At 36.4% G+C, this 51,841-nt stretch overlaps 2 protein-coding genes across 2 annotated transcripts; one reads left to right on the forward strand and one right to left on the reverse strand.

The window, feature by feature from the left end:
- Positions 1-26,165: 26,165 nt before the first annotated feature.
- LOC145070099 (purple acid phosphatase 8-like) lies at positions 26,166-30,396 on the forward strand. Its single transcript, XM_079017031.1, has 7 exons — positions 26,166-26,442; positions 28,522-28,678; positions 28,777-28,884; positions 29,300-29,424; positions 29,569-29,697; positions 29,865-29,932; positions 30,009-30,396. The coding sequence occupies exons 1-7, from the start codon at positions 26,254-26,256 to the stop codon at positions 30,220-30,222; spliced, it is 990 nt and encodes a 329-aa protein (XP_078873157.1). The 5' UTR covers positions 26,166-26,253; the 3' UTR covers positions 30,223-30,396.
- A 4,864-nt stretch (positions 30,397-35,260) lies between these two features.
- Positions 35,261-39,319, reverse strand: LOC145065854 (hydroxyproline-rich glycoprotein family protein). The gene is made up of 8 exons (XM_079012955.1): positions 38,197-39,319; positions 37,516-37,632; positions 37,333-37,412; positions 37,132-37,249; positions 36,937-37,044; positions 36,737-36,849; positions 36,014-36,168; positions 35,261-35,923 (listed from the first exon to the last, which is right to left on the reverse strand). Exons 1-8 carry the CDS (start codon positions 38,786-38,788, stop codon positions 35,458-35,460), a joined length of 1,749 nt encoding a protein of 582 aa, XP_078869081.1. The 5' UTR covers positions 38,789-39,319; the 3' UTR covers positions 35,261-35,457.
- Between the last annotated feature and the right edge of the window lie 12,522 nt (positions 39,320-51,841).

Here is a 51,841-nt window from a genome sequence, read left to right on the forward strand (position 1 = left end):
CACTATCCTAACCATGATAAATAATTTAGTGGGACAGTATTGGTGCGTTCGACCTACGGGTACAGTGAGGAATACCCATCTCACAGTCTGAATGTAGTCTGAATAAATCCCGGCTCCGATAATCGACTTAATCCGTGTAACATCCATAAAAATCATGTCAAATTTAAACTTTTTAAAACATTTCAAAACCAATAGTTATTACAAAACTTGTTTTCAAAATAGTATAATGTCAGAGTATCCCAGAATCAAATCATAAAACATTAGGAGGTGTATGATCACGCCTTCGCCTTCCCGCGATCATCAGAAGTACCTGAAACAAAATCAACAACTGTAAGCCCGAAGCTTAGTGAGTTCCCCCAAAATACCAAGGCTATATAGATATAACCATATCATATAAAGAACAACATACACAATGAGCCATCAGTCTGACTGGACCGCCTTGCAGGCCATCAGTCTATCTGAACCGCTCTCCGAGCCATCAGAACGTCTAGACCGCCTCGCGGGCCTTCAGCCTATCCGGACCGCTCGTCGGGCCATCGGTCTGACTAGTGTAACATCCAAAATTTCAAAACAATTAAAACTTTTCAAAATCACCCATTTTATTAACGTTGTTACAAAAAGGTTTTCAATACATTATTAAACAGAATAATTTCCCAGGTTCATATCATAAAACACCAACGCAAGGAACGGTACGATCACGCCTTGGCCTTGCCACAGACTCTTGAGAACCTGAAACGTAAAACCACAACTGTAAGCCCGAAAGCTTAGTGAGATACCCCCAGAATACCAACCACATATACGCCTTTCCAGGCCCTGACCTTCCGGTCCATAACATATTGCCTTCCGGCCCATAACATATCGCCTTCCGGCCCCTAACATATTGCCTTCCGGCCCATAAGCATAAAATACATATATAACATAACAAACAATCATATAGCAGTTCATAGACAACCATCAATCAACAGATCACATATCATAGCATTACTCTAACAAGATACCGGTCTAGCCGGTCACTATCATGACATTACCCTATGAATCAGTCAACGTACTAAATGCATACATACGCCTTTCCAGGCCATGACCTTCCGGTCCACATAGTAATGCCTTCCGGCCCATAACATATAACAACTGACAACTACCCGGATTTCCATCCGATAAAAGGGTTGGCATTGGTGCCATAAACCCTAGCGATATAGTGAGGATAACTCACCTCGAAACTGCCGACTGAACAGATAGCTCAAGCTGCTCCGAAAACTGATACGATCTCCACCTCTGGATAGCCACCAATGCACTGAACTCAAACGATAAACAACAATTACCAAAATACCCCTGGAACCACTGGTCAATCCTTGGTCGAAGACAAGGTCAAAGTCAACCCCTGACTGACCCTACTCGCCGAGTCAACCCTAAGACTCGCCGAGTCCCCATGCTCAGAAATTCACTCAACCCGCGACCTAACTCGCCGAGTCACCCCAAGACTCGCCGAGTTCAACGACTCTGAGTCCACTCGCCCTTAACTCACCGATTCCTTAAGACACCCTTTCTACACGTCGAGTATCCCCTTTTTACTCGACGAGTTACTCCTGGAAGAATCGCGGGGCCACCCCGACTCAACTCGCCGAGTCTGAAGAACAACTCGACGAGTCCCCGTCAATCTTCAAGCTACTCGCCGAGTCTGTTCATCAGACTCGGCGAGTCCATGCCATGCAGTCGATCAAACTGCTTCCTGAGATACGCATGGTTCCGAAATACACAAACATGGGACCTTCTGGACCTCTAAAGGTCCTAATACAGGGTTATATTCGTTTGGGTAACAAGGCAATAATCCATCTAATCACCAAATGGGTTCCATAAACCCTAGATCCATACGCACATCAATATAACAGAAATGATCCGAAATATTACCTGAATAACGCACTCTCTGTGTCCCCAAACCTCAGAACTCGAATCCCTTGCAGTTCCTTTAGCCAAGACTCCCCTCCTCCTTGCACCACAATCTCTTCAAATCACCAATGGCCTTCAATCTTGCTCTAGATGCCCACAGCCGCTTAGGGTTCTTCTCAGTCGACTAAAGACGGACAATGACGGCCTATAAGTGCCTTATATACGTTCCAAAACCAAACGGCTAGGGTTTCCGCTGAACAGCGTCGACTCGCCGAGTCCATATCTGGACTCGTCGAGTCCAGTCGCGATCCCGCGACCAAGTCTGCGATCCTACTCGGCGAGTCTAGGCTCCTACTCGCCGAGTCCCCTCTTAAAACACCCCCAATCATAATTATATTAATATTTGAAATTCCGGGCTGTTACAACTCTCCCCCACTAGAACTAAACTTCGCCCTCGAAGTCTCACTCTGAAAAATAGCCCCGGATGCTGCTCCCACATATCACGTTCCAGATCACAGTTCATTTCCGATCCCCTCCGGTGCTGCCACTGAACTAACACCAGAGGTATCTCCTTATTCCTCAAAACCTCGATCTTCAGTTCTCTGATGACCACTGGCCTCCCGGTGTAATTCAGGCTTGCACCCACCTGAATGCCTCCTAATGGAACCACTGCCGACTCATCGGCTATATACTTCCTCAATTGCGATACATGGAAAATATCGTGGATTTGTCTCAAATCCGTGGGCAACTCCAACCGATAGACCCTCAGGCCTACCCCCGCAATCACATGAAAAGGCCCAATATACCGGGGCCCCAACTTGCCCCTCTTCTTGAATCGAATCACTCATGTCCAAGGAGATGCCTTCAGGAGTACGAAGTCACCGACCTGAAACTCAAGCTCGGACCGGCGTCTGTCTGCATAACTTTCCTGTCGGCTCTAGGCGGTCAATAGCCTCTGTCTCATCTGCTGAATCTGCTCTGTCGACTGAAGCCCGATCTCTGTACTGTCCATCGCTCTCTGTAACCGAGAATTACCCAAGATGCAACTCTGCTCTAAATCTCGACAATCACTCGACCCATAAGGGTTAAGAAACCATGAACCACCAGATCCCCGATCCAAAGCCCACTTTGCCCATTCCGTACCGACTGAGAGATCCATTCTCACTCTCAGAGCAACTCTCACAAGTTCCCCTCTTGCAATCACGTACACCTGATGAACGAGCCCCAACGCCCGCAGGTTGGAAGACCCGATACACTGATGATATCCTCGAACATCTCCCAAGATGAACCACTACATCCATCCTACACTCTGATCAGAATCACACTGAGAATTTAAGATTCTCTCTCCCCCTGCATCCCTTCTGAGCCTCAACAGACATCTCCAAACCGGATGGGTTCCTACTTCGCTGCCGCGAACACGATGCTCGAAGCCATACTTGAAAGACTCTAATCATAACTCTGCTTTGCAGCTTTCATTCTCGCGAACTTGTACTCCCCTTCGGAGTTACACACCTTTCTCTTTTCCTTCCAAGGGACCCTCTTGGCCATAATGCCACTCCAACTGGTGCCACGGTGTTTGCCCCAAGCAACACCACCCTTTTTGCGTAACCGCTATTCACATACTCTGGTTCTCATTGCAGGGGCTCTCCATCCCATGCACTCTCTCCACTCATCAAAACCACTGCCTCAGCTAAACAAGATCACTAACCCGGGCCAAACCTTCCAATGCAATCATACTGCAACATACACGATCCGCAATCTCAAACTGATCCAGCAATACCAACAGAGTCTCCAGCATGACTGGACCGACTCTCATCACATACTAGCCACTCGAGGCTATATCTCTGTGGGTCCGTACACCCAACCTCTGCGAACCCTCAGGTTCTAACTCTGGGAACCTTCCGGTTCCAGCTCTAGAAACATGCACAACATAATCCCGTGGGATTAATGCAGTACAACCCATCACGTACCTCAAACATACAAATACTCTGATCGCATAACCCCGGTTACTTACTCAAGCTTGATCCCGGCCTTCTCTCAGGCCTCCACAATCCAATACCCTAGGTCTGTATCCCGCCCCGCATACCCGACACTCGCTCTCGTCGGCCTATACTCCGAGCTGGCAAACACTGCTGAATCCCAACAGCTAAGCATCCTCACATACTCATCCATCTCCCGGAGAATTCTCCAATTCTCCCCCACTAAAGCACATCGTCATTAGCGACCTTTCAGAACAATCCTGCACAAAGAGAACATTTACACACTGACTGCTTCCCACAAGCATAAGCAACCCTCAGCAAAACACATCTCCTCCCTGATCAACCCACTCAAAAGAATCCGGTCTTTCAATTATCCACTCCACGACTGCAGATGCTACCCGACATTCAACCCAGTGCCGCATTACCACTATCGACTCTCACGAACGATAACCAACGAAATTCCCAACAATAACCCGTAACCAAACCCACAACCTGCCAAAGGATGAATACCACATTGAAAACCGCACAAGGCTACCGGCACCAAAAAACCAAACTATAACCATATCAAACCATCAGGGAACAACGAATGCCAAAGCGAAAACCTGAAACACCAATCCATAACCATGCCAAACCCGCGAAACAACGAATACCGCATCGAAATCCACACTACCAGCACAACCAATACGCCACAATCAACGCAAGCTAATCAAGACATCAAGAAAGCATCATACCCGCAGCTGTCTCCGGCACTGCTCCGTCTCCCTCTGCCGCAAGCAGATAAGCACGACCCTGAGCCCTTGGGGCTCCGCTCCATCCTGTCCTCCTTCTGAACTCCTCAAGGTGGCCGATGCTAGAGCCTGCACCAGTCCTGCAGAAAGTTGTGGACAATTGACCCTCAAATGTCCAATCTGCTGTCAATGATAACAAATCCTCGAATCCCGAATCGGCACTGACTTCCGACAGTCCCGCGCATAATGCCCCTCTTATCCGCACTTGCGGCATGCACCACCGGACCAGCAACACTGGTGTAATCCCTCCCACACTTCCCACAAGTGTGGCCGCTCCGGTCCCCCATTCTAACATCCACGGTCCTGGACCGTTTCGGCGCCGACTGCGACTGCATCGGGGCCTGCCTCAGCTCACGCAACTGCAACTCAACCTCTAACTCTCGCCACATGGCGGCCTCCTGCAACTCCAACGAGGTCTCACACCTCTGCGCAGACACGAACTGTCTGATATCCCTCTTGAGCATACTCAGATATCAGGACATCTGAGCCTGCCCCGAAGCGAACTCAGGGCAAAACATTGCCCTCTCAATAAACATCCTGGTGATCTCAGTCACCGACTCCAAATCCTGCTTCAGCTCAAGGAACTTCCGAGCCAATCTCTCCTTTTCATCCCGCGGAACATAGCGAGTACTGAACATCTCTCTGAATTGATCCCATGAAACCGCAGCCCTCTGCGCATCGGAAAATGACCTCGTAGTCAATCTCCATCAACCCTTCGCTCCTAGCCTCAACAGGTTCAGAGCACACCTCACCCTCTGATCAGCAGGGCATAAACTCGTGGAGAAATACCCCTCCACGTCTGATAACCATCTCCTAGCAACAATCGGGTCCTGAACCCTATCGAATGTGGGAGGCTTCGTATAATAGTAGTCCCGACACTGAAAACCCCGACTAGCTCCTCCCCTTGCTGCTGCTACAGCCGTTGTAGTCGCCGCGGCAACCGTCTCTGCGAGAGCCGCATATCGCTCATCGAAATACTCAATCATGGCGGTCTTGATCGACCCAAACAACTCCGGCAACTCAGCCCGAAACAAGGCAGCAACCCCATCACGCAGGATCTCACGAATCCTCGCATCCCGTTCGCTCGTGCTCGTCCGATCGATAACCTTTGACGGCACTGATCCACCCGGAACTCGCTCTCCAGCTCCCGATCCTGATCCGGATCCACTATCATCATGCCTCGAGATCTCCATAATGAAGACACCCTACCAATCTCAGACACTTCCCAAAATCCTGGGATCCAACTCTCGCAACCCTACCCTAGAGACCATGGTTTCCCTGATACGCGTATGGGTCCTGTGCTTTCAGTAGTACGGGCCCATACTACCTTCCACACCTACCCATATTTGTATGAAGTACTACCACAATACCCTAGGGAACATGCATAACAACTATCAACCCTCACCACTAGAGGAACACTGAGAACATCCCATAAGGGACCCTAGGCTACAGGCATCACATATCAGGCAACATTATCATGAATTCCTGAAGATCCCTAGCCTAACTCTAGCATGCTGTTCTATCAAGCTCAAATAAACAAATATCATGTATGGTATCTTGGGGTTACTTACTGGCTCCGGCTGATCGTACCTCCGCGTCCTCCTTTTACCAAATTTGAAAACCATTTTAATTTCTCATTTTAAAATCCTCCTCGATTTGAGACTGGAGTCACACGAATGTTTCCCCAATTCACTCAAACCAAGGCTCTGATACCAACTTGTAACATCCCAAAATTTCAAAACAATTAAAACTTTTCAAAATCACCCATTTTATTAACGTTGTTACAAAAAGGTTTTCAATACATTATTAAACAGAATAATTTCCCAGGTTCATATCATAAAACACCAACGCGAGGAACGGTACGATCACGCCTTGGCCTTGCCACAGACTCTTGAGAACCTGAAACGTAAAACCACAACTGTAAGCCCGAAAGCTTAGTGAGATACCCCCAGAATACCAACCACATATACGCCTTTCCAGGCCCTGACCTTCCGGTCCATAACATATTGCCTTCCGGCCCATAACATATCGCCTTCCGGCCCCTAACATATTGCCTTCCGGCCCATAAGCATAAAATACATATATAACATAACAAACAATCATATAGCAGTTCATAGACAACCATCAATCAACAGATCACATATCATAGCATTACTCTAACAAGATACCGGTCTAGCCGGTCACTATCATGACATTACCCTATGAATCAGTCAACGTACTAAATGCATACATACGCCTTTCCAGGCCATGACCTTCCGGTCCACATAGTAATGCCTTCCGGCCCATAACATATAACAACTGACAACTACCCGGATTTCCATCCGATAAAAGGGTTGGCATTGGTGCCATAAACCCTAGCGATATAGTGAGGATAACTCACCTCGAAACTGCCGACTGAACAGATAGCTCAAGCTGCTCCGATCACTGATACGATCTCCACCTCTGGATAGCCACCAATGCACTGAACTCAAACGATAAACAACAATTACCAAAATACCCCTGGAACCACTGGTCAATCCTTGGTCGAAGACAAGGTCAAAGTCAACCCCTGACTGACCCTACTCGCCGAGTCAACCCTAAGACTCGCCGAGTCCCCATGCTCAGAAATTCACTCAACCCGCGACCTAACTCGCCGAGTCACCCCAAGACTCGCCGAGTTCAACGACTCTGAGTCCACTCGCCCTTAACTCACCGATTCCTTAAGACACCCTTTCTACACGTCGAGTATCCCCTTTTTACTCGACGAGTTACTCCTGGAAGAATCGCGGGGCCACCCCGACTCAACTCGCCGAGTCTGAAGAACAACTCGACGAGTCCCCGTCAATCTTCAAGCTACTCGCCGAGTCTGTTCATCAGACTCGGCGAGTCCATGCCATGCAGTCGATCAAACTGCTTCCTGAGATACGCATGGTTCCGAAATACACAAACATGGGACCTTCTGGACCTCTAAAGGTCCTAATACAGGGTTATATTCGTTTGGGTAACAAGGCAATAATCCATCTAATCACCAAATGGGTTCCATAAACCCTAGATCCATACGCACATCAATATAACAGAAATGATCTGAAATATTACCTGAATAACGCACTCTCTGTGTCCCCAAACCTCAGAACTCGAATCCCTTGCAGTTCCTTTAGCCAAGACTCCCCTCCTCCTTGCACCACAATCTCTTCAAATCACCAATGGCCTTCAATCTTGCTCTAGATGCCCACAGCCGCTTAGGGTTCTTCTCAGTCGACTAAAGACGGACAATGACGGCCTATAAGTGCCTTATATACGTTCCAAAACCAAACGGCTAGGGTTTCCGCTGAACAGCGTCGACTCGCCGAGTCCATATCTGGACTCGTCGAGTCCAGTCGCGATCCCGCGACCAAGTCTGCGATCCTACTCGGCGAGTCTAGGCTCCTACTCGCCGAGTCCCCTCTTAAAACACCCCCCAATCATAATTATATTAATATTTGAAATTCCGGGCTGTTACAACTAGTATGCCCTCCCGGGTCTGCATTCTATCCAGTCCGTCCTGGGTATGTTGGCCTAAGCACAAAGCATGTCCGCCTCAACCCAACCTCCAATCAAACAAACATGTGCACGTAAATATCATATGCTAGCTAGCATGTACAGATAGTCATACAGATCTAACAGATCACTGACATAGCAATCATCCTATAACTAGGATACCGATCTAACCAATCACTAACATAGCAACCATCCTATAACCAAGATACCGATTATAAAGCATATCGTGCAATAAACCTAGATACAAATCCGAAAAGGGTCGGCATTGGTGTCTTAGACCTTGTTGATATAGTGAGGAGAACTAACCTCACAAGTAGTGTTGAACCGGACTAAAAGTCTCCGATCGCTGTCTCACCGAAAATCTTGAACTATCCAAAATAACAATTACTAAGTCAACACATGGGAGATCAATCTTGACTAAGGGTCCACATAGTCAATTTTTCCTTTTCTCTAATTTGGGCCAAGGCCCAATTAACAAATCCACTGTCTAGAAATGCATATACTTAAGGCCCATTATTGGCCCAATTTTCTCAATTGGGCCCCAACTCCCAAATCGACCTCATTTAAGATCTATTACCATTAATGGCCCAAAACACATTTATTCAGAAAGCCCAACAAGGCCCATGTCAAACTGGCCCAAAAAGGAGCCCAATCTCGAAGCCTAAATCGTCAAAAGTCCAACAGAGGGCGTACGTTGGGCGTACTTCCATTTTGTGTTAACCACCATCAGGGTGGTTGACTCAGTACACTAGGCGTACAGAAATTACACGGGGCGTACGCAAGGTTTTGCCAAAACCCTAATAAGTGCTTAATGACTTAAGCACTTAAGACCAAACTCTAGATTCGTCGACCAAATGTGCCATAGAACCATAAAGTCGTGAACTTTAAGACTTTGGACGTCCAGAAAGTCCCTATACACGGTCTTAACCGATTAAAACCTTCCTACTACATTCATGGGATACTTTTAGCCATTAGGACATCATTTTTATCACTTAGGACCCTCTCCAGGGTCTAAAAGGACATTTTATTTCGTTCAAATCATAACATGCACCAACTTGGGACTTTTGGGACAAGAAATGGTTCCGTAAAGCTAGCATGGAAAGATCTACATCATACAAGCATAAAGTTTGGATATTTTTACCTCCTGGAGCTTCTAGAGTACAAAGAAACCTCAGATCTACAAGCTTGTCTTGCTTCTCCAACTTTTTGATGCAAGACCTTCTTCTCCAACTACTTAAAATACTCACTTTTAGCTTACACACTCAAGAAATGGGTTAGGGTTTGGGGAAACGTCTCAAAACTATAGAGGCTGAGATGATGGAGGGTTTTGAGCTCATAAGGATGTTTATATAGCACTCAAACCCTAAATATTAGGGTTTCCATCTGACGCGAGTACACCTAGCGTACACAACTGTACGCCCAGCATACTAGGGCGCGCCTAGTACACTTAGCATACCTTATGTACGCTTAGCATACTAGTCTTATTATCAAAGTTGCAACTTTAGCCTTTAGGCTCCTCATGGGTCGACTCTTCTAACCCCAGGGACTACAAATGAAAAAATAATAATAGAATAGAGGATTCGGAAATACCTGTAAAATCTCGGGATGTTACAACCCGACTCCTAAATATCAAAACATTTCCAATTAAATTAATAACACTTTTTCTAAAATACCCTTGGTCAAAACTGGTCAAAATCAACAAGTTGACTGAGTCAACCCAACCGATTCAACTCAGTCGAATCAACCCAGGGCTCATACGCGGGGCATACTCGTGGTCTGAGACGTCCGGACCAAATCTACGTACGCCCAACGTACGCAGTAATTTTCCTTCTTAACCTGTTAAAAGCTTATTACTTCGATCTATTACGTCTAAATACAAATCCAAGGCTAAAATATCATTGAGAGTCATAAAGTTTCCAATTTTATGAATTTGCATGACCACTAAGTGCTTAATACCAACCAACTTAACTTCTTAACACCTAAAGACCATTCTAGAGCATGCATGGAGAAGAACTAAGCATCAAAACCTCATTTTTATGACTCAAGACCCCTCATTAGATTTTAAAGGATGATTTATTTGGTTAAGATCATGCCATGCTCAAGAATCACCATATTTGGGGACAAAAATGCCCTAAATGAAGAAATAGCTAGATCTACAAGATAAGATGATCAAGCTAGAAACTTTTTACCTCATGGAGGTTGCTAGCAAGTGGAGAATCCCAGATTCAACCTTCTCCCAAGCTCCAAAGTCCTTCTACCAACTTCTTTTTCTTCAAGAACACTATTAAAACACATAAATGAGCTCAAAATGCACTCTTCTCACTTAGAGTTTGCTAGAGGGACAATTTTCAGGTGGAGGTTGTTTAGGGTGAAGGTCTCAGGGTCATAAGTTTGCTAAAATAGGGTCCAAACCCTAAATTTTAAGGTTTGAAACCCTCGCATGTACGCCCTGCGTATGCGATGTACGTCCAACGTACTAATCTCTTCACGTGTACGCCTTGCATACGAAGAATACGCCCAACATACTAAGTCTCGGTCTAAAATTACCAAAGTGCCACTATGGACCATTTTGCACTCTTTCTCATGCATAAGGACCAAAATGCAATTCCTTCATACATAGGGTTAAAATTGAAATTAACTCAACATGGGGATGTTACAATTATTCCCCACTTGAACTAGACTTCATCTTTGAAGTCTGATGCTGCCAATAGCTCAGGATAATGCTCCCGCATCTTCGGCTCCGGCTCCTAGGTGCACTGAAAGCCTTTCTGATGTTGCCACTAAACCTTTACCAAAGGTATATTCTTGTTGCGCAGAACCTTCATCTTTCTCTCCATTATCGATGCCAACCTCTCAATATAATTCAGGCGCTCATTGACCTGAATATCATCTAAAGGGGATTACTGCCTCATGGTCTAACATGCACTTCCACAACTACGAAACATGAAAAGTGTTGTGGATCTGATTGAGCTCATTTGGAAAATCCAATCGGTAGGGCACCCTGTCAACCTTGGCAAACACACGGAACGATCCAATATATTGGGGACCCAACTTCCCCCTCTTCCTGAAGCGTATCACACCCTTCAAGGGTGACACCTTCAGTAGTACCACATTGCCGACCTGAAACCTCTTAATTCGTTAATCTACCAATCCCTCTTTTCCAGGAGGCTTTCTAACACTCCTAGGGTCATAAAAATTAATGGTTTAAGGTCTCGTATGTCCATACAAGACATGAACTCAAAATGGGTCATTCATGAAGAAAAAGGGGATAAATTCTCATGCATGAACTCCAACATCATTCAAACTTCAGATCCATGACATATAAGCATCTGGGGACCCTAAGGACCCATAAAGTTACTAACTTTATGGAGTCCCAACATTCCAACTCTTAAGATCTTGGATGAATATGCATAAAATATTAGATCTAGTAACAAGGAAACATAAAGCTTAGATCATGATTACTCACATTGGTCCAAAAGTGTTACTAAAGGTTGCTAATGAAGCTTCTAAGATGCAACTATGCTTCCATGGTGATCTATCCCTCTTTAAACCATCAAAAGTCCACCAAAAGCTCAAGAAACACAAAGAAAGGCTAGGTTTGGTCTATAGCGAACCTCACATCGTGATCTCAATTGTAAATCAAAATCTTTACTCATCCCCCCTCACGTCGTCGCCCTTCAATGTTCACGTCGTGATCCCTGATTTTACCCAAAAACCAGGCCTTTAACTCCTTGAATCCCAAAGTCGATCCGATCTGGAAATGGGGTGTTACATGGTGGCTTGTGATGGGTTTTATACAAAAAATCCTATGTGTGCATGCAACCCTAGAATTAGATCTATGTTATCACTATTAGTTATACAACATTATGAACACTTGAAGAACCCTAAAAGGCTTCTAGGAATTTCGAAATCCACAAGGAAAGATGAAGTACATACCTCTTGTTGTTATATTGTAATAACAACTTAAATCTTGAATCTTCTTGTCTTTGAAAGCAAGTACCACAAGTGTAGTACCTCTAATGGCTCACAAACACCAAGCGCAAATGGAGAAGATATAGAGAGAGAAGAGGAAGGTAGAAATCGGCCCTATGATCTCTTAGAATCAAGTCCACGAATTCATGTGGCCTAGGGTCTTTATATAGGGTTGAGATTAGGGTTTTAGTCCTTATCCTTATCTAGTTGCTTGCCCACCAAGTAACAATAAGATAAGCCTTGAAAGCCCTTATCTTTGGATGATTTCAAGGATCCATATCCTCTTGATTTCGTCCAACCCATATCTAGGATAATCCTTACCCTACTTTGTAACTATCACATAATTACAATTCATCCCCTCTAGTTTAATTAATTACATTTGATCACAAAATTAATTCCTAATTAATTATTGATCAATATTAATTAAACAAATATGACTTCTCCTTTAATATATTATTCTTATAACATATTAATAAATCATAATAACCTCTTTCTCTATTATTTCTCCAGTCAAGTTGCTATGGTGAAGGCAACCCAAAAGGACCATGCATAATCGGGTCAAGTACTTGAAAAATATGGTTACAGACTTAGACACTAATTCAACAGTCTCCCACTTGGATAAGTTTAGTAACTATAATAGTAAGTACTACCTGTTTAGCAATCGTAGCTCTAAAAGACGTTGTCGAACTCTGATCTTATCAGTAACCTATCATTTAGATAAGGGATCATATATTCCTCCATTCTAGATATCGTATAGACGTGAGACATGGATTGAAATCATTCTCTCAATCTATGTGTTGTTTCCCGATTTCCGATTTACGACGACTGACTAATTAAACAAATCAAATTAGCCCTAGCCAGGCCGAGCATTTATGTTTGTCATCACTAAATCATCGAGGGGCCCACATATATCGCTTTTATCCCACTTTGGGTAAAAGGAACGGATAAACTTCGACTCAATGTTTGCTTACACTCAGTCACCAAATCACACACAACAATAAGTTTTATAACACCAAGTTACTGGTGCGTTTACATATTATCAATGTGTAACCGATTCGCAAGATACAACTCACACATCTCAGTTTCAAGAATACAAGATATTATCGTCTCACCAATCGCTCGTGATAAAATCCATGAAGCGATCCAAGTGAGCGTGGGTTTAATCCAATGCTCAAAATCATATTCATAAGCACTCATAAACGTTGCAGCAAACCTTTGCTATGTCTAATACACTTTAGACAATCTACAAACCAATTCATGACAGTCTTCATTCATACCTACTTCCAACATATGAACGACTGTGGACCATTCGAATAATTTGATTATTCTGAAATAATTAATTATTCAGGAAGTCAAAACATGCAAAGTGAAACACAAGAATAATACTAATCCTATATGGTCCTAAACCTTTAAGTATAAATAAAACACCTTTTATTTATCACCATATCGATTACTCATTATCCATTGTTTAATGTTTCAACTTTATAACTCGAATCACAACCACAATTGTCCCATGCTCTAAGCATGCACACTTTGGTTTCCTATGGTCCATACTTTGTGAAATAGATCAATTGAAACTTTTCAAATGCAACTCATTTCACAATCCCCAATCCTTATAATTAGTGTAAGAATACCAAATTCTTGCCACCTTTTAGAATATGTCAAATTCTAATATTTTATGCAATGATCCTCTTGTGAAGTCACGGCACAAAAATCACAAAGACTCGGCCAACGAAATCACAAGGTACTCTATCAAAAATTGTTACAGAACAATTCTATAGATGTGATATCTCTCACTCAAAGTACATTCCTTTGAACATCCTTTTGCATAAAATTTTCTAATCTAGACATAAATTCTTAATTTTTCAACTCCCAATTATGGAAAAAGTTCCATATTTACCATATGACAACTCATTCTTAATAGAATCTTATCTATTCATAATAATATCGATATGGTCCATTCAATACCATACTTCCAACTACTCACAAGCGACCAATCCTCAGTGAACTTTGGATCGTCCTTTGATAGTTGTTTAATTATCTTAGTCAAAACCGATTCTTGTCCTTTTTCCCTCTTAATGCGCTAGACATTTGGAAAAAATTTAGAATGATCAAATATTATATCACTTTCAATCGATCCTTTACCCGAAGCGTATGGGACACGATGCATAATGTCTTACATAAAGATACGATACTCTATCAATCTTCTGCCATAATATTTTATGTGTCACGTTCTTACAATTCAAACTATGAAAAGGGATACCGTAATCATAATCGAAATTTAAGAACACACTATGTATCCTTTGACTAAATTTATTAAAATTTCTCAATCTAAGCTTTAAATTTTGAACGAAGTACAATATTCTCTCCCTTAATTATAGAAAAACAACTTTTCAACTCTTACAACTTTGCAAAGTATAACTCTTAAAACTTTGCAAAGTATAACTCTTACAACTTTGCAACGAAGTACAATATTCTCATGAATGAAAGAATCTTATGACACTTAGATTTTGTGGTGTATATGTTCCCATCCATGTGAATTCGTCATAACCATAATCACAAGATAATGACAGTGACAAATCCAAACTCTTATGGATAGAACTTGTTCTTCTTAATTTCTTTCCATCAAGGGTCCCACTATTACTTCCAAGTTATTGAGTAGCCCACCCCTTCATTTCAATGTACTTTCCATTGAACAAGGTGTCTTGCCCCTATACAATCCATTGAGAACTCGTAGAACTCACATATACAGAAAACTCAATTGGAATGGCACAGAATACAAAATAGTGTCAACATGATAGGTTGTAAACCTCAAGTCGTGTGCTAGTGATGATTGATAAGGTTTATTCTTGATTTGTTCTTGAAACCTTTCAAGACCATTAAGACTCCCACTGACTCCTTGACATATAAGGTTCTCTTGTCAAGAAACATTTCTTGACAACAAAAATTCAAGAGTTAGTGTAGTTTTACAAAACATTTCACATGATTGGTCCTAGTTGGCCTTTTTCTTATCCAAGACATCACAACTTACCAATTTCAAATGTGAAAGAATAAGATGTGACAACCCGAAATTTTCCATTCGGTCAAACCCTAAAAGTCAACCACTTCGTATCATAAGTTAAAGTCATTATTTCTTATTTTCAAGAAATATAAAGTTTGTTTTATTATTTTAATATTATTTTTAAACGAACGGGTGAAAGATAGTGTCGTCTCGGGTTTTGAATTTTAAAAACCCCAAACACTTCGCGTCTTAGAAATTCCCGACAAAACTTTTATGTTTGGGTTGAAAAATCACCCAAAAACCATGAACTCATACCTATGTATGAGTTTACTCCCCAATAAGCTAGTCATTTGTGTTTACTCCCCAAATGTCAAAAAAGTAAACTCCAAAATATCCTCTCAAGTATCATCCAAGTTTTTATTCTAGATCTTCAAACTAGTAAGTGTTCTAACCCTTTCAAGTTAGTATGTCACTTAATCTAGTGATTGCACACCCTTTAATCCATTCATTTATGTGTTTTGACTAGTTTTTCCAAAACACCAAGAACACACACTAGTGTTCTTGGACTTAAAGTTCATTTCAAGCTTCCACAATGTAAGTACTTCTATCCTAGAGTCATTTTGAGCTAGCTATACATGTTTATACCAAGGAAAAGTCCCAAGAACACCAAGAACAAGGTGTTCACGGTTTTGGGATGCTCCTAAAACCGTAAACACCAAATATAGTGCCTTAGGGTGCTTTAGGGTGTCTAGATGCTTCACAATGCCTTAGGGACTTGTCTAGATCCATCCTTGATGAGTGTATCACACAAAAAGCACCAAAATCATATAGTTTTATATGTTTACGGTTTGGGGATCTCCTAAAACCGTAAACACCTCAAATTTTGTGTAAATGGCCCATGGTTGGTCCTTATGGCTAGAATCTAACCTAGACTAGTGCCATGTTTGAGCTAAGGACTTGAAAACCGCCAAATACCAAACTTAGGAGTTTAAGGTAGTAAGCTCATGAATTTAAGGTAGTAAACTCATGGAGAAATGGTTCGTAGACCGTAAACTCCATTTAGGGGTGTTTTGATGCCACACAACACTTCCTAAGGCTAAATCATGAAGTAGGAATGCTTGGAATACCTTAGAAGACTTCAAACCAACAAATGGTCATAAAGTGTAGAGTTTACGACCGTAAACCCTTGAGTTTACTGCCGTAAACTCCTTGGGTAATGGTCATGAAAACCGTAAACTCCAAGGGAGTTTACCCTTGAACCCCAAACACACTAGCCTTTCCCTACAACACTTAGATGCAATCCTTGAGACTTATAACACTTGTATAAAGTGTTTAGCGTGTCCTAGAGTGTATTAACTTTGTTTATTAGTTGTTTAAAGACTAATTGTGTATATACATATATCCTTATATGTTATTAGGATCTTTGTGCGTGTCTAAGTCTTCACTTGACACCAAGCACTTATCCGACACTTCCTTCCGATCCACTTACTACACGTGAGTTCATACCCCTTAATAAATGTTTTAAATGATTTTAAATGCTTTAATGGGGGGAATACAAGTAGAAAACAGTATGTTATTAAATCACTCTTATGTATTTTATAACTATGTCTTCATCCAGTAGATTTCACATACTTCAAAATGTGATACATGAAATGGTTTTCTATCTTAAAATACCTTGATAACAAAAGTATTAGTTTTGAAATGTTTATTAAAATGACATCAAGTCACTCTTAGTTATTGTTCAAAACTCTTAGATATCTTACAAAACCATTATTTTTACCTTCTTGAGCAAAACTACACTTATACGCATATGTTCTTATATATGTATTGATGTTATAGTTTTCATCCTTTGTTCAGTTTCCCACACCCTGGTGTAATGAGGGTGCATAAATCTACTTGAACAACCAATTACTTTCCAGTTAGTTATCATAGGGATAGTTAGAAGAAACAAAACATTATTCCTATTACAAGGAATCACACAAGAGTCAGTTCATTCATGAGTCTATACCAGTACATTACATGATACATGAGTACACTTACATATGCTTACATGATACATGAACACATTTACCTAGGCTTACATGATACATGAGTACGTTTACATAGCTACATTTACCTGAATACGTTTACATGAATAACATACATGAGGATGATTTATTAGTACCTTCTGTGTAAATTTTCTTGCCTATCCCTAGTACCTCGGGATATCTAGACGGGACCCTATCCCTAGTACCTCGGGATATATGGACGGGACTAACCATTCCGGAACCCAGTTGTTAGCACCAGTGGGTGATGAACATCTACGGATGCCTAAGGTTATTACTTATATTAGGAGTCAATTACGGGACTAACCCTTCCTCCACCCTGCTGCTGCTACAGAGGACAATTGGACAATCTTCGGATGTTCATTAGGTTATATATGTCGTGTTAGCCCTAGTACCTCAGGATGACATTTACATATGTCGTGTTAGCCCATTGTACCTCGGGATAACACTTACTTTAGTATATTTTCCTATTTACTTTATTTTGTGATAGGTTATACATTTCGCTTTACGCGATGGCGTGTTAGCCCTAGTACCTCGGGATAACACTTACATTAGTACTTTTTCCTGTTTACTTTATTTTGTGATATATTCACATAAACGAAGAGTTAGATTAAGTACTCTTAGTACTAGTCAATGGAAAGGAAAAACTATCATTTTACTTACAAAAACATTCGGGTCTTGGTAGAAGACTACATTTCATACTTATACCAACTGTTCCATTTAAAGATTTACATGACATTCATAACAATTCCAAAACAAGACAATAACATTTAAATACTTATGAATTCACCAGCTTTAGGCTGATACTCGCTTTCAAAATAACTTGTATTCTCAGGTCATCAGTTAGACAGGTACGATGGCCAGGTTTTGAGAAGACGGAGCACAGACAAGACTCATCTTATTTTGATTATTCATTTTATTGTATTATGAAAGAACACACATGTATTAAAACATTACTTTTAATGCAATGGATGACGTTGTTGCTGGTTTACTACTTTACACTGTTATGATACTTCACATGACGTCCTCCACCCTGGAACATTTCCGCCGTTCTTGGTTTTGGGGTGTGACATAAGAAAACCTTTTCCCAAATTCCACATTTGATGAATGTTATAAACCTTCTTAAGACTTGTCACTCAATTCACAATCTTGGAGTATTACTCTAAGACTTGATATTGGAACGAAGTATGATTGACTTCTTGATTTAACCATTTCCACAATTCTCGATTCCTCTTTTAGACATACAAATTGTACTAAGACTCACTTAGAGGATCAATTGAGATAAGGTTCTTAATCATTAAGACTCATCATAAAACATAATAAAATGTACTCTCCCTTCTTCTTAGAATAGAGAAACTTTTATCTTTCTGCCTACTTGATTCTTCTTATTCGTTTTGCTATTGATTGAAACTCTTTCAATCAACTTAGAATTATACTCAATCTTATAGGTATAACCATATTCACTAAACTTTAGTAAATCACGACGAATATCTTTGTCACTCTTGTGGTAGACTTGATCAACGTACGACCTAGTGTATTTGATCTCCTAGTCCTTCAATTGACACTTTGTCAAGGAATTAGTCCAAATTTCCCAAATGTGAAAGTTTCCATTCATCATATAATACTTGTTATACGATTCCAAGTTCCCATCCACTTGAAACTTGGGCGATGAGAAACTCTCCCTATTTGGTAAATTCTGGACACTTCCATAGATAACCTAATTAAGAATCAAATCCATTTTGCTAATAATAGAAGTAGACAAACATTAATTTTTTTTCATATATGTCATTGTAAGGATAAACAAATAAGATAAAACCAAAATTTATTTTATTCATAAAAGCAACGGAAAACATGTCCTTACAATGCAAAAATCAACTAAAAAACTATCTAATCAAATACTCCTAACAAATCTATCATAACTTCCTAAGCTCAAAATCTGATCTTCGAATCCATGCGATCGTAATCCATTTCTTCATGATCAGACTCATCTTGCTCTTCCATCAAACTTCCTCTCTTTTCTCTAATCCTGCAAAACATGCAAATGTAATCTTATCACATTATGTATAAAGAATAGGAATTTAATGGAGTTAGATAGTGGATTTTATACCTGACATAGAGCCATACTTCTTGACTCTCCCATCTCTTAGACTCTTCAGGTCCTTTGGGCAGCTTTGTATCCATTTCCCCTTCTTTTGGCAGCAGAAACATGTGGCTTCTTCTAGAGTGTCCACGGAAGCATGGTTGGTTGAATTATTAGACAAATATGCTCCATTGCTTCGCCAAATCATTTCTGATTCAGCAGCAATAAGCATGTAAGTTAAGTCAATGAGGGTCGCATCAAGATCCATCATATAATACTCTCTTATGAACTTATCATATGATTTAGGGAGTGACTGAAGAACCCAGTCCACAGCCAACCTATTGGGGAAAGACGCACCCAACATAATCAACCTATCAATGTGTGATTTCATCCCTAGGACGTGAGCACACACAGGTTTACCATCTTCATGTTCCATTGCCAATAGGGCTTCGGTGATCTTGAACCTTTCAAATCTTCATTCTTGTGGGTCAGGGAGAACAACGGGAGGAGGAGGAGGGAGTGAGATCAAGCTAGCCCACATTGATCCTTCACTTTGGAACAAGCTATTACTTTCAATAGGAACACCTTTTCCTTGGGATCCGGGAAGACCACGGTTAGAATCAGACATCTACAAAACGGGAGAAATTTCAAGTTAGTTGATTGATTGAATCCTTAATGAAACACCCAAATGAGACATTAAGGCTAGGATCCAACAACATTATTTACACATTAGAAGAGGGACGCCGTAATCCAACATGCAAATAATTTGGAGGTAAGTGAATGACGATTCACTAATTCTTCACCATGAAAACATAAAGGCTTAAGTTTTAAATGTATTAAGAATTCCCATATTTCCTTTGAGATTCATTGAACTTTTCAATGGCATGTTTAAATCTCGATATGCTCCTCTCATTTGTGACTGGGATGCCGAGGATCACAAAGTGGGTGTGAATAACCATGCAAATGTACATGGTGCCCTCATTGTTACAGTCACCTATTCGATGTGCCGGTAAACCACACACGCTCCATCAAACTATGACAAACATTAAGTCACCCTTTTCCACCTTTGCTTAGGATCCAATTAGTGTGCCGGCTAACCACACGCGCTCCACTAGCGTTTTAGCAAGGGTACAAAGTGTAATTTCATGGGATTGCATCAATTTCACTTTTTCCTAAAGTAACTAGGATTGGGAATTTGTAAAAGTGTTTAGTTACTTTACATAGATTCATTATACTTATTAATGAAGAGAGGATTGCCTTATCCTACCCGTTCGGCTAACGACCATCCACCAATCAAGGAAGCGGTAGGTAAGGGTGGATACCCATTAAACGGTCATTTTATAGGCCATAACCTTATATCCCCCTTTTAGATTGGCTTCGTGAATGAGGCCTACTAACGGTAATACTAGCATTTAGTTATACATATATAATATTAAACTTTTAATGTTATACATAGTATAAGGGTGTATTTTACACTTTTAAAATACTAGGTGGTTTAAATTACACTTTTAATTAACCAATATCATTATGGATTTATTAACTCTCTTTTAATTACACACTTAATTAATTTAATAAAACCATAAGGGTTTAATTTGAACTTTTTTAAAATTAGGGTTTTAGAATTTAGACTTTCAAAATTAAACTTTTAATCAACAATTTAAATTCCAAAACTTGAGGGCAGGTTTTGAAACTTTTCAAAACAATTAGGTTTTAATCTCACTTTAAAATTTTCGAATTTAAGACTATTTAAATTAAAATTTTAAATATTAAAACTCTTGATTTAATAATTATCTTGAATTAAACTATTAATTTAAATTATTAATTTATAAGGGATTATCTAAATCATAAGGATAATTACCATTTAAGCATTTAACTTATCGTAATCCCTTAAATTTCTACATAGATTTCGAAAATAAGGATAAGATAATGCAAAATCTTTAATTACCATATATAACAATTAAAGGATAATTACAAGATATGGGATAATCCAAATCCCTAAAATTTAGGATCTTATCTTGGGGAGGAGGCCAATTTCGAAAATCAAGGGGTTATGAAAAACCCCTAGATTTCGAAATCTAAAGGCTTAAGGAAAGGATTTGAAAATCTTTTTCAAACTTTTGCAAATTAGGGTTTGGAAACCCTAATCTCGAAAATCCTAGTCTCCTAGGGTTTATTGGATATAAACCTTAATAAGTCAAGTTCATACAATTGTATAATACTAATTGAAAACAAGTTAACCAACGGCTCTGATACCACTGATGGGTTTTATACAAACAATCCTATGTGTGCATGCAACCCTAGAATTGGATCTATGTTATCACTATTAGTTATACAACATTATGAACACTTGAAGAGCCCTAAAAGGCTTCTAGTAATTTCGAAATCCACAAGGAAAGATGAAGTACATACCTCTTGTTGTTATATTATAATAACAACTTAAATCTTGAATCTTCTTGTCTTTGAAAGCAAGTACCACAAGTGTAGTACCTCTAATGGCTCACAAACACCAAGAGCAAATGGAGAAGATATATAGAGAGAAGAGGAAGGTAGAAATCGGCCCTATGATCTCTTAGAATCAAGTCCACGAATTTATGTGGCCTAGGGTCTTTATATAGGGTTGAGATTAGGGTTGCAGTCCTTATCCTTATCTAGTTGCTTGCCCACCAAGTAACAATAAGATAAGCTTTGAAAGCCCTTATCTTTGGATGATTTCAAGGATCCATATCCTCTTGATTTCATCCAACCCATATCTAGGATAATCCTTACCCTACTTTGTAACTATCACATAATTACAATTCAGCCCCTCTAGTTTAATTAATTACATTTGATCACAAAACTAATTCCTAATTAATTATTGACCAATATTAGTTAAACAAATATGACTTCTCCTTTAATATATTATTCTTATAAAATATTAATAAATCATAATAACCTCTTTCTCTATTGTTTCTCCAGTCAATTTGCTTTGGTGAAGGCAACCCAAAAGGACCATGCATAATCGGGTCAAGTACTTGACAAATATGGTTACGGACTTAGACACTAATCCAACAGCTTGTTCTATAGAGTTTGTAAAACTCTTGAGCTTTTGATTGATGTTTGGTATGATATATGGTCATTTGGTGAAGTAGAGGGTGTATGTAAGATCTCTCTTTACTCCAAGCATAAAGACATATGGGTTTTTGGACATTTCTCAACTTAGAGTTTTACATCTTGGACTTTTGTGGTCTTATAATGGATAAAGTTGAAACTTTATCCATTTAGACATTATGTCGATTCAAATATGAAATTGGAAGACTTGGACTTATTAGATTAAGACAAGAAAGATGCATTCTTGGACTCTTTTTGTGACTTAAAGTCTAGATCTTGTTTGTTTGAACCATGGGAATGAATAAAGTTGGAAAATTTATCCATTAAGTGGCTTATTAGATCTGAGATTTATGGCTTTGTACTTAAAGGATTAGGTCCTTAAAGTCAAAGGTTGTTAATCCGAGAAACCGCAACGCGAAGGCCTGCTGGCTAGGATGCAGTGGACGAGAGGTCATGCATCTATTTTCTCATATCCTGGCCACAATGTGGTGAGCCTTTGACCATTGATCGTTGACTTTTTGACTAGTTTGGCTTTTGGTCAAACCTTGTTAGAATTGTGTGTTTGGCTAAGGAATGGTCTCGGTTTGGCATTAGGTAGCTTAGGTTAACTGCTTTGTTGTTGAGCTTTTATCGTTTAGCTCAGATGAGTTTTCTCACTATATTTTGAACTACAGTATGGATCCTTTGTATGATAGGATGTTGGTATGTTGTAGGGTTCTGTTAGGCAGGTAGATTTGTTATAATTACATGTGATTTTTTGTTTGGTAGTTTGTTTTTATATGCATATGCCGACATTTTGTGAATGGATTGAGGCGGTCCAACTATGTGCTGAAGGCCTAGATACCCTGTCGGTCCAACTTTGTGTTGTATGACTAAGGGGGCGGTCAAACTCTGTGTTGAAGGCCCAAGGGGGTAGTCCAGCTCTATGTTGTAGGCCCAAGAGGGTGGTCTAGCTTTGTGGTGTAGGCCCAGGGGCAGTCCAGCTTTGTGCTGAAGGCCCAGGTGGCGGTCCACCTTTGTGATGTAGGCATTGTGTGCATGCATTGTATGTGTATTGTTGTGTGAGGTATTTTTGGGAACTCACTAAGCTTTTGCTTACAGTTGTGGATTAAATATTTTTCTGGTACTCTAACAGTTCGTGGGAAGGCGAATGCGTGACTGTACACACTCATCAACAGTTTAGTGATTTGAGATTTCGTGATACTTTTCCTTATAACTCTAATTTATGGACTTCAATTTATAAACAAATAGTTTTGCTTTAAATGTACTGTTATGAAAATGAGTGTTTATGTCATTTTAAAAATGAAAATATCATTCTGAAAATTAGGACGTTACATCTGCAAGGCTTGGATGCTCTTCCACATGAATAGTATATCATCAACATACAAAAATATGAATACATGTTTCCACTGACTTTCTTGAAGACATCCAAATTCATTCATTTTCTCATCATTTAGAACCTTACCTAACTTCTTTTTTGAATAATCAAATTCTTGATCTTCTCATTAAAAAAAAACAAAGATTTCCTCTCTAAGAAGTTTGTTTTAATCTATAAATAGATTTATGAACCTTAAATACTTTCTCATGATCATTTGGATCGAAAAAACCATTGGAATGAGTCATTTGCACATCCTCTAATAAATTATTACTAAGGAAAACAATTTTGATATCCATTTGTGATATTTCATAATTATAATATACATCTATGGCATACAAAGTTTTGAACTGCTTTAACATAGTCACAAGCAAAAAAAAAAAAAGATCTTCATAGTCGACACCATGAGTCTGTCTAACATCTGTAAGCTACAAATTGTGCCTTATAAGTTTTTGGGATAATGACTTGAAAGGGTAATGAACTTTCGACTTTGTTCACGTTTAGTCACTAAACTTTTTTCCGTTATCTATTTGTCACTGAACTATTGAAATTGTTCACATTTTACCCTTATGACCGGTTGTTACCGTTCATAAGGGTAAAATGTGAATAGTTTCAATAGTTCAATGATAAATAGATAATGAAAAAGGTTTAGTGACTAAATGTGAACAAAGTCGAAAGTCCGCTACCCTCTAAAAAAGTTCAATGACTAAATGTGAACAAACTTCCTCTTGTATTATATTTTAGCAAATTATTTATTTATTTTTTTACATTCTAGCAACATTTGTTGATGAAGAAATCTAGGGAAAAAAAAAACAAAATTCCGAAAAATATATTAAAAAAAACGAAACCGAAACCGAAATAAAAGTCCAATGGTTTGGTATTTTCCAAAATAAAAAATCAAAATTTTCAATCTGATTTTGGTTTTACAAAAAAATGAATCATTCTCAATGATGTGAAGTATGACCATTGGTTTGACATACAAAATTAAAGAATACACAAAGAACACGGTAATTTGGATGTTTAAAAGATGCATTTGATTATAAAAGGTGTTTAAAAAAAGGATCTAGATCTAAATTTATATAATTAACACACACTAACACTCTCAATGTCACATCTCTCAAGCACACCTCTACATGTGGTATGAACTCACCTTATATAGAGGTGTTTACATCTCTCTCTCTCTCTCATGTCACAATGCTACTTTTGAAATTGACAATTTCTACCCAATTTTTTGTCGAAAGCGGTCCGTGAACGAAGCTAAAAATTGAAGATTCTTTGGATTTTTCGAATTGTAGCAAAATGGTTATGTCATGTGTTAAGAGTAAAATATGAACAGTTTTAATAGTTTAGTGGCAAATAGATAACGAAAAAAAATTTAGTGACTAAATGTGAACAAAATCGAAAGTTCGTTACGCTCCTTAAGTTTTTCGTAAAAAACACATTCACATCCATCAGCTATACTATAAAATTTTCTTCATGAATTTAGGTTTATCGACGCTTACGCCCCACTAGTATAGTATAGGCCTGTCAAAAAACCCGAAACCCGTTCTACCCACCCGACCCATTCCGAATTCGGGTAGAACGGGTAACGGGTATGAACATTCGGGTAATAGGTTAACCCGATAATAATATAGGTCGGGTTTTAGATATGAATTTTTATTTCCGGGTATACCCGAATTCGTTTTTTAAATAATACCAAATATACAATGCAGTCACGTACTCACACTTCAAATAAAACAAAACCCTTCGTTTCCTTCTTATGAACGACGGCTCGATAGTCGATGCAAACTTGCAAAGGGAATACGACGCTGAAACTGAAGTCCTGAACCGTCATCACAATTCTCAGTTTCTCACTATCACACGGAATGAAATTAAAAAAGTACATAACATATTGTAATGATTTGTATTGTTATTATATATGTAGTTGTTAATTATATCGAGTATTTTCCTACCCGATTCTTTATTAAACCAACCAACATGTAAAAAAAATTATCAATAAGTGTCATTTAAGAAATTTTCGGGTATACCCGATTATTACCCGACCCGACCTCAAACCCGAATACCCGAAACCTGAAAACCCGAATTACAATATAGGTCGGGTATCGGGTATTATTTTCTTAAGGAAATACCCGTTCTACCCGACCCGTTGTATCCGAAACCCGAAAATTTTACCCATTCGACACCCTAGTATAGTAGCATTACATAAAATCAAATTTATAATAAAAAAACAAAAGTAATATAATAAAATAAAATAGGAATTATCCTTAAAGTACTTTGACGTTGTATTTGTTGATCCTTGAAAGGACAAAAGCCTAGATAAGAACTTTTTGAGGGACTAACACCATCAATTAGCAATATATCTAGGGATAAAACGTGTACTTTAAGTTTTCTTATCAATAACGAAAGTAATATATATGGAAACATGTCTTTTCCCTTCATCACAACACCACCACCACCATATAAAATCGGAAACCCCCCTCTCCAATAATTCTTCCCATCACAATCACGCAAACTTGGAAACTGAACATGGCTTTAAACAACAAGACCACCACCATTCTTCTGGTGGTTTACACCGTGGTTGCCACCGTCAACGTGGTGGCAGAGCTTCAAAGATTTGATCACCGGCCAACAAAAGCAGATGGGTCTCTCGACATTTTGGTGGTTGGTGATTGGGGAAGGAGAGGACTATACAATCAATCCGACGTCGCTTTTCAGGTATTTTTCCTTTATACGTTACTTATTTAGAAAATTACATGATAAGTTACAAAAAAGAAGAAGTTAAAGATAAGAAAAACACTTGGAAAAACATGATATCTTGTACGTAGTTTCCATATTAAAACGTGTATACTCTTCAACGGTTCAACCCCTTCAAATTGCATTATAAAAATTTGATATTTCTTTTTGAAGATGACAATCAAAACTGCATGTTTATTAACACAACTTTAGAATAACAATTAATGGGTATTTTATAATGATACTTATTTTTCGTATTAATATGAAAAGGAAAAAACGTGATTTCAAGGATCTATTTTTTAATCCCTTTAAAAAGTATCATGTTTGATTTAATATTTCATGTATACTTTATCTTGATAATAAAAGCTAATATATAAAAGATAAAAGATGAAAAATGATCACCCCCTTCCGATATATTATGATTTATCTCTTCTATATTAAGCATTAACAGATTGCGTTTATATTGTTTGATTTGAATATAGTTTGATAAACATTATATATAATTATATATTCTCTCTTAAGAAGGATAGAAGAACAATTTTATATTCTTGACCAAAATAAAGTTATTAATACCTAATAAAAAAAAAAGTAATTTGGCCCAAAATTTAACCAACATATATTATATTTTTTAGACAGCCCATGAATATTGAGCATATAATTTTCTTGCTACAATCAATCAAATTATGAATTTACTTCCATATAATACTATCTCCTAAATTAGGTATGTTTGTTTAACTGAGATTGATTGTTCCGTATTAATTAGAGTGATTCATATATATTTTTTTTATACATAACAATTTATATAAATATAATATTTTAAAACACAAATTATTGTATATAAAAAAAATTATTGTGTACGAATCAACTTAAAATAAAATCTTTTATAAACAAAAACAGTTTTTCTATCTTCGATAATATAAGGGTGCCTTAATTAACTACATTCAAATGAGACTTTGTATTGTTTATTGTTGACATATATTTTAGTATGTTTATTAGAATATATATGGGAATAAATGATGTTACAAAAAAATATCTGATCAAATTTACATCTGAGTTTCTGTATCATTAGATGTCAGATACCATATTGCAAAGTTCGAAGGAATGTTCGTTATTGATAAAAGGCATATTCCTTGTAATAAAAACAATACATCGATCGTCAAAGAATATGCTTTCTTTTATTCTTAAATTTGTCATGACCCCACTACACATGACTAAAACCACGTACATGTTGAAAATTATACCGTTAATGCTGTCATTAAGTGTAATTTAATTTCTCTTATACTTAATGTGAAATGATATCCACAAAAAATATGACATGGTCATTTAGAATTAAATTAAATAATCCAATTCTTTATATGTATCATGTATGTGTGTGTTGCAGTTTATGTGAGAACGGGTTTTTTTTGTAAGACCTAAAAGCCACGCATTTTCGAGGACAGAAAAATTCAAGTTTTTTCTTTTTTTAGAAAAAAAAACATACAACATTATTTATTTTTTATTCAATATAGGATGTCTCGTATAAAAGAAGTGAGGGAATATAAAAGCTATACACAATTTCTTAAATGTGAGTTTTCAAAATTAATTAGTATTTATATCGATTTAGTTGAAATAGTGACAAATCCAGCTGTACCACATCAACTTTGTAAGCTTATAACTTAAAACATAATAAATACTTAAATAGATTCTATTGTCACCTTATCTTTTACCCATTTTTGGAGTTTTGGTCTATCTTTTTTAATTTTTTTAACATTTAATCCCGACTTTTATATGGTTCCTTACTTTTCTTTTTTACTTTGTTTTCAAATGTAATTTTTTCTGATATGATGGTAATTTCGGTAAACTCAAAGAAATGGGGTCCTTGATTATTTTAATTTGCCACAATCGTATGGTCAGTTTTGTAAATATCCATATATAATTTTAATATTAAAACGTGTATCATGATATTTTCTTCTACAGCATGTATTTTTGTCCATATTATCTTCTGTTTTTTACAATATTATATCATAATCTACACATTTAACAAGCACTTATATTATAACATGTATTTTTGTTACATTTTAGATGGGGAAAATGGGAGAGAAAATGAATGTGGACTTCATCGTATCAACCGGTGACAACTTTTACGATGATGGATTAACAGACGATAACGATCCTTTGTTTGTTGAGTCATTTACTAAAATATATACAGCAAAGAGCTTACAAAAACAATGGTATTCAGGTAATTTCCTTTGCTATGATATTAAATAGAGAAAATAGTAAAAAGATAAAGTTATTGTATGATATAAATATATAATGGTTTTATGTTTTATTTTGTAGTGTTGGGGAATCATGACTATAGGGGCAATGTCTTTGCGCAATTGAGCCCTGCCCTTAAACAAAGGGATAGCAAATGGCTTTGTCTTAGGTCCTTTATTGTCAATTCAGGTATTTTACTTTATTTTTTTTTTTATATTTGTAAACAAAGTTTATATTTTATTTTTGTTTGGCTATTTTAATAGGTTTATTACAATCTTTCAGTTTTACACAAAAATTGTGAATGTTTTTAATAAAAAAAAAAATAGGTTAATCCGAAAAATAGAAAATGTAAGGGCCAATAGAAAAAGGGGGAAAAATATGCAGTTTTTTAAGAAAAAAATAATGAAACTTAATCCGAAAAAAGAAAAAAAAAACAAAATATAGGATTTTTTTATGTAAATATCCTATTTTTATTTAATTATGAAAGTGATATATAATAATGTTTCAAAATTAAGTAAAATAACACACGTGTTTAAATTCTTATAGAGATATTTTATTTATATGATTATATCTATGTCAATGTATAATTTTGTTGTTTATTCAGGAATTGTGGAATTTTTCTTCGTGGATACAACACCATTTCAAGATAAATATTTTACAGAAGAAGATCATGATTATGATTGGAGAGGTATTCTTCCTCGAGAAGAATATCTGTCAAATGTTTTAAAGGTACAAAGATTATATCGATCTTTATCATAAATATTCCGAAGTTTATTTGCATATTTAGTATGTCAATATTTAAAAAGATGTACTAATTCATAAACTTCAATTAAATAAACAATAAATTTCATTTCACTTTTGTTAAATATATAGGAGGTCGAAATGGCACTCGAAGAATCAAGTGCCACGTGGAAAATTGTGATTGGTCATCATACAATTTTCAGTGCTGGTCATCATGGAAACACCCAAGAACTCGTGGATCAACTTTTGCCCATCCTTGAGGTACATATTTCGTTACATGTTCCAAACAATTTTTTTTATAAAAACAACTACAAATTAACTTAAATCTATAAACATATATAGAGCTTTTACAAGTATGATAGATGTTACAAACCATTGATAATAGTATAGCTTTAACTTATTCTTGGTTATGTCGAAATCTTACGAAGGAAAAGGAAGTAGATCTTTACATAAACGGGCATGATCATTGCTTACAACAAATTAGCAGTCCAAACAGGTAATTGTCGTGTTATTTTTTTCCCTTTTCAAGATTCAATAAAATACGTAAAACTGATGTTTATTACTATGTGTAGTCAACTTCAATTTCTAACGAGTGGAGGTGGGTCAAAGGCATGGCGAGGTGATATCAACCAATGGAACCCTAACGAGTTGAAGTTCTATTATGATGGTCAAGGTTTCATGACACTGAGAATTACTGACGATGAAATCGGTGTCGCTTTCTATGATGTGTTTGGTGAAATCCTACATGAGTGGAGTACCTCTAAGTACACACTCAAGGATTCGTAAAATAGTGAGATGTGAGATTATATGTACACATGTACAACAATAGTAATCTAGTGTATGATCAAATGACCAAGCTAGTAATTGATGCTTTTTATGTATGCAATTATTTATTGTGTATGTAAGGTCACATGTCTTTGTCTTCTATAATAAGTATAATGGATCTGATGCATTATCTTATGTGGGATACGTAATATATAGTCCACCTAACGGGTTGTCTTTGAATATGATATATATAGCATAAAAAGTATACCTAATTTTTACAATATTTTATTTTCAAAATTTGTAAGTTGGATAAAACGTTATAATATTTGAAAATGGGATGTAAATATTTGTTTACTAAATGTTTTTGTTGTATTCTTGAATATATGAAATTGAAAGTGATAATCTTTAGAAAAAACATAATAAATATTTAGAAACCTAGGTTTAATATGTTTAGCAACTAGGTGTGAGACCCGTATATTATACGAGTTTATTAAAAATAAAATTTTAATATCAATATATAAATATGAAAATATTTTATAATGTAATACTTAGATATAGCATAATATAATCTTCTAAAAATTTGTAAAAGAAACTAAATCGTTTGAAGTATTTATGAGAGTTTATTATCAAATTAATAGGATTATTTTATTTCCTTATAGAACCCATTATAATTTTATGGAATTTTATTTTAAGAAAATAGAAATCCCTAAAAAATGACAAGTGGAAAATAAAATTTCTAAAATTCTCACAAAATGACAAGTGTCAAAATAAAGAAAAAGATGACACATTGCAAAAAAACATTTATTTATTAAAGAGAATGATGTTTATCATATGTTTCATGTATATAAAAGGGCTGCTGTTTTAAAATACCTTACATATTAGAATTTTTTTCTATATAAACCTACATTTTTTATTTTCAAAAAAGAAAAAATGATTTATAAGGATAACTATGTTTCAAAATTGTTCCAAAAACACCACTAGAGTTTGGTTTGATCAAAAAAACATCATTTACCTTAGGTTTTTGTATAAAAAATACCAACAAATTATACATTTTGTTCAAATATCACCTTGAGGTAATTGGCTCTTTCAAGTGAGCAGATGAGTTGATATATTTTTGTTGATTTGACATATTTAGGCGGTGAGCGATATGAATTCAATATTAGAATCAGATGAGATTTCTTCATTGTCAACGCTTCCACTAAGAACCAAGGTGATTAGATTTGGGCAATGTTGAAGAACATTTATGAAACCAAAGAGGTTGTTCAAGTTGCACATTGAGAGTGAAAGATAAGATAAAGATTCGAATCTTTTGAAGGTTTTTGGGATTTGTCCAGTGAGATTGTTCCCACCAAGATCGATCATTTTTAATTTTGGGCAGGCAGGAAGATTATCAGGAATCGCACCTAGAAATTTGTTATCAACTAAATCAAGGAACATAAGGTTTATCATTGATGAGGAGTTTAGATCGATTGAACCAATGAGCGAATTGTTTCTTAAGATAAGTGAAGTGCTTTCGGAATTTAATAACGAATAAGGTATTGTACCAAAAAGATTGTTTGAATGAGTAGCTAGAAAGCTTAAATTTGAAAAGGTATTAAAGAAATCATGTAAATTTCATGAAATTAGATTCAAGAAAACATCAAAGTAAAAAACCATTTTTTTTCCAAAAAGGGTTAATGTCATAAAAACCCTCAAGTTTTCAGGGTTTTGTTGGTTTTGTCCAAAGTTGAAATTTATGTTCGTTTTTACCCAAACATTCTCGAAAAAATGTTCGGTTTTACCCTTTGACCGGTGATAACAGGTTTTCCAGGTTACCATTATATTAAATTTGCAAAAAAAAAACCCTTAAGTTTACCATTTTTTGCGTTTTTACCCTTAAATATATAATTTTTTTTACACTTTTACCCTAAGTATATTTTTTTTCATAATATACATATTCATGCAGAAAAATCGTACTTATATACGAAAAAATATTTAATTAAATATTATATTTATATTTTTTTTAATGTTATATATATGTGTGTGTGTGTGTTTGTTTGTTTGTTTGTTTGTTTGTGTGTATTTGTGTTATTGCATGGTTATACCATTTAAAAAGATAAATAATATTTTTAGAATTATGAATATGTGTTTTATAGATATAGTTTTTAGAAGTATAAATACATACTTTTTACATTTTTATATATTAATATGTATTTATACTTCTACAAATATATTTATACTTTAAAAAAACATATATCAAAATACATATTTACACTTCTAAAAATATATGTATATACTTATATAGACATGTTTATGAATGAACAAGTTTTTTTATTGATATGTATATTTTTAAATACATAAAAATACGTATTTGTAGTTCTAAAAACATATTAATTTGTTTTTTTTACATCTTAAATGGTTTATCCAAGAAAAACACACACACACATACATATATATATATATAAAGAATTAACATTAAAAAATGTAAATACATTATTTAATTAATTTTTTTTCGTTTATAAATATGATTTTTCTGCTTGAATACGTATAATATGAAAAAAAAATACATAGGGTAAAAGTGTTAAAAAATTCTAAACTTAAGGGTAAAAAAGTAAAAAAAAAAAAATGTAAACTTAAGGGTTTTTTGTGAAGTTAATATAATGGTAACCTGTTATCATCGGTAAAAGGGTAAAACCGAACATTTTTTGGAATATGTTAGGGTAAAAACGGACATAAAATTCAACTTTGGGCAAAGCCGACAAAACCCTGAAAACTTGAAGGTTTTTATGACATTAGCCCTTCCAAAAAAGACTCGAATATTTGACAAACTTTTTTGTTTAACTCAAAAGTCTTCACAACAACAACAACGTTTAAAATCTTCATAATAATAATAAAAATAATATCATTTAAAGCATTGAGGGATTATACATAATATATATTAGTTTTCAACATGAAAATCTTTCTGGCTTAGTGATAAAGTGGTTGCTTTCTTAGCAGGTGGTCATGGGTTTAATACATGCCGACTCTTAGTTCTCTCTCTAAGAGCAGACGATATGGGCACCCTCCACGACGTTATTGCCTACGTAGAATGCCCAAAACGCCGTCTTAATGCGAGGCACACCGCCCCTCTTGCTCGTTTTGTTGTTTCTCGTGGTAACGACAACGTACAGCAACGCGTCGTCTTCTTCTTTCTTCCTTTGCTTCCCTTCACCTTAACGGGGTATAAAATGAAAAACACCATCCCCTAATCTCGTTGTGGAGAGGAGATGGTGACGTGGCTGCGTTGTGGGTGGGTATGGGTGTTGTCCATACCCAATGCTCTAAACGTCGTTATTTTTTTTAATCAGAGGAACATGCTGACGTGGCTTACCATGTCAGCAAAAAAAAAGTTCATCCCTTGTCACCTCAAAGGAACACAAAGACTATCATCACATCAACGTTTCAAATTAACATAATGAACAAAACTTTGCAAAACTTCAGGCATTAATATATATATAATCAGACTTACACAGAAATCAATAAACGTAAAAGGCTTTTAGAACAATATTCTCAAAAATGAATAAACTTAAAAGATATTTATGACAATATCCCACCCCATAAAAATAATAATATAAACTTGCGAACATGTGGAAAATTTTGAGTCCTATTGCATAGTTTTCAATGAGAAAATAGTCCAATGGGATAATGAATACAACATTGTGTTTGTTTAAGTTTTTATATGTTGAACAAGTATAACTTTAGTTTACATCGATGGGACCATAGAATATGATAAATGGCCCAAACATAGGGTTTTTCTACAATCCAGGTAGCTCGAGTAGCCCATGAGAAAAAAACATTAGTGACCAAAGTTAGGGAGTCGTATCTAATAGACCCGCATAGAGTAGACATCAACAAAAATATTGGTCCTCTAAAAGACTGAGCCTGAACCTGTCTAAAACAAGACCGGTTTAAGACTGTTTGGGATCAATTTGAAGAAGAAAAAAACGGACCGTTTCGAAACCGGTCCTAATAAAAGTTTGAACCGTTCTACAATTGGTCTAAAAGGACCGGAAGTTGAAGTTTATATAGATATCAATTTTGTGTTAATTACATATTTTTCAATCACACATTACCCAATTTTCCTTTCTTTGGTTTATTAAATTTTATTGTATCATTTTTAGTAAATCTTAATGTATCATTTTGTGTTAATCATATATTTGTTAACGAAAAACTCAAAACTTAAAACAAAAGAAAATGAAAAATATCAAATCCGAACAGAAAAAATCTCGAAATTGGCCTAACAAGTTGCACACAAAGACCGCGAAACCGGACCAAAAAGAGACTGAAGGAGACCGACTCAAGACCTTCTATGTCTTATAATTAATACATACCAATTGTCAACATATTGATTCTCCATTTCAAATTTCAAATTTTAAATTTCTCATTCTAATTACATTAAATTAACAACATTATAATAAAAATTAAAATAAAATTAATACAAATTATAAAGTGATATAATTTTACATATTTAGTTAAATCAATGATCATAATTTTATATAACTAAAAAACATCTTAATTGATGATTTATTTAAAATAAGTTATTAATAATTTTAAATTTTAACTATTAAAGTTTAATTAATTTTATAACCGTGGTTCCCACGGGTTATAAACTAGTAGTATAATACATACGCACACTTTGATTATTAAATTGCAATAATTAAATCTAAAGCATCTCCATCTCTGTCTCACTTAAATCTTTGAACTGGGATTCCAAGTTAGAGGGCTTTGAGAAGTTGGTTTGATGTTATGACATGATGATATAGATGAATTGATCTTTAGATTGTACACTTATATTCATGGACAAATCACTGTAAATTTATCTCCTTCTTTTGATATGCTTGCATGTATGATTTGATAACGAAAACAAAATTTGAAAGATAAATCCTATATATATAAAGAGAAAGAGGACATCTTCCATAAGTCTACAATCAACGTGAGTGACTTATCACTATGTTCTCTTAATTAGTCAAGGCACATGGGATATGAAGTAAAGATTAAACAAACATTCATCATGAGCAATAACAAAAAAAAGACACAAATCTTGAAACAAAAGCATAACAATTAACAACTAAAACAACTCCGTGTAAACTGAGCTAAATCAAGAGTTGGTGTTGGTGTTCATGTTCATGTTTGTGTACTTTTCAGCCTAACGAGGAATTCCTCTTTCTCTCTTTCTCTCTCTTTCTCTATTTCTCTCTCTTTCTTTCTCTCTCTAAACTTTGGTTACATCATAAATCATTATGTTTCTGTCTTTCCATCATTTTCATCCACTTTCTCTTTTGGTGACGTGGAGGAGTTGTTGTTGTTCTCATCATCATGTTTTCCCGGAGGAAGGAACACTCCGGTGCCCGGCACCGGTAACCGTGGTGGAGCCACCTGTCTCAGAGGAGGTGCCGCTGCCGCTGCCGCCCATCCTGCAGTGGTGGCAGATGGAGGCGGCAGAACCATGGGTGGTGGTGGTGGTGCCGGAAAAGCCATCGCCGGAGCAACAAAAATGGGGTGGATGCCATTTGGACGGACAGGGACAGGGAGAGGGAGTGGCGGGGTTGTTGCCACCTGGACATGGTGCTTTGGGGGGTGAGGGGGAGGGGCCCACTGCTTTGGTGTTGACTTGGTCAAAGTTACAAGTATTCTTTGTTTTCGGATGGAGGGTATTGCATGCTTAGCATAATCTGCAGATTTTCCTTCCATTACAAGCATTGATCTGCAAAAAACATTGCAACATATGTAAAAAATGACCATTTTGCCCTCAACCCTCAAAATGTTTAGCACAGGGACGAAATCGTAAATTTACCCTGGAGCAAGAGAGAGCTTAACGGAACCTCTGTAATCACCATGATGATCTGTTCCAATTACTCTTCCAAAAGTCATCTCACATTCTGTCAACAGCAAAACACATACAGGCCTTCCATACCATTGTGGCCACATATGAGGCTGCGAATGATCACCCTACATAAAAAGTAAAAATCTCCCAATTTACAAATATGGTCCCTATGCTTTCTCATTTTAACCATATTCACTCCAAATTTGTAACATTTTCCCATTCTAGTCCTCATTTCAAGCTTCCAGTGACCAAAATCAATAAAATAAGGACCAAAACTGAAAAAGATTTTATCTTTTGGACTAAATAAGGTATAAATTATATCCTAAATTACAAAAATGGTCCCTATACTTTCTCATTTTAATCATATTCACTCCAAATTTGTAACCTTTTCCCATGCTTCCAGTAACCAAAATAAGGACCAAAAATGAAAAAGGTTTTAACTTTGGACTAAATAAGGTATAAATAATATCCCAAATTACAAAAATGGTCCCTATGCTTTCTCATTTTAATCATATTCACTCCAAATTTTAAACCTTTTCCCATTTTGGTCCTCATTTCAAGCTTCCCATGACATAAGGATCAAAACTGAAAAAGGTTTCAACTTTGGACTAAACTTGGTAAAAATCAGAAACCACAGGGACTATTTTTGTAATATTTTAAACAAACTTGATCCAATTGTTACTAATTATGAACCTCATTGTAGATATCAATAATGCAGGAGTCTGGTTTCACTGTGAGAATTTGCGTGGCCATTAATCGTTCGATGAAATCTTGAAATAAACTTGGAATCGGTTCGATTTTTCGATCTGAAAAAAGATTTAATTTTGTTTTTAGTCGAATAAAAAATATAATTTTTTTATATGAAAATATTTTTGCTATAAACATGAACTTGCCTTTTGAAGTTCCTGTGATGGTTTCTTCATCAACAATGGGAAAACCGAATTGAATTGTCTCTCTTCCATGACCTTTCATTGGTCTTTTTGAGATAATAAATGTATTTCCTGTTTATAAAAATCTCCAACAATTATTTAAATCAAAGTGTTTAAAAAGGGCAAATTTGTCATTTTCAAATATTATGATCATCTTGCCTTGAAATTGTCCCCTTCTTCCTGCAGCTCTTAGATCATTTACTAAACTAACCATTTTTTTAACTCCAGAATCATCGAATAAATCTTCATATAATTTCATTCCTTCAACCACATTAACCTACACATAAACACCCATTGAATAAAAACTTAAAAAGTAATTCCTTTTTTTTTAATAACAAATAAAAGAAAACAGAATATTACCGTTTTGCCATCGAGTATCTCAGAGCCAATAATAGTTTTTGCAATAATATTTGGTTTCTCCAAATGTTCATTAGTACATCCTTCACAAGATAAATACTAAATCAGAAAAAATATAAAATAAAAAACATTCGTTACCAGTTTAAAACATAATTATTATGGTATGTAATCATTTATCATAAGTACCTTTTGAGTTTGGATTCTCGTTGACTTCCTTTGACTCCGATTCTAAACTCTCAGATAAAGTTGACAGTGATTCCAGGCTCTTACAATTGTTGTCTACCTGAGGCTTTGTGCTTAAACCTGCTTCAAGAAAATGGAAAAGTAATTAATTATCTAGTTTTCTCACTGAATATTTTTCAAAGTTTAATATTGCCCTATGATACCTTGAAGTGCATACATTACTATCAAGAAATAATTCCAGTATACATGAGTTCATAACTAATGCTGCTATCTGATGTCACCTTAACTAAGGTAAGAAGTAAAGATCATAAGATATCTATGAAAAATCTGTTTTTTTTCCAGAAGTATCTCATGTTGCTTAATTTCTTGGTTATGGCATAATATGCATATGGGAATTGCGAATTGGGAACCAATTTTTACTTCAAAACAGTAATTTCATTTGTGGAATCATTATAGTTCAAGATGTTTTTAGAAAAACAGAGAACGTATATCTAACTGAAAAAGACCACTGTATGTGTGTCTCGTTAAAATTCTATTGCTTTGGTCCACAAACCAATATTCTATTAATAACAAGAAAGGAGATATGAATAATAAAAGAAGAAATGGGTAGAAGAAGTGACACTTTTTGGATATAGAAACATCAATATAAAATAGGCAGGAATTGTAATCCAGCTCATCTCTTACCATCGTTATACTTTGCAAGTGCAACATCTTTGTGATCTGATTTAGGAACTTCAATCCCCATCAAATTCCCGGATCCATTTGCAACATTTCCAGGAGTATTGAATTCTACAGTAGAATTCTGAGTATCTTTCACAGCAATTTCAACCCTGTTTTGTCTAGACGCAACACTACCAGATCTCTTATAATCCTTTCCCTGTCCCACAACCTTCACCGGATCATAAAACCCACCACCACGATGTTGCTGTTGCTGTTGCCGCTTCCATGTCACCTGTTGCAATGCGTTAAACACCTCAGCCACCGAAAAGTATTGCTGCATATGAAGAACAGGGTTCCAATTACACCTCCGCTGCTGTATAGATCCTATAACCCCATCGTACTCCCCTGGTTCACCAACACTCTTCAAATGGTGACACAAGGAATCAATAATCGCATTGGCAGCAGCAAATTCCCCTCTCATCCACGAAATGAAACTATCTCTTTCGTCTGGATACCACCCAACCCCGCCGGCAGCTGCAGGCCCAACCGCACCGCCGGTTGGAAACTGCATTTTATCTGGAATTATCACGTTCCCCGATGGCATTGCCATATACATTAATAACAGTGTATTATTTCCTTGATATATATAGTGTAACCAAAAACTACCTACCTATCCTTATCTATATGATGATTGCTATAATAAAAAGACAAATTTGCTAGCTCATTCCAGATCTAACATAATTAACGAGTGATACAGCTAAATAAGCTAGCGAATCTTCTAGTAGTGATGCACTACGACAGTAATGGTAGAATTGGTGATCAGATCGGCTAAACTATGGATGAAATCCTGGGAAGTTGGAGGAAACAGTACGTAATCATGCAATGTGAAGAGAAATTTCAAGAAAGATATGATGATCTTTTCATAGGGCCTGCTGAAATTATAGGTCCTCTTTCTTTGCTCAGATCTAAATAAGCGTGAATTGTGTTAAATGGTGTGTGAAATTGAGGGTTTTGTGAAGAAAAAGAAGATCTAATTAGGGTTCGTGAAGAACGTGTTTAGGGCGAAGAAGAAAATGTATATGGCTTATGGAACACGCGCATTTGTGACCCTGATATCTCTCTCATATACACACAGTTGAAGGAAGATTGTATGTGTAGGGGATTGGTGGGCTATAGGAGAATATTCCAATAATGTAAAGGGGGTGACTAGTAACAATGGTATTTCATTCTTTTTTTTTTAACCGTAATTATACTTCTAAATCTATACTTTTTTGTCGAGCACAAGACTCCAATTGACATTTTTTGAACATTTATGATAGAGCTAGGTCCTTTAAAGGCTTTTGATTAAATTAAATAGTAAACTTTAATGTGTTGCTCATTCCATAATTATTATGAGTATCTTAGGTTTCGAACCCAAATACTTGTTTGTTTTTTTTTTTTAAAAAAAAAAACAATTTCAAACCACTTATTGTTGCGCCGCGGAGCACTTAACCCTTCGCAGCTGTTTGTTTTTTAGAAGACTTCTGACTTAAAAACTGTTGCGTGTGTGCTGCATGGCGCAACACTAAATCAACTGCTTCAAACCTCTTCACGCCTTAGTTTAACTTACTACAGCAGTTTGCAGACGTTAAAAAACAAACATACTTTTTATTACATGTTGCAGCCGTTTGTTCCACCTCTTCTGCTATAGAGGATTGCAGAGGTGGTCCGCAGACTTCACGCATGTTTTCTTCGAAAAAACAAACAGCACCTTGATGTAAATTATGGATGTGTTGTGGTTTGAAACAAGAGAGTTATTTGTTAAGTATGAATCATTACGACATGTATCGGCCAAAATATTATAACAAGGTTTTTCAAATTTTGAATTCTTTAATTAGTTCGATAATTACAATTATTACAAGTACATAACAATATTTTGTTTATCAAAAATATTTGAGTTTGTTGTGCAACAATAACGGTATTAAGTGTTTTTGCAGGTGCAAAACTTGAAACTCTCCTCCTGAATGATGTTATTGCTATTACTACTCCCGCTTCATCTCTGTGAAATTCTCATTTTCATATTGGGGCTTCGTCATCAAAGAACCTTAACTCATATATAAAGATTCTTAGGTACGAATCAACGTCTGTTGTTTTTACTTTAGATGTTTTTGAGAATTAATTGGGAAATGATCTGATTATCTCTCCTTTATAGCAGCTCACAACTGTACAACCATATGTTTTTCCTGAATTCTAACTTGGATTCTATAGAAATTCAGTTTGTCCATAGTTAAAACAGTTTCATATTTCTTAATTCCTAGTGGAAAGAGTTATATTTTTATATTTGATATCAGAACCGAAACTAGTGCTTTCAAATGTAAAATTGATATGGATATAAATGTTTCTTCAAATATAACAATAGATGTAGTAAGCCATGTATGTGAGCATAGAGCGAACATCTTAAGTTTGATTAACCATTAGCCTAAGTTTAACCATTCTTGTAATATATATTAACATCGTATATATTTGAATGGATGGAATTAGATGCTCCTATGTAATTGTTAAAATTTTATTTTTCTTGATATATAAGACTATAGGATAAACCTAAAAAAATATGTTGTATTGAATTTGATTTAGGAAACCGTGAATATTGTAACGTCCGTGTTTCCCGTTAGGCAATTATAAGATGATGTAATAATTAGAGTCAACAATTGTAACCTTTTTGAAATAATAAATGAAAATTATTTTGAGTATTATGGTTCTGTGTGTAATTACTTGCAATATACGTGCTTATAGCAATATAATAAAATAGGAATAAAATACGCGTCTAAATAAAATAACAATTTAGACAAATATATTTGACGAAAGTTGAAGTACTTGTGATAAGGACACCGTAGATATAAGGAACACCTAAATCGGACTTATAACGAAGAAGTTATGATCCGTCGAAGTTTCGTGATTCGACCCGATATGGCAACATGCGTCGTAAAAAGTAAATTTTTTTTAAGTTACCTTTTAGCATTCGTAATCTAAATGAAAGTCATAGTAGTCGTCAAACCGAGAGTGTACATATAGAGAACGTCCAAATCTTACTTCATTGGACGAAGTTATGATTTTTTAAAGATTTAATGTAGTAGTAAACAGCTCAGAAATCGAATTTTAGATCGGTCGATTTTTAGCCAAAACAATCTAAACGAGAGTTGAAGATCTCGTTGATAGGATTCCAACCATATAAAGACAGTCGAAAACGGACGTCAGATTACAACGTTATGCATACTATATGGGCTTTAATAATCTAAGCATGTGTGAAATAAATAAACTCAAAATTAGCCAGCGGAGTCTAAACAAAAGTTGTATATGTCGTCGATAGCTACGCATGGATATAAATAACATTAAAAATGAAGTTTGTATGAAGAAGTTACACAATTTTGAAATACTGAAATTCAGCACGTGTATGCGCCTCGCGCATGACCTTCTAGCAGTCGGCTACATCGCCCCACACAGAGTCGGACACGCGCACCTGAGGAGCCACATCGACCATGTGCGCGGCGCGTATGGCCCTTGCGCATTTTGCATCCCGAGGTTTCAACCTATAAATAACTCCTCAATGCTCATTCATTCCACACACAAATCCAAATCTCTTTCTCGATTTCTACTTCTTTTGTCTGAATTTTCCTTAGTATTTAGGGTATTTTTGTTAGTTCTAAAGTCCCTAGGAGTCTGACGTCTAGTAGCTATCAGCCTAGAGTTTTGCCAGTGCATTTTCCAAACTTTTTTCTAGGAAATCCTTGTAAGTTAAATTACCAAGAGAGTACGCCTAGTGTAATCTGATGTTGACCAAAAGCGGGGAGCTGACTGTGTACGCGCAGCGTACCACCAGGTACACCCAACGTACGCAGCCCAGTCCCAAAACTCCATTAAGAGCTTATTCCATTAAGCCCTTACGTCCAAAACTCAGATCCAAGCCCAAAATGATGTCCTAAGTCATAAAGTTTCCAACTTTATGACTTTGCATGGCTATAAAGTGCTTAATGTCCAAAACCCTGTGTTCTTAACCCAATAAAACATCATAACTCTTGTGTGGAAGGATAGAAGGGCCAATATCACATTTTTATAGTTCATAATAGCTCCATAATGGATAAATTTTCGAACTTTATCCATTAGAATGGCCCCAACAAATAAGATCTAGTCTTTAAGTCTCAAAGGGACCCAAAAGGGCATTGTTTTCAACTTAATCCATTAAGTCTAAGTCTCCAACCTTTAGATATGAATCAAAATGATGTTTAGATGGATAAAGTTTCCAACTTTATCCATAACTAGGTCACAAACTTCCAAGATCTAAACTTTATGCACTTAAAGTGACCAAAAGCCATAACACCCAAAACTAGCTAGATCGAACAATTTCATCATCAAGATTCAAACTTTATACCTTTAGAAGAAAGATCAATGTGAACAAAGTTTGGATCTACAAGCTCCATGCAACCAACACTTCTTCAGTGAGTTCCTTCTTCTCTAAGGTGCACCAAGAACACTCTAAAGCACTTAAAAGCACATTCTTTTTGCTCACAGGGATCAATCCAGGGTTGGGGTTTCAAGAGAGGATGTTGGAGGGTGGTGGTTGAGAATGGAATTGGTTTAGGGAAGTTAAGGAGCTTAAATAGGGCTCAAACCACGAAAATATAATTTGGGCACTAATCGCGTACGCCCTGCATACTCATGGTACGCCCATCGTATTAGGGATGCCCTGCATACGTGACTAACCCAAAAATCGTCCAAACTTCAAACAGTCGTAACTTCTCCGTTCCAACTCCATTTTTGGTGTTCTTTATATCCACAAAAAGGTGTTGAAGAGCTCTACAATATTATCTAAACTTGGACTAAAAGCTTCTTGAACAAAAATCCATATTTCATGCAAGGACCCCGCCTATGACTTTTCCCTTTCTATCCTTCGACCTATAACACAATTCAAGGGTAAAAATCTCTAAACTACATTACCTCCTTCCACAAGGACTAAACTTTGCTCCCTTAAGGCCCAAACCTTACACAATCAACTTTCGGTCCATGGCTCATAAATGGCAGGAAACATGATGTTACAATAATAGATGTTTGTAAGGCTTTTATTAATTTCGTTTATGCTTATGTATTGTATTGACGATAACATCCCAAAGTTTTTAATATAAATAAAATACATTTCTTTGGAAATGTCTTTGTTAAATGTGACACGAGCAACTGGATCATGTTCATGGACCAGTTGGATCACTTGGAACTTAATTGAGCACTTGGGGTTCATAGAGCATGTGACAAAAGGAACTTGTCATTTGAGAATGGTATGGATCGTCTGACAAAGGAATGGATCATATAGAAGGGGTTTGGAGCACCTGGAAGAGGTTTGGAGCACTTGGGAGTGATATGGAGCAACAAAGGAACTTGTTGCACCATATGATGAAGTATTGGTCCAAGAAGGATGTTGTTGTGCCAAGGGCATTCCTTCTTGTGCAAAGAATATCCCTCTTGCGCCATGGAGAGTCCCTATGACACCATGAATAAGCCTTGTTACATCAAGTAGGTTCTTAGTGCGACAAGCATGTCCTTGTTGTGCCACGATGGTCCTTGTTGCGCCAAAGTGATGATGTTGCTCCAACTTAGAATTGCTTCCGCCACTCTTGATGCATGTTGTGCCATCCTTGCATATGTTGCGCCACATGGTGGAAGATGGGCCATTTTGGTTCCCTGATGAGTCATGGTATCCATGTTGATCCAAGTATGCTATGAAGTCCTTTATGATGCTCAAGATCGTTCAAGGATGCTCATAATTTGGTATTGCTCAAGGATTACAACATGTTGTGCCACCATGATGGATGTTGGGCCATAAGTGTTCATGATACGCCACTTGTACATCATGATGCTCCACTATGGCACAAGGTGGTCCATCATGTGTGTTGTTGATGCTCATGGGTTGTATAGTGTTCATGATACGCCACTTGTACATCATGATGCTCCACTATGGCATAAGGTGGTCCATCATGTGTGTTGCTGATGCTCATGGGTTGTATCTTGTATGACATGGAAGAAAGTTCCAAAAGATGTTGCATGGTGGAATATGATTGGTTGCCACCATTCATGGGCCTATGGGCCAATAGGCTTGGTCTATTAGGGTTTTAGGTCTGATCCCTTAAGTATAAATATGGATGCATGTAGAGTCATTTGAGGTGTCTTGTGTCTAGTAACTTGAATCCTTAGTAAGTAGGATGAATTTCTGGTGAATTGTACTTGTAACCTCTATTTGAGAACTTCAAAATAAAGCATACTCCCCCTTATAGACGTAGGTCACCTTGACCGAACCACGTAAATATTGTGTCTTTGTGTGCTTATAGTTTTGCATGTTATCCGCATTACTTCCTAACAAGGGTCATCAGAACTTGGAAAGTGGAATCAGATATGTTCTGAGTCTTGACAAGTATCAATTTTTTTCCTTAACATGTGGTATCAGAGTTGCGGTTTGTATTCCTGTGATTGAAGATGTCTGCTTACAAATTTGATATGGAGAAATTCAATGGTTCAAATGACTTCACCTTGTCGAAGGTGAAGATGAAGGCTCTTCTGGTTCAACAAGGATGTGCATCGGCACTAGAAGGAGAAGCCAAACTGCCAAAGGAAATGGCGGCTGAAAGGAAGGTGGATATCCTTGAAAGAGTGCATAGATACAATAAAATTGATAGATACAATTACTTTAGAATTTTGTAAATAAGATTGATAGATACAATAAAATGATGCTCGAACATACGGTTTGATGACTATTTATACTAATAGAGGATCGTGAATATGAGGAACAGTATCATGCACCCTTTGTCCATTGTGTGAAAGCACAACCATTTAAAAAATATGTGTATGCTATAATACAAACAACCAACTCTTCACATATGGTGTTGCAACATGTGTTATTATCACACATTCTTTATCTTTAACAATCATATATAATATGTGATGCATTTAGTTATTGATTTTGCATATATGCTTTGCCTTAAAATCGATTGCAATATTGACTTACAAGAAACTATTCCATCCTTGATTGATAAGAAGTTGTAGTCTTGAGTTATAAAATTGATCTTGTGTGCTTCATACAATGTCTTATTCTTATGTTGGTCATTTAATGTCTTTGGTGATACTTCATCAACCAACACAACTTACGTCTTAAAATTTATCAATACATAGTTATATATAAGCCTTGAATTTCTATAAGCTACCACAAATCATATAGACAAACAATGCTTTCTTGCTTATAATAGAATTCCAAAGCTTCTTACTAAGTATAAGAAACTGGTTGCCACAAAATATAAGACTGATATGTTGTAGTGATGAGCTTGAAACCCGTAAACTCGATCTAGACCCACTTTACCCCATCTTGTACCCAGAACCTATTCCTATATACCGATCAAGAATCTAGTTCTATTGAATCATGTTTTTCGGTTTCAGGGTCTTGGTCCATTTGGGTTGAGTTTGAACCCATTGTCACTCCTAATACACTTGTATCGATAGAGTGACAATAAAGCCACATATGTTCCAATTCTAAAGGCTTCTAACTCTTTGTATCATCCCTTGTGAAACTCATGATATATATATATATATATATATATATATATATATATATATATATATATCATTATTATATATAAAAGCCTTATTTTCCTGGTGTCGTTTAAAACAAATTCATGCTATTCTAATACCTCCACGTAGCCCACCCCTCTTAACGACGCAACTTGCCATTACGTCGACTCAATTCTTCTTACCGTCGTTTCTCCTTGCGACGTCTTGCCTCCTATATAAACACCTTCCTTTCATGTTCCGTCTACAGTGCATTAATACGTTTCCAAGAGCGACATATCACTCAACGTTTGAAGGACAACGACGCTCTGGATCAGGCACACATGTTTGGGAGACGCTCGGTTTCTCAGGCATGAGTTTCCTAAATTTTTTGTTCTAATTTTGTTATACCAGTGTTCAACAAAACCTGCAAATCTTGCCCTGATGGGAGAAATATAATAGTTGTAATCATTTTGCTAGCTACGGAGTTTCTGATCCCGTCTTCTCTCTCTGTTTTTCTCATGCTTTTAAAATTAGATTTACAGGGATTTTTCCCACCACGTACCCTTCCTCCTTAACGACGCAACGTCCCAGACGTTCTTCACCTCTCCTGCAATGTTTCACATTCTACACATCGACAAACCCACCAACTCGACGATTCCCCTTATCCTCTAAGCGAAACTCGAGATTTTCTAAAGCGCCAGCAGCGCGTGAAAGGTCTTCAAGGATTAAATTTTTCCACATTTGATGTGAATCTATTGAGGCGGATCCATGGTACCGTCGCTTTTGTAGAGTCCAATGTTTGTACGGTACTGCTTCATTGGAGTAATTGAAATCACAAAAACCTTAGGCAATTGCCGATAATATCACGTATATGGTTCCTTCCTTGCATCTCATAAATTAGATTTGTTACCGACCCACAATCTCTATCTATTATTTTCTTTCCCTTAAATCCTAATTTATCTTCTTTTCATATTATCTTCCGTGTTTGGAATTGCTAATCTCGTTTGTTGGGGTGTCTCTGAAATTCCACAAAATCATCAATGACGTTTGTACCAAATCCAGCCATGAGGTCTCAAAATCAAAACCCTATCCCACAATCACTTTGATAGAATTCCCAAACCCAAGAAGTATCCTCTGATCCTACTTTTTAGCATACACGCATACCCACAATTAGTTTGATACGTAGACTCATCTTTGTTTAGATTAGTTTTTGAAGCGACCGTGCCAAGTATCCTTGGTCGATTGGTATTGGTGGTGTTCTCTAATCAAAGGTTTTTTTTGCTTAAAATATCCTATTGTGCCCACCTCCCTTACTATTTCCATCGGTTATAGGTAATAGTGTTTCATAGTTATAGGTTATAGAGTTGGATTATTAGTTTGTGTTTCTGTTCATTCTTGTACAACTTCCCATTATATTTTCCTTTGAGATTCAAATTGGTTTATGATGTGCCGATTTCCATAGCTTCACTCAGTCTTGTGTGTTCGATTTTTATTTTATCGAATGCTGCTTGATTGTTTTTTCATCTACTTTATGTAATAGTGTTTGATTTCATTACATTAGTTGCTTTTATGTTTTGAATAATTAAATGATGAGAGATGTTGATTAATATGTGTGATGATGCCTAATAGGTGTATGATGAAATGCCTAGGAGAAGATGTCATGGAAGAACGGCTATGTATTGTCTTCGCTTGAGGAGGAATGGAATGTATACTCAATGAAAGTGTACGTGAAGCTAACCAATTAAGGAATATAATAAATGGTTGAAAAGAGAAGCAAACTAATGAAGTTAAAGTCGGGATGGCAAAGGAGATGATGATTGCGGAAAATGGAAATAATTGTTATCCTAATTTCGTATCTTTAGAACCAATTCAAATCTCAAAAAATTGGGGTTTCAGAAATCAGAGCTTCATTATGGACACGCAATGATGAAAGAGAGAGAAGAGAATGTTGACTCTCTTAGAAGACTTGACAATGAATGGAGAGGATTACCAGAAGATGTAATCAAAATAATTTTAAATCAATAGATTTAAAATATCAAGATTTAGTTAGTAGGGCAATCAGGTATTTGTAATTATTTGTAATTTAAAGTCTTACTTTGAGGTTAACATTATTAATTAGCAAATGAAATTAAGGAATATGATGTTAATTTAAGACATAACATATAAATTAGTAAATGAAAGGACCCATCTCAATTTTAAATCTCTACATAACTTACCAACATTAGTATTGCAGGATTCGTAACTCCCAAAGGGAAATTCTAAATGGAAAACAACTTTTGTTCTGGGGTTGATCAAAGACCTACAAGCCAATAATCTATTCTACTACATGTTGATTTTGGTATGAACATGAACATGAAATGTAGAGAAAGAAAGAAGAAGAAGAGATATGTAATCTGTTTTCTTATTATTTCTCTGTTAACTAACTGATTGCATCTTACAAGTAAAGCGGAACATTAATACAAGTTAATCACTAACAAACTTGATATAGAAGCTTAACCAACTATCAATCACGTGATAAACACGTGAAGTTATTAACAAATAGCTGTTAAGACTAACTGATATACCAACACCCCCCCCCCCCCTCAAATTGGAGAGTGTTGAGCTCCCAATTTGTTTAATAGAAAATGATGTTGCTTGCTTGGTAATGATTTTGTGAATAAATCTGCAAGTTGAAGATCATTAGGGACATGTTTTAATGATATTAAACCATCTTGAAGTTTTTCCCGGACAAAATGGCAATCTAACTCAGCATGCTTTGTCCGTTCGTGAAATACAGGGTTCTTGGCAATGTGAATGGCAGCTTGACTATCGCATTTGACTTCGACTGGAGTAACATTTGGGACAGTAAATTCATGCAATAAACGAGTCAACCATGCCAATTCAGCTGTCACTCTTTGCATGCTACGATATTCTGCTTCTACAGAGGATAAGGAAACTGTAATTTGTTTCTTTGACTTCCATGCAATGGGGCTGTTTCCAAGAAGTATTATGAAACCACTCACACTTCTTCTAGATTGAGGACATGAAGCCCAATCAGAATCACAGTAGGCTTGTAATGAATAATCATTGGACTTGTTCATCAATAAACCTTGATTAGGATCATTTTTGATATATTTTAGAACATGTTTGGCAGCATCAAGGTGTGGCTTTCTTGGATCAGACATAAATTGACTTAGATGCTGAACAACAAAAGCCAAATCGGGTCTAGTGCGGACTAAAAAATTAAGCTTGCCCACAAGTCTCCTGTAAAGTTCCGGTTCTTCCAAAACCGCCCCTTGTCCTAAAAGTAGTTTGGAATTGGTTGGAAGAGGATAAGCAACAGTTCTATTGCAATCGAATTCTTTCAAAATTTCATTTGCAAATTTCCTTTGTGTAAGAATCACCCCCAAATCAAAATATAACACTTCAATGCCAAGGAAAAAAATTAAATGACCAAGATCTTTAATTTTGAAGGTAGAATCAAGGAATTGTTTTAAACTTGTAATTTCTTCTTCATTGTTGCCCGTCACCATAATGTCATCAACGTAAACAACAACAAATGTAACATATTTGTCATCATGTTTGAAAAATAATGAATAATCATTCTTTGAATGCTGATATCCTTTAGTCTTTAAAGCAAATGTCAACTTTTCATACCATTGCCTAGATGCTTGTTTAAGACCATATAAGGATTTCTGTAAAAGACAAACTTGATGTGAATTAATAAGTTTTAAACCAGGAGGAGGTTTCATGTAAATTTCTTCATGTAATTCTCCATGAAGGAATGCATTATTCACATCTAGTTGATACAATGGCCATTCTTTCTTTACAGCAGTTGCAATTAATGCCCGGATTGTTGTCATTTTCACCATAGGAGAGAAAGTTTCATTGTAATCTATTCCAGCTTTTTGAGTGAACCCTTTCACAACTAATTTTCCTTTATATCTTTCCACTTCCCCATTAGCCTTGTATTTAACCTTGTAAACCCATTTGCAACTGATGGGCTTCTTTCCTTTAGGAAGATCAACTAAAGTCCAATTGTTATTAGCTTCAAGTGCTTCAAGTTCCTTATTCATGGCTTCTTGCCATTCAGGGATGGATGCAGCTTCATCATAAGAAGATGGTTCTATGATCTTAGACATGTTGTGAAACGATTGTTGACTCTGTTCAGATAAAGAACTGAAACATACATGTTTGGGCTGATGAGTGTGTGTGACAGTGTGTATACATGATGCAAAGTGAGGACAAAAATCATCTAAATTTGTAACAGAGGCATTGTTACAAATGTAGTCCTTTAAATGGGCAGGGGTAACAGGAACTCGTTCAGATCTTCTAGGAACAAAGTTGTTGGTTGAATTTTGAATTGGTAAAGGAGAAGAGGATGGATTAGGTGATGAACTAATACTATCTTCAAAAGGAGATAGACTTGGTTGTGGTGAAAACACAGGGGTAGAATGGTCATTGTGAAGTTGAAAAGGGAAAATATCTTCATGAAATACTACATCCCTGGAAATAAAAATCTTCTTGGTATCCAAATCATACAATTTGTAAGCTTTCTTTCCATATGGATAACCAATAGAAATACAAGGTATTGATCTTGGTCGTAGTTTATCCCTGCTATGTTGTAAAGTACTAGCATAGCATAAACATCCAAATGTTCTCAAATGGTCATAAGAAGGTTGAGTACCATAGAGAAGTGAGAATGGAGATTTACCATGAAGGATTTTCGAAGGGAATCTATTTATAAGAAAAGTAGCAGTTAAAACGCAATCTCCCCAAAATCTAAGGGGTAATTTGGACTGAAAAAGAAGAGCTCTGGAAGTTTCTAACAAGTGTTTGTGTTTTCTTTCAACCACTCCATTATGTTGAGGGGTATATCTACAACTTGTTTGATGAATGATACCTTTTTGTTGTAGAAAAGAAATCCCTTCATTACTTGACCCCAATTCAAAAGCATTGTCGATTCTTAAGACCTTTAATTTTCTGCCAAATTGGGTCTCAATCATTTCAATAAATCCTTTAATTACCCCAAATGCATTGCTCTTTGTACTAAGTAAATGAGTCCATGTAGCTCTTAAGTAATCATCCACAATGGTCAAAAAGTATGAATGATTATCATAGGTTTTAGTGTGATAGGGGCCCCATGTATCAACATGAATCATTTCAAAAATTGTTGAAATATGAATAGAACTAATGGAAAATGGGAGTTTGTGTTGTCTAGCTTTAGAACAAACTTCACAAGAATCACAAAAAGTATCAATGAAATGTGATTTATTAAGCAAATCAAGAGTTTTTGACTTGTACATAGGAAGATGGCCAAGTCTTTTATGCCAAACAGATACAAAAATTGTTTTAGAAACAACATTACAAGATGGAAACAAAACGGATGAATGAAATTTTGGTGTTGAAGTAACAGAAAGTACTACTCCTTCATTGCTATTGGAAGTTGATTGAAGAAAATAGAGCCCAACACGATGTCTACCAAGAACCAGAGGCTTCTTCTAAGAAGGGCCCTGCAACGAGAAACAAGAATGTTCTGGAAAAAAACTAAAGATCTTAATTGTCCGCACAATTTGGCTATGGAAAGAAGATTGAATTTGAATAAAGGGACATAAAGAACATGATGAAGTATAACAGATTCGGCTAAGACAACACTCCCAAACTCATGAGCATTAGTTTGTTGACCATTTGGTAAAGTGATACGATAAGGATTTTTGAGCTTTTGAATATTAATAAGAGCAGATTTATTGAAACACATATGATCACTGGCCCCTGAATCTATTATCCAAGTCATTGTATTAGTTTCAAGACAATGACATTTAATTGGATAATCAGAAATATCTTGGGAGAATAAAGCATTACCAGCCAAATTTGCAGAGACTTGTGGAGATTCTTGTCCAACATTGTTGTCATTAAGCTTGCTCAATAGAGAACACAATTGGCGATACTGATCATTGGAGAGTTCTTGCATGGAATGAGTCGAAGTTGAAGACTCTTTAGGACCATCTTGTGATGTAAATTGACTAGAAACAATCAGTCTATAACATTTATTGGTTGTATGACCACTTTTCTTACAGAAAGAACATAATAGACTCTTCTTGTTCTCATTTGTGGATTTGAAATTGTTTGT

The sequence above is a fragment of the Lactuca serriola genome, chromosome 8 (assembly GCF_051521515.1).
Source record: "Lactuca serriola cultivar US96UC23 chromosome 8, Lser_US96UC23_V15, whole genome shotgun sequence".
NCBI lineage: Eukaryota > Viridiplantae > Streptophyta > Magnoliopsida > Asterales > Asteraceae > Lactuca > Lactuca serriola.

Excerpts from the sequence above, each read along its gene's own strand:
- LOC145070099 (XM_079017031.1), top strand. The coding sequence starts at position 26,254 with ATGGCTTTAAACAACAAGACCACCACCATTCTTCTGGTGGTTTACACC. Across the intron at positions 28,885-29,299 it reads GTCCTTTATTGTCAATTCAG|GAATTGTGGAATTTTTCTTC; the intron begins GTATTTTACTTT and ends TTGTTTATTCAG. Across the intron at positions 29,698-29,864 it reads AACTTTTGCCCATCCTTGAG|GAAAAGGAAGTAGATCTTTA; the intron begins GTACATATTTCG and ends AATCTTACGAAG.
- LOC145065854 (XM_079012955.1), bottom strand. The coding sequence starts at position 38,788 with ATGTATATGGCAATGCCATCGGGGAACGTGATAATTCCAGATAAAATG. Across the intron at positions 37,633-38,196 it reads ACTTGCAAAGTATAACGATG|GTTTAAGCACAAAGCCTCAG; the intron begins GTAAGAGATGAG and ends TTCTTGAAGCAG. Across the intron at positions 37,045-37,131 it reads AAGAAGGGGACAATTTCAAG|GAAATACATTTATTATCTCA; the intron begins GCAAGATGATCA and ends TTTTATAAACAG.